Raw genomic sequence first — 61,358 nt, 5'->3', positions numbered from 1 at the left:
GCGCCATCACGATCCCTAATGGATTTTGGGTCGTGACAGCTATTCTAACCAAGAATAAACAAAGATAACAATTGCTGCATTTTGAGCTCAAAATTTTTGACCAAATCTAGACCAAAGTTGTCCCAAATAACCTCCCAATCTAGTTCAATCCCAAGACCTACAAGGTTCAACAATGACATTGTGTTTTCTTAATTTTTGTGAACCAAGAGCTCGAAATATTAGCAATGAGATTCTTCTTCTTCTTCAATCAATGCTTCAATAGTGTACTAACAGTTGAAGCTTGATAAACAATACTAATTACAATAGGAAGCACCAAATTCGAGCAAACATCAACGAAATTAAGATATCCAGTTCGTCTTCTTCTAGTTCAAACTTCGAACTCACTTCTAAAGTTTAAAGGTTGTTCCTCAATAGTGGATCTCAAAAAATTTCGCACAAATTCAAACTACCAGCATCACAAAGTACTTGAAAGCTATTCAAGTGTTCGAATACCAAATCGTCCAAACAATGAGCTACAATTTGAGTTTAAATTTTCAGCTCCTGATTTAAAACACAAAAACTCTTAAAACTCAAACTTGAAATTTCTACTACAGATTTCAAACCCAAATAGCGAAATTAAAGAATTTTCTAATTTTGTTTTTGAATCCAGCAGCCTCATATGGGCTGAAACAGTTCCTCCATGTAAACGAAGGAAAAGAACCATATCTATGGGTCAAATCATTTTCTTGGGGTGGGTTTGGATATCGAGTCGGGGCTGAACGATTAAGGTAAAAGGACAGATGGTTAGATTGTTTAAGATCGTGCCACGTGTCTAAAAAAAGAGTCTGTTAGATGTGGAGGTAAAAATATTAAAATGGATAATGGTAGCGGTAGATAGTAAAGGATAGTATAACAGAAGGTACTAATAACTAATTTTGAATAGTATAGGGACACATCTAGCCCTTTTCCTATGGGCCGGCCCGTTTTCGAATCGGCCCAGATCGGTTAAAACCGGAACCGGCCCGAACCGGTAGAAGGGGGCCGGATAGGGCTGGGTTAAAGGGGTGGGGGGTTTGGTACGTTCACCTTGGGGCTACCGGTTAACCGGACCGGTCAAACCAGGTCAACAATTTTTACTGTACAATTGGTTAACCGGTCCGGCCGGGCCCAGACCGGTATAACGGCTACTTAAATTATTATTTTTAATAATGGGGCCTTTGAATTTACTCTTTTTTCGTTAATTTACTTGTTGTTAAATGTAAACCTTTCAATTTGTAAGTTTGAATTTTGAAATAAATATAGCACGTACAATTTATAAGTGCAATTTTTTCTCATTTTTATTGTATTCTGTATATTTTTACTTTTTACTAGTTTTAGTATACGCGCTTTGCGCGTGTACTTGTATCAAGGGGTACACAATTTTAAAATATCACACAATGTGTTTGAGTTATAAAATAAAATTTTAAAAAGAGTAAGTTTTTGAAAATAATGAATGTTAATCTCATTTAGCTATTACAATGAAAAAAAGTTTGCTCCACAAAATCCTTAGATGCCTTATTGTGATTTCAAAATTATTTTCTTTTACCTAATACCGAAAATAAATAAGTCACAAAAATACTTTTCAAATAAATTATATTAAAAAGTTAAATCTTTTGGTATTCTAGAGATATGGAAATAAAGAGGTTGCCCTATAGCTCGTAGAAAAAATCGATAGGTAATAATGCAAAGTCTAAAATGACTAATGTTGAGTTAATATTTTATCAAAATTATTTAATATAGAAGGAGCTATCATGTGTTGAAATAAATGTGACAAGTAACAAAAATATTAATACCAATTGATTCATTTCAGAATGCATTTTATCTACTACTGTTTTATCATTATTGATTTAAGTTCACATTTTTACCATTTTGACTCTTAATACTATAGAATGACTATTTTGCTTTATTTTTATATCGATTACCAATGCTCTTTTATTAAAGCAAATTGATGTAGCCTTTTTTCAACTTGAAAAATAATTTTTGCTTATATAATTAATTTGGAAAGAAATTAAATTGGAACTTTTAATTGATAATTAGTTAATTAAGTTAGACATTAATTATTTGTTCTCAACCGTAAAGGGAATAATTTTTTTTGTTGATTTAAATTCATATTAGCTCATCTAAGCTTTAAATATTTAAATTTAACAATAGTTTTATCCAAACATTTATAACATGGAAAATTCCTTTACCCTTTGAGGTTTTAATTAATATTAGTTTATCTAAATTTAAATTTAGTTAGATATTTTTTGTGATATACTTTAAGTACCTAATATTAATGTAAATATACGTTTCTCCAAAAAAAAAAAAAAAGTAGCAGATACTAGTAGATATTTGCAAAACAGAGACAACAAATGAGGTAACTAACCTATCAATTTACATTTCGAAGAAGGATGGGATAGTAAAAATTAGCGGTCCAAATAGTTGACCTTTTAACTATTTATTTAAGATAAAATTTTATTTTTAAGTATATAATTCAAATTAAAAAAGATTTGATAACCAAATTTCAACGTATTTTCAAGTGATAAATACTAGAACAGTAATTAAATTACTAATTTTTCTAGTGTAAAATATATTTTAAAAGGAGAATTACAGAGGATCCGTATTAAAATATATTTTAACATTAAGGGCGGAGAAAGAGAAAGAAAAAGCAACAAAAGCTATTTAACAAAATGCTTAGATAACTTGCTGACATAACCACAAAGTATTTTTAAATATAACTAGCTTTAGGGTACGTGCGTTGCACGTGTTTATCGCATCAATCAATTAAAATTTATGTAAAAGAACAAGTTATGTAAAATTGTAATGGACATTAAAGTAGATGCAAATATTTGTTTATTAAGTTAATGCGATAGTTAGAGTTACAATAATTGGACCTACAACGATAAATAATTTGATTAAGTTTGTTATGATGCATTTACTAAAATGCCAAATATTTTAGCAAAGAATATTAAAAGTAAATATGCATGTATATTATTGTGGGAAAAAATACATGTAAATTACTAAAAAAATATTAATCATAGGAGTAAAATATTGTACGTACATTTAATGTTAGATAAAAAAAATGTAGTAACAATATTTTGGAGTGTAAAGTTTTATGTCAAATATGTGAAAGAAAATTTATTGACAATGTAGTTCTAAATATTAGGAGTTTCTATATAGTTAAAATAAGAAGAAAAAAAATTTAATAATTAAAATTTTATTTGATTTCAAAATTTTAGATAATAGAATTAATTAAATTATAGCTTTGACTAATATGAAAGCTATTTTAAAGGATAAAAAATGCAAATAAAATTTTGCTAAGGAGCTTTTTGCTTTTAATATAGTATCAATAGATGGAAAGTACGCGTTGCATCTTATTGTACGTTCGTTGGGTGTTACCTCGTATTAATGAGAATAACTTTTTAAAAATAACATAAATATTATTCAAAAGATGTGTTTACGTTATAATATAAGAATTAACAAAAAATTATAAGTTTTAAATGATAATTGTGTTAATCATGTTTAGGAATTTGATCTATTTTAGTAGTTTTTCCTTTAGTTTGTTCTAATACTTGCTTTATTATATAAAAATATCAGAGGAATAACATTTGATTGAAAGGTGAAACTATATTTTGTGTCTACCCGCTTTGAAAGTTTTAAAACTATATTAATTAAGACCCTTGAACCTAAAATTGATGTTCGAAGCTAAAGGTGTGATTTCAAGGCATATGGCCTACGTGCCTTGAAACTTGGAAGTCCTAATTTGAATTTGTAATATATGAATTTTAAGCTTCTAAATTTAAAAACGTGATTTTCTTTTACAAATAAGGTATAGTACATAATCAGAATAGAAAAAAAATTTAATACATAAATTTAATTATTTTTTATGTCCTAAATATTTAAGAAACAATTAAAGTCCTAAATATTCAAAAATAATTAAATAACTATTTTGTTTAGTGCAAATATTTTGACACTTTCTAACGTAAAATTGTATAAGTTTCGATGATAAAAACAATAGAATAGTAAAGCTTCTTTTATAGAAGCATTACATAGATAATTGAAACAGGAAAAGATTTATGTAAGGTAAAATTATATATAGTTAAAATAAATAAAGATTTTTTTAAAAAAATAGAGACTCCAAAAACAAAAAGCAGTTCAAAGTGCTTATTTTTTACCTAATAACTTATAAAAAATTAATCCAAAATGAGTGAGTACAAAGTGATCGAAACTTTCCTAGTATAAAATAAAAGTGCTTAAAATTTAATTGAGTCAAAATTTTATTTAAAAAGCTTCCTAAAACTAAAAGGAGTTACAAAGCGGTCACTTTCCTAAGATAAATCGTGTTTAAAATTTAATACTGCTAAATTTAAGTGGAGGTAGAAAGTGAAAAACCATCATAAGTCTAAAATTGAATGGAATTTGAAAGTGACGACAATTTTATTAAAAGATCATCTTAAACATATAAGTGGTACAAAGTTTCAGAAATTTTCCTAGTGGTAATTGAAAGTTCATAAAATTTAATACTACTAAATCTACATGGATTTGAAAAGGCACGACTTGTAGATCTAAAAGGAATAGAAAAATTAAAGTCCTAAATAGCAGGAGAATATTTAAATGAGTATCCCTAAATATTAGGAAATCTATTACACAAAATATTTTTAATTATTAGAGAAATAATTAAATGACTGTTTTATCTAGTGTGAACTTTATATTTAGAGGGTAAAAAAGACAAATAACATTTCGTTTAGGGCCTTCGTGCTTTTTAGTTCCAATAAATAAATTATTTTTAAAAATTTCATAAGGTAAAATCTTAATTGATTTTAGAGTATTAAATATTAGGACTTCCTACGTAGTTCAAATAAAATAATTATAACTAAAATTTTAGTTAATTGCAACATCTTAAAATTTTAAGAAAAATAATTTAATACAGTATTGTCCAATATAAGAACTATTAAAAGCAACTAAAAACGGAGAAAAAAGGTCCAATAAGAGCACGAAAAAATAGTAAAAGAAATAACTTAAATAAAGGTTAAAGCATACAGTCTAATACAAAAAGGATTCTATTCAACCAAGCTTTACAATCCAGATCAGCAAAATAAGATGTATTGGTTAAATACGTGCATGCAAAATTCAACTACTAATACAAATACATGAATGCAAAATTCAACTGCTAGTAAAAAAATTGCTCAAAGAAAGAAAACCTAAAACCTTTAATTTTGTAATTGTTGCTCCAACAAGGCAAAATTACGATGATAAAAAGGTGAAATTATAACTTCTTTTTATAGAATTACAGGCGTATATAAAATTGGGTGAAAATTTTATTAAAAAAAAGACTCTTATAAGTTTTCAAAGAGCTCGTTTTCATCTAATATAGTTATAAAAAATTCAGTGTCAAAAATTTATATCAAAACTTTCCTAGTGTGTGCATGAATTAGTCAAAATTTAAGAACTTTTCAAGTGTGAAATTTTAATACTCCTAAATTTAAATATAGTTGAAAGTATCAAAAGTTTCCTAGTATGTGAATTAGTTAAAATTTTATTAACTAAAGAAAAACTGAAACCTTCCTATTGTGTGTAAATTGGACAAATTTTTATTAACTAAAAAAGATCCTCCTAAATTAGAAAGAAAAATTTAATAATACTCCTAAATAAAGAGTTGGACGAAAACTTCCTATTATGTAGAGAACGAAAATGTTTCCTAGTATGTGTGTCAATTATAAGTATTATAGGAATAGTAATTAAATAACTATTCCTAAATAATAGGGAATTGATTAAATGACTATTTTTAAATATTAGGGAAGTAATCAAATGACTATTTTGTCTAATGTGAACTCTATTTTAAAAAGGGTAAAAAGGGCGGACGACATTTCGCTAAGGGCCTTCGTGCTTTTAATATAATACTAGTATTCGAGTATGCGCTTTGCGCGTGTACTTATATCAATGAATATATAAATTTTAAAAATTACATACATATTATTAGATAATTTATTTTATAAAATAAAACTTAAGAATTTTTTTTTTAAATAATAAATATTATTCCCATTAGTTAGCTTAACAAATGAAGAAATTTTATTTAGAGCGTTATTGTGATTTATCCGAATTTATGTCGAAATAAAAATTGTTGTTTTTATGTGACTTAATACTGAAAATAAAATATAAAAATATTTTTTATCACAATTCTTTAAAGATTTGACAAATAATACAAATTAAAAATAAATTTAAAAAAGTTGGTGTTATATCTTCTAAAAGTTTGATAGTGACAATTTTAACGTTTAAAGAATGACTAATATTGAACTAATATTTTACAAGAAAAAACTTAGTATAAATATTTAGCGAGACGTTTTCATTTGTTGGACTGAATGCAAGAAAGAAACAAATAACAACTCATTTATAACTGGTTGTCTTCTACAATTTTATCTTATTGCTAATTTATACTTTTACCTATTTGAATCTTAATTTTATACTATAATTGATTTTGCTATATTTATCATTTCTTTCACCATCGATACTCTTCTTAAAAAATAAATTAAGCGTTTTGTCAATTTAACAAATAAATTTTCTTATACGATAAATTTGTAAAATAAATTGAATTGGATTTGCTAATTAGTTAATTCAATAATTAATTATTTGTTCTAAACATTAAAAGAAATAACTTAGTTTCTATAATTTAAATTCTAAATATTAGATTATTCTAATTTTTAAATATTTGACAATAATTATATTTTTTTCCAATAAGAATTCGATTTTCAAATAGTAAGAAAAATCATATGTTTTGAATCTTTATTTGAGAATTTGTAATTGCTAACTCACGTTTTGTATAGTAAAGAATCTCATAGGAATAGTTCAATACAACTTTAATATTAATGGTCTTTAAATAAGAAATCTATATAAGGTAAAAGTGTTATTCGATTTTAAAGTCCATTCCTACCTAGTTTAATTACCGAAAAATATAATAATAAAATTTTAGGTGATCTTAAAATTCTTTAATTAGGAAATAATTAAATAACTATTTTGTCTAATATAAAAAAAAATTTAAGGGTAAAATAAGGGAATAACATTTCGCTAAGTGCCTTTATGCTTTTAATATAGTATAGATAGATAAATATAGATTTTATTGCTCTAATGATGAGATGTACAGTTGCCCCAATATTTTGGGACGGTTCTAGTTAAATCTATCAAAAAGTTAACGTACCATTTCAATAAACGAAGAAAGAAACCAAAATTCAAAATAACAATTTGTTAAAAAAAATTATTTTGCCTGTTTTTCGCTTTTGGTTACCAAATTAGCCGATAACTCTAATGGAAATAGACTAAAAAGATGTAAAAATTATGTATAATTTGGATTTGACCAAAGATTTAATTTTATTATATTTAACTATTCAAGCTCAAGCAAAATTTAAATTATTTATAACAAAACAAAAAGATTAAAGATTTGAAAAATAAATATGCGTGATGGGAATTTGGAAATATATAGAATTTTATTATAATTAACTATCTAAGTTTGAGACCAAGAATAATTAAATTATTTCTATCAAAATAGAAAGGGCAAAGCCTTGGAAAAAAAATTGCCTACGGTTCCTAGCATCGTTAAAAAACAAACTTGGAAACCTAGACGGATTTGAGAAGAGTCCTCATATTTAGGATTTTGTATATATTTAAAATAAGGAAATATTTGATAAACAAATTTTTAATTGACTTCAAAGTCCAAAATATTAGGGAAATAATTAAATGACTATTTTGTCTAGTATGAACTTTATCTTTAGAGGGTAAAAAAGACGATCGACATTTCACTAAGGGCCTTCGTGCTTTTAATATAGTATAGATAGATACATAGATATAGATATTCTTGTTTGCTCAAAAAAAAAAAATGTTTTGTTAGTTTTCGTTGGCCTGTTGGCCTCTTTTCTTTTATATGAACCACCTAAAAATCATATTTTTTGAGAATTCGTGAATATTATGAGAATCAAAATTTTTATTTACCCATAACTTATACGTGAAAGAAACTTAAAAGTAAGATGTTATTACTTGGCCTAATTTATAGAAAATTGCGAGGTAAAATCTTACTCAATCTCTAATTCCTAATAATTAGGAGTTCTGCGTAGATCAACTAAGAAAAAATTTAATAAGAAAAAAATTATTTGATTACCCAAATATTAAAAAAATAGTTAAATTTATACTATATTAAAAGTACGAAGCCCTTAGCGAAATATCGTTTGCCTTTTCTGCCATTTAAAAATAGGGTTCACATTGGACAAGATAGTAATTTAACTATTTTTAAAGGACAGAAAAGACAAATGACATTTCGTTAAGAGTCTTCGTGCTTTTCATATAGTATAGATATAGATTAATATAACTTACAATAGTTATACAAAAACAAAATTAAAAAAAATTAAAAATTACGCGAACCCGGCCCGACCCCTTGTACCCGTAACCCTTACGGTTCATTTTTTGCCCGAATAAATCCGAATCCGTTAAATTCGATAAGCCCCAACCCTTAACTGGCCAGAACCCAACCCGTATGGTTCCAAATTTTGCCTACCAAGCCCGGCGCAGCCCGGCAGTTAGACACCCTTACCTTTTCCGTATTAAGTATTTAATATTGTTTAGTCATGAAGCTTTTCTTTTTTGAAAGGCCGATCAGGTCCACAACCCTAAAGGTGCGAAGCACTACACTGTATTCCCTCGAGTGCGCACCCACTTCACCTGCCGGTTCTCGGTCAGCTCTCAAGCTTCAAATAGGATTCGAGCAAGACATCCTTAAATTACACATAAAAATTTAGTAATTTTTAACGAAACCATATCCGAGGTTTGTGAAATTCAAGATTATTAAGGCTTTAATGGAGGGACTGATGAGTTTTCAAGCGCAATCTGTTCGTGCTGTCTCTAGAGAGCAAAGCTCGGTACCACTTCCTACATTTTCTTCAAAAATTACTAGAGTTTCTGTTCAGCCAATTGGAATGGTGAGAAATTCCAAGTTGTTTAATTCATTTGTTGCTTCAGTTCAGCCCGTTGAAGCCTCTGCTGTTACCCCTTTTGACAATACATTACCATCTAAAGGTAAAGATGGATCTGATATCATTCTTGGTGGGGCTAATATGTATTGTGTTGTGTGTCTGTAAGTGAAAAGTCTGAATCTTGTTTAGTTATGGATTGCTTGTTTCTAAATTTCTCTATTCATGCATGTAAAATGATCCCCAGAACCCACATGTGGGATTTTACTGGGGTGTTGTTGTATGCATGTAAAATGAATTTGGCCTGTATCTGTGCATGTGTGTGTGTGTGTAAGTGAAAAGGCTGAATCCTGTCTTCAAAACTATAAAGTTTGTCGTCTTTGTTATGGAGCCATTTCCTATAATTTTGCTAATCACGCTTGTAAATGAAACTGGCCTGAATAGAAATATAGAGAATTCAGGTTATCAAAAAGAAATATAGAGAATTCATGTAGCTGACTTCAACTAGTTCGGAATCGAGACGAAGTTGATTGATTGATGATCAGTAAAATGATATACGGATTGAGTTTTATTATGTAGGTAATTGATTATGACTATGTAGCAAACTGATGGTTTTCTGAATTATGTTAGAAGTTCTTGATGTTTGGCAAAATGCGAGTGCTGTATGCTTTGATGTGGATAGCACTGTGTGCATAGACGAGGGCATAGATGAATTTGCAGAGTTTTGTGGAGCTGGAAAGGCTGTAGCAGAATGGACTGCTAGGTTAGCTGCCTTTTTAAAATGTAGCAGATAATGGTTATAATCGAATATTAAATGCTATAGGATTTCATGTCGCATTTGTCTTGACTTTGACAGGGCAATGAATGGCTCTGTTCCTTTCGAAGATGCATTGGCAGCTCGTCTGTCTCTTATCAACCCTTCATTGTCCCAACTCCAGGATTTTCTTAAGAGACCTCCAAGGTAATGATGTGCCTTTTATCACCTATGGTACATAAGGTTTCAATTTCTACGAACTATTATTACGAGTTTACTAAAAGGAAAGACAATGACATATTGAGTCTTCAAATTTTCACCTTTTATAGAAAAATTGAACAGTTACATGTAAGGAGTGGATTTGCTTTATAGGTACAGAGTATTACTATCTGCTATTCCTTTTAATTAGGGGCCTCGGTCATAACTGCCCATTTAGTTATTTGGATTTTTTTTTGACTGAGCATGCTATATGGTCGTGGTTGTCAATTTTGTTCCAGTGAGTTCTTAAAACCTTTCTTGTGTTGATGTTCAGACTTCAGATGCTATAGCTGTCTGGATTCATTATTCCTGCAACTTGACTAATTACAGAAATATTGTAATTAACACAAAAACTATCAGTTAATAGATTCTCCAAAGCAATCAATACATTAGGAAGTAGTTAGGCATAATTTAAAATGCTATTTTTTTTTCATGAAGTACTCAAATTGCATTAGTTAATGCATCAAGAAGATGCAGAATTACAGAAGGAGAAGGAATAGCTCCAGTACAAACCAGGAGCTAGCTGTTCTTTCCTAACCTCCGGGCGCTGTAGCCCTCTTTATTAATTATCCTAAGAGTTAAGTCTTACAGTTCAGACAACAGTGATAGTAGTATTAACTACTCAACCACCCTTCAGGATCTTTCAAGGATTAGCAAATTTTAAGAGAGGTCGTGGCCCCTGGCAGCTCTTTCTTCAGTATGGCATTACAAAGGAAAAGAGATGGCTTGACTAGAAGAGCCACTTAAGTTTTCATCAATTATAAAATTGTTGAAAAGTGTTATAACCAGCTTTTACTGTAAGCCTGTGATAGAGATAGACCATAACATAAGCTTGGGTCTGGGCTCAGCCTTTGTTATATAAAAGTTTTGCCATGGTTACAGTTAATTGGTTCCTCCAAATTTCATACCTGTATTCCTTCAGCCATCTGTTAGTTTGTGAATAACAATGATATACAGCTTTGTGTAATTGACTTTCAGTATATCTAAGTCCCCAGTGAAAACGCAATTCAAATAAAGAAAACAAAAAAATTAGAGGGGGGTCAACCTTCCCGACAAGGAATATTGCTACCTTGCTCTGGAGGATTGACAGGCACAGTGTTCCAAATGTTCCTGGAAATTCTTGCTCCCATTGGACCATTTGTATCTGTGCACTCAGCAAACTGTGTCTCCCTACTTGGCATAGCTATAAATTCATCAATAGCAATTCTAAAGGAAATCCCGTACAATTTATTAATTTTGCAAGTGAAAAACAATTTCTTTGTGTATTAAGCAAAATGGTATAAGATAATCTGGCTAGTTCAACCCCAAAAAATTGCCAAACAATTCAGTTTTAATGGTGTCTCTTTGAAGCTAGTTGGTTGTTTTTTTAATCAGCTGGGGTTGTTGAAATCTTTTCAAAGATAATCTTGCCTAATATATCGATGCCTTAAAAATTCTAAATAAATCAACTATTGTCTGGTGTCCCTTTGAAGCTAGTTGATTGATTACTTTATAAAGCTTAGGCCACTGAATCTTTTCTGGTTGTGATTGGTGCAGACTTTCTCCTGGCATTGATCTATTGGTCAAGAAACTGAAGGATAAAAAGAAAGATGTTTATCTGGTCTCAGGCGGGTTTCGTCAAATGATCAATGTACTTCCCTTGTTGAAATGTTTAGTTTATGGTTAGTTTTATTTGTTCATCTTGCACCTGATATAAACATATTAAAAGATATGCTGTTGTGTTTTTGCACTTCTTATAATATTAGGAAGTTCCAAACTTTCCTCGTGAGTTTGGAACATCATTCTGGATATTATTCTATTCTTCGCTGCTGTTACTGATTTCCAAGTTTTATTTTGCGAAGTGCTTTACTGGGAACATTTAAAATTGGCTGGTCATCTTCTTGTATAAATGTTATCATACGTATGAACTATGAATAGGTTACGCTAATAAACTTTTCCAGTAGTTGGAACAAGGGGTGTCAGGGCAAACCTGAAAACAAGAATTTTCTGGTTTGCTACCTTTAATATGATGAAAGATTTGGGTCATCACTTGGTTCTGTTTACCATAGTGTCCAATTAGACTTTCAAAAAATTCTGCTAGTTACCCAATTATTTGGTGCAGTTATTTGAGTGAAAAATGTGTTCTGATGACTGTAGTTTGATCAGTTGTCATTCTATCTCCATATCAGATGTGTCTCTATTTTTTCTAACCGTAGCTATTTCCTGAAGCCTGTCGCATCAATCCTTGGTATACCACTTGAAAATATTTTTGCCAATCAAATGCTCTTTGGGAGTAATGGAGAATCTGCCGGGTTTGATAAAAATGAGCCAACTTCAAGGAGTGGTGGAAAACCTACTGCCGTTCAACAAATAAAAAAGGTTGGTGCTGGAACAACTGGTGATGTAGTTGCTTATTTTAAGACAACTTTTTTTAAAGATTGCTCATGAAGCTAAGTAATCTTTCAGGCTCATGGATACAAATCAGTAGTGATGATTGGTGATGGTGCCACTGATCTTGAGGTAAGTAATCAATACGCGCATCTCCTGTTTGACCACCAACTCCAATCACCCAAAGGGTAAAAAATGGGGTGATGGATTGAGTGATATATCTAGCTTTTGTTTGAAAATTTACGAAAACAAACTCTGCAAACTCAATTTTTGAGTTTTTCCTGCAAACTTCATTTGTTTGAGTTCTTTTCGCCAAAAAAAAGAAAAAAAAAGAGTTAGTGGTTTTTTTTAAAAGATTTCCAAACTCAGTATTTCAATACTTTCAAGAACTCAGAAACTCTGGAAAGTAGTTTTTGAATTGTTAAAAGATTTTAAAAACTGAGATTTAGATCTTCTGGAAAAATTGTTGTTATTTATCTATTGCAGAACAACTTAAACAAACAGAGTTTGCAAAAACTCAAATTATTTGGGCAAACTTTGTTTTTGAAAATGTTGAAAGCAACACCATCAAACTTGTCTGCTATTTTGTGAATTATTTGAGGATTCTGAATGATATATCTGTTGACAGCTTTGCATTTCTGCAATTTTTGTTGCAGGCTCGTATGCCAGGTGGTGCGGACTTGTTTATTTGCTATGGAGGAGTTCAACTAAGAGAATCAGTTGCAGCTAAAGCTGATTGGCTGGTGTTTAATTTTAAGGACTTGATTAACTCATTGGAGTAATGTGCTATCAAATCTTCACTCTTCCATCAATATTTCGCGTCTTCACTCTTCCATTAAATATTTCTTCCTTGGGGCTTTATGCAGCTTTGTAGTTCTGTTCTTGATGTCATTTATTTTGCTCTTAAATTTTGCTATGAGGTATTGTGAAAAAAAATTGAAATCTTGGAAACTGACTTCATTATGATTGGGAGCTAAACCGTCGTCTTGTTACTGCATTTCTAGAGAACTTATTGCATTGTCACCAGCCAGATGAATGGTGTTCACTAGAGAAGAAGCTATCTTTAATATAACAACTGTCGTAGAGGAGAGTTTAGTATTTTCTCGAAAATTCTATCCGTTCCGATATTTCTGCTCCAAGTAGATATTCTGGAACGTATATAAGCAGATGTAGAGAACTTTCTGGGCCAAACCCGTTAGGCCCGTACAAAAACACACAACTGCGCTATGGAATTGGGTCTGCTTCTCGCGAAAAAATCGTGAAAAATAGCACGGGCTAGTCAGTTTTCGGATGGTTAATTGAAAAATAGTCTATTTTGCTGAAATACGGAAAGTTTCAGCATAATTTTGCTGAAATACGTCCAAATTTTTTAAGTCTATTCTTTAAATGCAGAAACTGGGAGCTTACAGCACCATTTAGGGGATGCAAAATTCAAGTTCCTACTAAGTTTGTGGTGGGTGATCTGGACGCGACGTATAATGTTCCAGGAACCAAGGAGTATATACACAATGGTGGTTTCAAGAAAGAAGTGCCTAATTGGCAGGAGGGTGTTGTAATGGAGGAAGTAGCTCACTTCATCAACCAAGAAAAGCCTGATGAAATAAATGCCCACATTTATGATTTTATTCAGAGGTTTTAATCAACAGATGCCCTCTTAGTCGTCCAGGTTACTACAACTTCATCACTTGAAATAAGCAATGATACGGTATACACTGTAATGCTACCACTTGAATGTATATCTATGATTGATACCGCATTTTCCTTTTCTATAAATCACTGGAGCTTTTGGCAGAATTTGAGGTGTAATTTGTTAGTTTGATAGTTAAATAGTAGTAAATAATCCTAATCCCATATGTTGTAGGAGTAGGACATGTATTATATATATATATATATAGGGCTATTGTATCATTGTCATTAATTAATTAATAATATTTTCTCCCGTGCATTCTCACATGGTGTCAGAGCGGCAGTGAGAAAGCATCCGGGAAAGAAAACCCACCCAAAACAGTCGCCGTGCTTCAATTCCGGCGACCTTTTAGGGTTGTTTTCTCGAAAAAAAACCATTTTCCATCGGTGTTGTGCAAAAACCAACACCACCACGAGGTAGATCAGCTTCCGGTGACCAACCCATAAAAACTTCTCCGGCAGACCACCGCCCACGCGCCCTCACGCGCCGCCGGAAAATATTTTCCGGCGAGTCTCCGTCGTCATGCGCCGGCGCGTGAGGCTTCTTCTGGCCATTTTTTGGCCGAGCTTCTTCAGGACAGCCTGGTCGCAAAGCAATTCCGAGCCTAATACCTTTTTCTTTTTATTCCGAGCACTTTGAGGTTTTTCCGGCGTGAACAATAAGTTTTCCGGCGAGAACAGTAATTCTTTGAAAAATTCTGCTTTTTTTCGGCACAATATATAATGACATTCGTATCAGAAGCCTTTAACTCACAATCCGTTGGATCCAATGCATTGAATCCAATCCAGATGGTTTCTTTACCGGATTATATTGAGTTCCTTCAGTACAAAGCACGTAAACAGACATCTTCAGGATTAGCCTCCGTTGTTCCAACAAATAGTAGCATGACTTGTGTCTCCAATTTTTAACTTCTGAGTCTTGGGTCATTGATTCAGGTGCATCTGATCATATTTCTGGTAACAAATCTCTTTTCACTAGTATTTCATATTCCCAATCTCTTCCAACAATCACAATGGCCAATGGGTCTCAAGCCATGGCAGCTGCAATAGGTCAAGCAAGTTCACTTCCTTCCTTACCTTTATACTCAATTCTTTATGTTCCTGGTAGTCCTTTTAATTTCATAGCCGTTAGTCGCTTAGCCAAATAACTTAAATCTGCTGTTTTATTTCTTGATGACCTTGTTTTTATACAGGAACGCAGTACATGGTGGATCATTGGTACCGGACGTGAATCAGATAGACTTTATTACCTTATCCTTGCAAAATTACATGGACTCGCATCTTGTCTTCCTCTAATAACTTGTCCCGTTACTGATCCACCAGATTTATTACATAAACGGTTAGGACATTCTAGTTTGTCAAAACTTCAGAAAATGGTACCTGGCTTATCTCACTTGTCCACTCTAGAGTGTGAGTCATGTCAGCTCGGTAAGCATACCCGCTCCCATTTCCCGTGGCGTCTTGATAATCGAGCAGAGTCACCTTTTACTTTAGTCCATTCAGATGTTTGGGGTCCTAGTCGGGTCAGTTCTACCTTGGTATTCCGCTACTTTGTCAGTTTCATTGATGATTATTCCAGGTGCACTTGGATATTTTTGATGAAAAATCGATTTGAGTTGTTTTCTATTTTCCAGATCTTCCACGCTGAAATTCAAAATCAATTTGGGGTTCTTATCCGCACATTTCGTAGTGATAATGCCCTAGAGTGTTTGTCTTCTCTATTTCAGCAGTTTATGAACTCCCATGGGATTATTCATCAAACATCTTGTCTGTACACATCCCAACAAAATGGGGTAGCTGAAAGAAAGAATAGACATCTTATTGAAACTGCTCGTACCCTACTCATACAATCTCATGTTCCGCTGCGTTTTTGGGGGGATGCAATTGTTACATCTTGTTATCTTATTAATCGTATGCCATCTTCAGCTATCCAAAATCAAGTTCCATTCTCTGTCTTGTTTCCCCACTTACCTTTGTTCTCTCTTCCACCCTGTGTCTTTGGGAGTACGTGCTTTGTTCATGACCTTACTCCAGGAAAAGATAAGTTAGCTCCTCGTGCTCTTAAGTGCATATTTCTGGGTTACTCGAGAACGCAAAAGGGATATCGATGTTATTCTCCTGACCTTCAGCGATTTCTTATATCTGCTGATGTTACCTTCTTTGAAACCCAATCATACTTCACAGGTCCAGTTAATCACTTAGATGTTTCTGAGGTGCTACTAGTTCCTTCTTTTGGAGATTCAGTCCCTATCTCCCATTCATCTTCCTCCATAGTGCCACCATCGAGTCCAGTGCCACCACCTAGTCCAGTTCCACCAACTATAGCTACAGTGCCACCACCTAGTCCAGTTCAACCTTCTACTGCTCCACCATTCCTGACTTATCATCGTCGTCCGCACCCAGCATCAGGCCCAGCTGATTCACGTCCTGCACCTGACCTTGCTAATACTGCAGACTTGTCTCCTCTTAATCAACCGATTGCACTACGAAAAGGAATACGGTCCACACTTAATCCTAATCCTCATTATGTCGGCTTAAGTTACCATCGTCTGTCATCATCCCATTGTGCATTTGTGTCATTTTTGTCCTCTGTTTCCATCCCTAAGTCTACAGGTGAAGCACTGTCTCATCCCGAATGGCGACAAGCTATGATTGACGAGATGTATGCTTTACATACGAGTGGTACTTGGGAGCTTGTTCCTCTTCCTTCGGGTAAATCGACCGTTGGTTGTCGTTAGGTGTATGCAGTCAAAGTTGGTCCAGATGGCCAGGTTGATCGACTTAAGGCTCGTCTTATTGCCAAAGGGTATACTCAGATATTTGGACTCGATTACAGTGATACTTTCTCTCCCGTGGCTAAAATTGCATCAGTCTGCCTTTTTCTATCCATGTCTGTTGTTCGCCATTGGCTTCTCTATCAGTTGGACATTAAGAATATTTTTCTTCACGGTGACCTTGAGGATGAGGTTTATATGGAGCAACCACCTGGTTTTGTTGCTTGGGGGAGTCTAGTGGCCTTGTATGTCGGTTGCGCCGGTCCCTCTATGGTCTAAAGCAGTCTCCTCGAGCCTGGTTTGGTAAGTTCAGCATAGTTATTGAGGAGTTTGGCATGACTCGTAGTGAAGCTGATCACTCTGTATTTTATCGACATTCTACTTCAAATCTCTGTATTTATCTGGTCGTTTATGTTGATGATATTGTTATTACCGGCAATGATCAGGACAGTATTAGTAAGTTGAAGCAACATCTCTTTCAGCACTTTCAGACTAAGGATCTGGGCAGATAAAAGTATTTTCTGGGTATTGAAGGTCGCTCAGTCTAGCTCAGGTATTGTGATCTCACAACGGAAGTATGCCTTAGATATTCTTGAGGAGACAAGAATGACAGGTTGTAGACCTGTTGACACTCCGATGGATCCGAATTCTAAACTTCTGCCAGGACAGGGGGAGCCTCTTAGCGATCCTGCAAGATATAGGCGGTTGATTGGTAAATTAAATTACCTCACAGTGACTAGACCTGACATTTCCTTTCCTTTGAGTGTTGTGAGTCAGTTTATGGATTCTCCCTGGGATAGTCATTGGGATGCAATTGTCTACATTCTTCGGTATATAAAATCAGCTCCAGGCAAAGGCTTATTATTTGAGGATCGAGGCCATGAGCAGATCGTTGGATACTCAGATGCTGATTAGGTAGGATCACCTTCTGATAAACGTTCTACGTCTGGATATTGTGTCTTAGTAGGAGGAAATTTGGTGTCTTGGAATAGCAAGAAACAGAATGTGGTTGCTTGGTCTAGTAGAAGCAGAATATCGAGCAATGACTATGGCCACATGTGAGCTAATTTGGATCAAACAGTTGCTCAAAGAGTTGAAATTTGGTGAGATTAGTCAGATGAGACTTGTGTGTGATAATCAAGTTGCTATTCATATTGCGTCAAATCCAGTGTTCCATGAGAGAACTAAACACATCGAGATTGACTGTCACTTTGTTAGAGAAAAGATAATCTCGGGAGATATTGTTACAAAATTTGTGAAGTCGAATGATCGGCTTGCTGATATTTTCACCAACTCCCTCACCGCTCCTCGTATTAGTTATATATGTAACAAGCTCGGTACATATGATTTATATGCACCAGCTTGAGGGGAGTGTTAGTTTGATAGTTAAATAGTAGTAAATAACCCTAATCTCATATGTATTAGGAGTATGATATATATTATATATATAGGGCTCATTGTATCATTGTCATTAATTAATCAATAATATTTTCTCCCGTGCATTTTCACATACTTGTTGAAGTTTGTGACATAATAAGATACCCAATCAGATTTGTGTGCCCGAAATTGGAAACTCGATGGATAGAAAGGTCTGTTCGCCACTTTGTTTATAAGTCCTGCTTTGACATGCATTTTTTTTCACTATATAAAGTATATAATGGAAAGAAGAGGGGTTTCTCTTCTCACAATTCTTTCTTTGTTTGGGATGATTGCTGTCCTTTCTCAATCACCCACATACCAGCAGAAGAAATACACACTAAAAGAAGAAGAAAAATGATTGCCTGAACTTTGTCACATGATACCTAACAGATTAGTACAAGTGGCAAGCAAAACCATGATAAATCCAAAGAAAATCTTTATTTCCTTGGTTTCTTTTCCAATTTGGGGAGAAAGAATCCCTGCATATATAAACTAGCTAAGAATCCCTGAATATATAAACTAGCTCCAACAGATTACGGCGAAGAAGTGATAATGGCATTGGTACATGGCAGCATTGGTCTTCACTGGTTAAAACATACATTTTTATCCATTACTCACATCCATTCCCTCCAATACCATTAAATCCTTTGGTTTCTTTTGAAAATGTCATCACATGGACGAAAACTCATTTGGTATAGGACTTGGAGCAGTGGAATTTTTCTTAGGCTCCCCCTTGACATCTACTCAGTGTAAGCTGTCTCTGTTCTCATGCTTTTTCCTCTTGAGTTATCATTGCCTTCTTCAATATTATGTTAGACTGCTGGTGTCTCTCTAATATGTATGCCATCTTGGCCGAGGTGGCCATGATTTCTACCTGCAGTCCTGGCAGAGTATGATATTGATAACTGTTTCCTCTCAATGGTAATGCACACAGTCTACAAACACTGCCAGCCTTTATCTAAGGCTTGAAACGTTTAGACCTTACCTAGAATGTGCTGTATACTTGTCTGAGTAGGAAAGTAATGACTGAGGAGAATACTCAAATTTTACCTAGATGTAAGCATGTAAACATTGATTTTGATATGAGATCCAGGACCAGCTTGGAACCAGAATGGAGAACCCAGGAAGTTGTTGCCTACTGTTTTGAGTTTTGATATACATAAATAGATCAGAAGGAATGATAAAGATATCATGTAAGAATTCAAGTATATTGATGAGTATTTTATTTAACAATGAGATGTTTCTGGCAAGGAGAGAGATATTTGAATTTAGCAAAACGTTAAAATGGCAAGGGTGAGAAATTGAATAGAGGTGCACAGATTGCAGTTCAGGACTAATATGTTGATGGAAGTGAAAACAGAGAATCTTTTATGACTATCCTCTTGCTTGGAGGTCACTGTTCTCTTTAGTGTTACACAAATGAAATTAAGGATAGCAGGAAACCTGTTGCTCAGTAAAATACATTTCCAGGAATGTCCTGCTTTCATGTGTGGGAAGACCACTTTTTATACTAAAGTTTTTAGTTTCTGACGAGGAATGGAGCTACATATGTGTGAAGGTAGATTAACTCCTCTTTTGTATGTTTGGCTTATTACTTGCCATATTATTACTTTCTTTTCCTCTGTCTACAATGATGTTGGTAGCCCCAAAATACTAATTCATTGATAAGAAAGTAGTAGAAATTGTTGAAGGCTCTGTGGCTCTATTTCGACATTGGTTCCCTTAGTTTCTGGCACTGCTTAGTGTTATATTATTCCAATAAAGGGTTCTGAGCCATTACCCAGGACCTCCGAAAACCATGGACTCACTGGGCAGTCATCGGTTACACAATCTTCCACATAACAAGGACCTGGCAGCCGTATAATATAGACATGCCGGGCCTGGAGTGGTAGTTCCTGGAAGAGCATATCTATCTCTGGACATTATGTCAGAGATATTATTTGGCAACAGGTATTATGTGTGCAAATCAGGTATATTCCCTTCCCTCTACTGCCCTAATAATTTTCAACCCATGATAGAATACCTGCTCCTCATTTTCAAAATCCTCATAAGAGGTGGGTTCATTTTCTTTGAGCTGCTTTTTGTTCCTTTTACTTTTTTCTTTCGTGAAAATGCAGTAAAATCTTGACGGCTTGCAAATATGGTAATTGTATTTCTCTTGCTGCTTGTATCACAATCCACCTATTAATGAAAAATCACGGCTAGCTCTATTTCCAGTTCCCTGCCCAATGCTGGGATTGACCGAATTTATTCACTTTCTCTTCTTTTTTTTTCTTTCAAAATTTGTTGTTTTGCTCTTCTGTTTTTATTCTTTGCCTTGAAATAGTTCGAAAATTTGATAAGAAGGCAGAAATTTTATCAAATGAGAGATCAACTTATTTAGCCCTCGGAAAAAAATAAACTCACCCGTTTATGGATATTTGACCAGAAACTCTATCAGTTATTTCAAATATGAAAAATGAACCTAATTCCTGTCGTTAGAAACTATTGGGATTTTTTCAGTTCTTTAAGGCATTGTACCTTGCTTCTCCCTTTGCTGCCCCTTGAAAATTATATATATATAAAAGAAGTCTATGTTGAAGATACAAGAAAATAAATAAAAGTGTGCTTTAAAACTTAAACTTTTAGATGGTACACAGAGTTCAACATGGTATATCAAGGCAACTCTTGGCACAACCTTTCTCATGCTCGTAGGAAAGTCGGGTTTCTCTCTCAGCTTAGTTTATTGAGCTGCTTTTGGTCTATCTCCCAATTTAGTGTGTTGAGTCATTAACATGGCTCTAGGCACCCTCATTAGTATTTTTTAGACGAGATGTTCGCACAATTTAACACAGTATGAGAGCAAGCACAAGTTCTGAGTTCAAAATCTCAACGTCATTCACATGCTTGACCTATGAAAAAGATTCAATTTGCCCGTGAGGGGTGCATTGAAGGTATAACTAGGTAAATAAAAATGTACATTTTCTAAAAGTTTAAGCTTTTAGATAAAGTGGTCACAAATTCAATAGTGTAACTGATTCACATTTATCAGACATGTGTGTACATAAACAAATCCATGTTTTTCCCTCGCAGCCTGTAAATCCTTTGAATTGTAAGGATCTTCCCCTGCTTCTCTGGTAGCTACAGCCACACTACATGGCACTTAATATATAATGTGAAAATTATATAACGTGGAATGTCGACCTAGTAATATGTCTTGCTTTGTGAAGGTAAAACATTTTTTGTGTTGTACCTGTGTATGTGGCAGAAACTCTTTTCCACTATGATATCTGGGAACTGGGAAGTAGAGATGGGATTACATGGCATGTAGAGAGCCAGAATTTTAAAAGGATTTTCTTATAAAATGGTGATCCATTTCCCCGTGAGGTTTCAGTCTTTGGTTCAGATACTAGTGATGCTGAGGAATTCTAGCAGAGGTTCGCTGGAGAACTGAAGCACTATCGTGATTTGCAATCTATACCACTATATATTTATGCTTGTTAACTTCCATATATTGTGGGCATCAGTTAGAATATTCAGGAATTGCTAATAAGTTGCACTTGTGCTTGTTTTTATTGAACTTTTTTGGTTTTAGCCATTGATTGATGAGAACATTGGATGATAAGATAAAATGGTAGTCAAACCTTGTCATCAAATCCTAAAGATGTAGAAAGTGGGAGCTTACGGCGCATGGAGTATATGCCTTGGTGGTTTCAAGAAGAGGGACATAAACTTTAGGAGGTTGTTTAATGGGAGGAGTTGATCTATCATCAACTCAGAAAAGCCTCCAAGGGTGTGACCTAGTAATCAATAAAAGTCAGTATAAGCCTTAGAGATCAGGGCTCAAATCCCAGCAGAGACGAACCCCTAGGTGATTTCTTCCACTACCCAATCCCTTGTAAGAAGAGTTATCTTGGACCTGTTTTGGTTGGAGGTACTAGGTTTTCTTTAACATGCAAATGCCAATAGAAAAAGTAGAAAATCTTTTGTTCTGGTGAAACTATTATCATTATTGTTTTAATAATATTTGAATTGACATGGGCTTAATGAAGCATACATAGACGGTGAGAATTTATATAGCTGATCCCTACTTGTTAGTTTGGCGTACTTTGCTATTTCTCTTCCATCACTTGGAAAGTACCCAGAATCTATGATAATTTAGCAATTACTATTGTATTGCAACCACTTGAATGTGTGTCCACTCACAACATGAATAATTTCTTAAACAAAACCTAGGGAAGTCATGGTCAAAACTTGATGTCTTGTTGCCACTTCAGTCCCACTTTCTCCAAAAAAGTGAAGTGTATGATTCTTGTCCTGATGCTGCAGAACATATTTGCACAAGAGGGTGATTAGCACAATCATAAATCATAATTATCCAGAGTCTAGATATGTTTTGCGTCGTTCTCTTTTTTCTTTTTTTGGTAAAATACATAATTTACCCATCGACCTTGTATTCAAATCCCTCTTACACACCTGTTAAACACGGGAATAGTATTACACACCAAAACTTTTAAAAGTGTATCAATTACACACCTTTTTTTGCCATGTATCACACGCGTGTATTACACATAAAAGCGGCGTGTGAAAACTACAAAATTCATCTGAAATTAAGTTTTTTATTTTATTTTTCCCTTTTTAAACTATTTTCTTTACAAATTAAAGAAAAAAAATATAACTCATGTCTTCTTTCACAACCCACACCCCAACGATTCCTCCCCCCGTTTTGTTTTCTTCCCCAACCTCCATCCTAATTTTGTATACCCCCTTATATTTCGTCTCTTCAACCCCCATGACTAAGAAGAAAAAGAAAAGGAAGAAGAAAAGATGAGTTATTGGGTCTTGTAAAAATCACCATTATTGACCTTGTTGAAAAAGCTTAAAAATTTAATCGGGTCTTGTTGATTTTGGTGTTCCATGACCTAGAAAATTAGTTTGAATTCGTGATTATTGTTGAATAAAAATTTACTTAGGTGATTAATTTTGATAAAATTCAAAAAACACCATTAACAAGTTTGAAGCTTTGGGTTTGAGCTTGATTTTGAAATTTCTATAAGGCTTTGTGATGGATGTTGTTAAAGCTTGTTAAAAATCGGGCAAAGAGTTGAATCTATAGTTGGGGAAGAAGGTGCTTGTAGTCGAAGGGTTGGTGGTAGTATGGTGGTGGTGGAGAAGATGATGGAGTTGGGGAGATGAGGACGGGGTGAAGTTTTTTTTCCTGTATTTTTTTCTTTGGGAAGATGAGGAGTGGGGGTGGGGGGCAGAGGTTTTTTTTCAATTTTTTTAAACGATTTATGACACATGTCAGATGTTGATTGGTGCGTGTAATAGCAATCTTTAAGCAGATGTAGTCAAACACCGAAGTGGTGTATATTGACACACCTTTAAAAGTTTTGATGTGTAATATTATTCTCATCTTTAACAGGCGTGTAAGAGAGATTTGGGGACAAGGTAGATGGGTAAAATGGGTATTTTTTTTTTTTGGTCTCTTTTGAGTTCCCAGCTTACTATTTTTTTAATGTTTTACGAAGTATCTCGGAAATGACCAAGTCTGGCATCTTTCTTGCATGTGGGAGTGACAAAGACTTTCCATTTCTTTTTCGTTAGTTGTGAACCTTGATCTAATAATACTAGTAGGGGTAGCCCGGGCTTTGCCCCGGGCCCAACGTAAGTAGTGTTTTGCTTTTTTGTTATACATTATGTTGACATTTAGTAAATAGCGTTTTGCTTTTTGGAGCAGAGCTATGACCAGACGTTTTTGAATTTCAATGAAAATATGGATGTATGCACAAAAGGGTCTATATGTATTTACAAGAATATACAAAGAGAGTTTTCGTAGTAATTTACACAAAATGTGAAAGATTACAACTGCTGTAGGCTATGAAAAAGCATTCAGGCCATCTTTGTTGCACTTAAAATCTAATAAAGTATCTGTATGAACAACAAATTGGGAGTAAGTATAATAGAGCAGTTGAAAATATGCAATTTGCACTAAGAGCGGTAAAGAGGTGGAACATACATTTTGTTTTCAATTGTTCCAAATGAAGAGGTACTATTAGTGCTTCTTTCCTTACTGTGAAAATATTTAAATTGCTTAGAGAAGTTTAATCGTTTTCAACATCTTAGACATTGTTTTTTATTTTTCACCCAACAAAACTTTTATCATATGTAAGCTTACTGTTTGCGTTTGAGGTTGTAAATGAATTTTGAACAGTTTGTCCAACAGGTATTGTCTGCTCAATAGGTAACAGTTGTTTCTGCGGCAAAAAGTTTAGACCACACTGAATAAATAAAATGAAGATTTTAAATTTAACTTTTTGTGAGCTAAAATAATTCCAAAGAATTGATGAAAAGATTAATTCCCCATGTTTTAACAAATAAAAGTAGTCCAACTGCTAGCAAAGAACAGAAAGGATGAAAACGAGAGTTTAGGGATGGCAAACGGTGCGGGGCGGTGCGGTTGCGGGGCACACCAGCGCACGCCCGCGAAGACTCCAACCCGCCCCGCCCCGCAAAACAAAAATTTCTGTTTTTAACTGCCCCGCCCGGCCCCGCGCAAAACCGCCCCGCCCCGCATATATTTTTTTTAATTTTTTTAATCTGATCTAGTAAACCAGGTAATTTTCTTTTAACTCTGCAATAAACCAGGTAAAATTTCAGTTTCTATTGCTCCCAACGTATGTCATGAATAATTGAATAGCTCCCCTTCCCTGCACTCAGCTTCTGTAATTCTTTTTTTTTGTTGTCATTTTTAATGTATGTTTTATAAATATTTAGTTGAGAAAAACTTAAATAAAGTAACATGGACAGTGATGACTAGTTATGTGGATTTCTGAACCATGGAAATATGTCTTTGTTGAACGCCATACATATTTCAGTTGTGCTGTTCTTTGAATATTTTGTCTATCTTTATAATGCAGCAACCAGGAGGAACAGACAAAGAAAAAAGAATTTCTGGCACAACCAACAGCTTGAAGAGATGCTGTAGAAGTTTTCAGTCCATGTACACATAATACATCTTTATCAAGAAGGTCAATGGAGTTCATCAGTTCAAGTCTTTTCAGAAGGATTAGTATTGATAAAAATAAGCCACATATCTTCTTAGTGAATTCTAAGATAAAATCACACTATTTTTTAAGTTTAATGAAAAAGTAGATAACTAGATCAACAAACTATTTTTGTGACCAAGTTAAAAGAAACACAAATGCAGACACCAACTTAGCAAATGGAAAACGAACATCTTAATAAAGTAGATACACAAACCAGTCGCAGCAGAAATAATACTAAATGAGAACTCTGATTAGTCTGTTACAACAAAGCAAAAATTAAAACATTGGGATCTTCTTCTTTATCAGAAATAATGCATCTCCGACTTCCTTCAGTTATCAAGCAACCGAAACATCTGGATCTTCTTCTTCATCAAGCATCGTCGGACATGAAACTCTATCAATGCTTGAACACGAACCTAAAAAAAAGTATAATAGTATAAGAAAGTGAATACTATTATTAACATAGTAAATCGTAAAAAAGTTACTTACCATTTATCTCGTTCCATAACCAAGTGCGAGCACACATCAACGCCTCCAAAGTAGTAGGATGAAGTCTACTACGATGCGGGCTAATCAATCTCCCACTAGTGCTAAAGGCCGATTCTGAAGCAACGGTAGAGATAGGAATGGCTAAGAGGTCACGAGCTATCTTTTGCAAAGTAGGAAATTTTAATCTGTTTGTCTTCCACCAGCTTAAACTGTCAAATGATGGCGTACGAGGTAGCACACCTTCTTCTAAATATGACTCCAACTCCGATCTTGGGTCCACATTCGCGCTACTCGAAACGACAAATCTATCGAAACTAGACAGTCGATCACCCTCAACAACACCAGCAACTTCATTAGAACTAGATGCTTGAAATGACTCATGTGAAGCAACCACTCTGCTCGTATACTCTTGAAAGAGATCAAAACAATGGTTTCGAACTTCTTGAATTTTATGTAAAGTTTCTTCACCATAAATTTGTGCAAGATAGAACTCAACCAACTTCATCTTAAATCTCGGATCAAAGATAGTAGCTACCCCCATCAAAATATGCATATCATCCCAATATTTTTTAAATTTCAACCACATTGATGATGCCATAGAGCTAATCAAAGGATTTAAACTTTTCACCCAAGCTTCCAATTCTAGATTAATATCACAAACTTTTGAAAAGTATTGAGTTGAAGTTGGATATTGACTCCCCGAGAATTGTTCAGTGATACGGTGAAACAGCTGCAACTTTTCACAAACTTCATGTGATGCACTCCATTGCCCTTCGGTTGGAAAACAATGATAATTGGTGTCAGTTAAACTCATATTATCAACTGTAATTGTTGATATTCTTCTTTCAAGATTCCACTCTAACAGGCAATTAAGCAATACACTACACAAAGAATCCTTATCATGTGGAGCAGGAACATAAATAAATCTAAGAATATGGCTTTGAAGCCCCATGAATCATCAATAAAATGTGTCGTAATAGCCATGAACCCTTTTTTTGTATTGTTTGAAGTCCACATATCAGTTGTTATTGCAATTTTACTTGTGAGTTTTTCCTACAACTTAGAAGTTTTTGATTTTAAATTGTCAAAAATCTTCAAAATATCATTCTTGATTGTGTTCCTAGACACTATTTTAAACAATGGCTGAAGACTAGCAACAAACTTCCTAAATCCAACATGATCGACAATCGACAAAGGGTATTCATGCAAAATGATGGCATGAGCAAGTTCCCTACGTGAAATATCTTGATCAAAATAATGTTGTTGGCTACCATCATCACTCCCCAAACCACCCCCGTCTTCTAAGTTACTTGGATTTTTACGACATCTACGAATATGATCCCATAAAGATGATGTCCCACATTTTCTTGTTGAATTGATACGAGTGTTACAATACTTACAAACACCAAAGCGAGCACCATCAAGCTTCACCACTTTGTAATATTTCCATGCATCAGAACTAAGTTTTCTTTTACCTGTTTCATCAACAACTTCCATATTAACTTCATCAGATTGCATAAGCCCTCGACTCTCAATCTCAATAGGAATTGTACTTGAAGATGAACACATTGGATTTTGTTCGCCTTGAGACTCCATACTTTTCTACAAAAATAAAGATAAAAGCAAGAGATGAAGTTGGTATTGGCTAACAAAGTATTTGCGTTGAGACTCAACTTGACCTGGCACACCTTGCCAATTCTAGTTCAGTATTGTGATATTGTCTTTAAACTAAAAGCAAACTAGAGAAACAGTGATAAAAAATCTTTAACATTATCTTATGATTCTTATAAAGAACTTTATCTTATTCTGTACACCAAAGAGTTCAGGAACCAAAGACTGCAGCTATAACTAACAGTTAAAAGTCCTAAAAAACCCTGATCATATATCGTACAACACCAAATTAAGGAACCAAAGAATTTAACTACCTTAACACTAAAAGAACTTGATAGGGTCAACAAAATCAGTGAATAAATTATTCACCTTTCTTATGAATCCACAACCTAAGTACTTCTAGTAACAGAAACTCTTGGGCTTGGAAGTCCCATGTAACAGAAATTCAAAGTTTGTAAAAGGAATTCAAAGTTTAACAGAAATAAGGCTCGGATTTGTCCAAAAACCATCAAAAAATGGGCAAGTCTGCCATGGCTACAAAAGGCAGATGGCTTACTGTAACTTACAGTCTGTAAGAGAGTCGGTGAGGGCTGACGGAAGGCTGATGGGAGGCACTCCGGCGACGGCCGACGGGCTGAGTGCGCTGTGGCCTGGGCGTGACAACGTGAGTCGTGACTGTATTTAGGTTTTAGTTCGAGATTTAGGATCTGGTAGGCTGGTACCGTTTTAGACTTTAGTTCAAGATTTTGGTTTTAAAAAATCCGCGACCCGCGACCCGCACTGCCCCGCGTTAATTTTTTTTTAAAAAATTAGGCCCTGCCCCGCCCCGCAAACATTGTAACCTGCCCCGCTCCGCGAATGCTGAAAACCGCCCCGCCCCGCCCCGCCCCATTTGCCATCCCACGGAGAGTTCATAGTCAATACACAAACAAGAGACAATTTTCAATTATGTAAAATTAAAGAAACAAAGGGAAAGAGATAATTTTCAAAAAGTGGCTTTCTCAGCATCAGAAGCTCTCTGCTTCATAAAGTTCCTGCATAAAACACAACATAAAAAATAACAGATTCTGACTACATCAATGGAAGTTATATCAAAATCACACACAGAAAGTGTAGCATCAGTTGCAACAAACAGAAATTGAAATTTATCTTCGTGCAAGAATACCTTTTTGATCCAAAAATCTAAGTACACTGAATGAAAACACACGAAAGTGTAAAGCCAGATAAGGAAGAAAATGTTTCTTGGTATGGTATGTCATTCAAATAAAAAGAGAGACAATGGACTAAGACGATCATATTGAAGGAGCTTTATTTTTTGGTAACACATTTCTATAATTCTTGGATTTTGTTCAACCACTTGAACACTAATCACAAGAAAAAATATCAGCTCTCAACTTGGTGAAAGAAGAGAAGGAAGTTTCGGTATATATTATACATGTCTATTGTCTCTCTTCATGTTAAAAGGACTGGGATATTTGGTCCATCTCTTCCTTTGATCTCATTGTTCTAGTGTCATTTTACTATAAAAACTAACATAGTACGATTAAAGCAGGTATTCTCACTGTTCATATGCACATACGCCTGATATAATACTATTTTGCCATTATTCATAAAATATGGAGCATCTCCATACTTTAAGAATAAAGCTTATGGACACAAAGGTAAATAACAAATTCACTAAGAAGATGTAGGAAGGCCGATGAAGTTCAAATTATACAGTCAGTTCGCAGATGTAATAAATTGTATAAGATTTTTTAAATTGCTATTCTATATCCAAATTTCAGATCTTTCTAATTTCAGTAACTGTAGACACTATTTGTGTTCCTTTATGTCCCCTTTTAACCAACTTCATCATTATTTGAGCAAAGTTATGAATGACTCTGCTTTAAGTTGCAGTCTTTTCAATAATCTGTAAATATATATGTGTTTGTGAAGTTAACATTAATTCACATCTTCCTCTGCTTCAGAATTGATATGCACATTCAATTTTCGCCCCATTCTATAAGTTGCTTATATTATGCCATTTCAACATCGTTTATCTATTTCTTATCAGATTGAACACTAAATAGAACTGATTGAAGGATATGATCTCAATCTGTGGGCATCTCATCCATCCTCACATCTAAGGCACAGAAATATGAAATTAGACATGAATTTTCTAAACAAATTCATGCTTTTTATAACCCATGAGAGGAAGAAGAAAAACAAATAAGGTCACTGAAATTAAAAGGTACATCTGTTGGATTACACAGCTACCCCAAATTGTGAAACATCATAGTTGAACCTTATTTTGCTCCGTCAAAATCAAATTAACGCAGTCCACAAACGTCAAATCGATTCTTACTGCACTTTAAAAGAGTTGAAAGAGTTGAAAGAGATGAAAAGTAGGATTAAATCCAGAAAAGCGCGAAATGAAGTGCACAAAAACAGAGGCGCAACAATATATCATCAATTAGGTTAGAATTTTAGGCGAAAGCAAGCTTAATCTTCCATGAAAGATTTAAAACATCATAAGAATACTATCTTAATTCTTAACTCTAAATAAAATTTATAGTCAGAAAAGGTTGGATAAACAGAGGGGAAAAAAGAAGACAGACCTCACCTAATAACTGTAGAGGCAACATCACCGAGAGAGAAGAGTAAAACTGAAGAAAGTATCAAAATCTGGACAAAGAACACTTTAGACGAAGGCGTTCGTGGATATGAATATTTAAAAGAACCCAGCAATTAAACAAAATTTACCATCAAATTTACCAAAATACCCATGAACGACCCCAAGCTCCTCTCCTTAGCGGCTTCTATAATAGTAGTAATAACAAGGAAATCCAAAAGATTAAGGCGAATATGAGCAACATGAGTGCACTTGTCCATTCCTACTGCATTTGCCGGATAATTTAGATAATACTGATCCATATCAACTGTGAATAGTTTCAGTCTCAACGTATCTGTTTTGTCAGGCCTATAAGTGATCTTTTAAAAATGGCAAAATACCTTAAATCACCCTTAAATTTGGCTTAGATTATAAATATCCTCCCCGAATTATGCCTGATCTTAATTACCCCCCTCAACTTGGCCTCTTGAGAAGCATTACCCCCCTAGACGCTGATGTGGTAAAAAGTGTGGGTACACTCGTCTGCCACGTGGATTTTTCTGTCTATGTGGCATTATTTTGAAAAATAAAATATTTTTTTACCTTTTTAAGAATATTACTTTTTAGATAATTTTTTCGGATACAATTTATAATAAAACTTGGATAGAACTACATTATTTAGGCTAGATATTTTTATTTGACCAAAAATAATAAAGTTTTAGTTAATCTCTTTTTAAATGTGACCTGAAAATAAAAATTTATACAATTGAAATAAATAGTCAAGGCATCTAAAAAGTTATAAAAAATACATAGTTTGAAATTAACTATTTTGACTATAATTTTTATATAGCTCTAAGTTACGGTGCTCTAATTTTTTTATTTTATTTTTTATTTTTACAGATTTTACCTAAAAAAGTAAAAATACACAATTGAAATAAATAGTCATTGCATCAAAAGAAGAAATAAAAAGAGTGTACAATTGCAAGAAATTACAAGTGCAATTGTACACTCTTTTTATTTCTTCTTTTGATGCAATGACTATTTATTTCAACTATGTATTTTTTATAACTTTTTAGATGCCTTGACTATTTATTTCAATTGTATAAATCTTTATTTTCAGGTCAAATTCGAAAAAGATTGAAAGAATTACAAGAAAATACACCTGACATCACACCATAATAAAAAATAGCCCATATTTTAAAGTTTTACCCTACCTAGCCCATATTGTACATATTTTGAAAGCACTAGCAAATTCAAAATTTATGGAGTTAAATTTGTGTTCTTACAACTATTGCATTCACTCTCTTTTCTTCTCACATCTTCTACATATGCTTCAAGGGTCCATCCGCTATTACTGCTTCTCCCCCCGTGTTATCTAGTTGCAACGTAAGAAAATTGAAGAATAGAAGTTCACCATTGAAGGCTATTCAAAGCTTTGCTCTCGAAAATAGGATTTCTTGAGTTTGTTAGTTGTTTTGATTGGGTGTTGTTCCAATTGATTGAAAATATCAAAAGGAGTTCAAAATTTCAATTTGAAGTGATTTTGAGTAGATTTGAACAGGATTTGAGTTAAATTTCAGAGAAGACGCAAGGAAGAAAGCGCAGTCAGTTTTTGTATAATTATGTATAATCTTGTATAATAGTGTATATGGGTGTATAAACATGTCTTATACACTATTATACACTTTTATACATTTTTATACAAGCGTCTATAGATGAACTTCTTCCATAATTTTCAGTTGCAATTCTTGTTCAAAACCAGTCCAAATCTCCATTAAATGACTTTAAATTTTATATACAACCTCCTTATACTATTTCTAACAATTCTAAATAATACCCACTCTAAATTTCTCACAAAATCAAATTCGAAATCTAAACCCACATATTTAAGCTTGTTAAAAATTTAATTTTCACTATTCAAATGGATTTGGTTTGTTGAACTAATATTTGAGTTATAGTTGCTGATTCGAAAATTAACTTAAAATCTTGTGCAATCTTTTTTAGAAATTAAATAGTAATTTCGAGAATATATTGGAGTTGGATGTTGAATCTTAGCCTATTATTTTTGGGCTAGTTGGTTGTAAATTGAAATATGGACTATAAAACTGAAAAGTAGGGATCCAAGTTGTTCATATGTGAAATTTTAACTAAAACTTTATTAGTTTTGGCCAAATAAAAATATTTAGCCTAAATAATATAGTTATATCCAAATTTTATTATAAATTTTATTCGAAAAGAATTATCTAAAAAAATAATATTCTTAAAAAGGTAAAAAAATATTTTATTTTTCAAAAAAATGCCACATAGACAAAAAAATCCACTTGACAGGCGAGTGTACCCACACTTTTTGCCACATCAGCGTCTAGAGGAGTAATGACTCTCAAAAGGCCAAGTTGAGGAGGGTAATTAAGACCAAACATAGTTCGGGGAGGATACTAATAATCTGAGCCAAATTTAGGGGTGGTTTAAGGTATTTTGCCTTTAAAAATTATTCTTTCTGCCCTTTACGCTATTTGATTGGGCAAGTATCAACTATTAAATTTAGTTGTACTATATAGGAAATAACGGAACAAAATACTAGAATAATTGTAAAAAAGTTATTGCGGTAGCAAAAATGTTCCATCAAAATTTCGTGCAATTAAATGTATTTGAATGAAATGTGTGAACATTGTACAAAGTAATATTATCAATGGAGTAGTGTTAAATATTTTGCATAGGTTCCTAAATACTAGCTCCCTAGGGGTATACGCCGAGGCTCAATCTTCAACTAGAACAATACAAAGTTCTTATTCTCAAAAAGTACAACAAACAAAATACTCCTATTATGGATTGCTGATTTAGATGTTAGAATTAGAATGGATATATATTGGCTCAACTTAAATTGTAAATAAAATATAAGGTCTGATCCTACTTTGATCCTGTGTGAAATAACTAAGACACATTAATTATTGACCTGTAATAGATTAAATACTTTCTATAAATAGAATTTAGTCATAATCATAATTCATAACAATAATTTTATCATATTCTATTTCATTGAGTACTTTGGAAAGGAATTACTCCATTAACAACCCATTTCCGTCAATTCAACCAACGCTGAGAGAACCAGTGTGGAAGCTGATTTCAAATTTCAAATCTTACCACATTTTATTACTACTACTATATATTATTACTAAATACTCCCTTTGTCGCATTTACTATTAGAAAAGTCAAAAGTTCCTTCTCTGACCATGTTTTTCTTAAATACAACAACAATAATAATAAACCCAATATCTTACGAGCGGGTATGCGAAGGGTAGAGTGTACACATACCTTGTTGGTCCTATGTCGAAGGTAGAGATGTTTTTGATAGAACCCGGCTCAAAGAAACATATTTTTCTATAAATATATTGATTTATAGTACTTTTATGTAATTTTTATATATATAAATTTTATTTTCAAAAAACTAAAAGAATGTATATCATTCATTTCGAAAATTATGTTTTTTGACCCTCGTGCTTCAAATCAATTCATAACAATGTGGAACCGAGGGAGTAATAGAACTAATTAAACATAAGTTTTTTCTCAAAAAACCCGTTACAGACATTTTTAAAGGAGATCGAGGCCGCTGAAACTCGTTCCACTATACAATATCTCAAGTAACAGTGAGGAACCTTCCTCCTCCATTGTCTTTCTGTAAAAATCTTCTGCACCTCGTTGTTCTTCCACTATACTAATGCATTAGGAGCTCTACAAACTTGTTGCGAAACCCCACAATATGCTTTCACCGGTAAACTCGTGCTTATCTCTGTTCTCGTTTTCTTCATCGTTTGTCTTCTTATAGCCTTCTTCCACCTTTACACCACCCGCTTTTTCCTCCGCCGTCGTAATTACGCTCTCCGTAATGCCACTTCAACCATCACCGTTTCCTCTCAACGGCTCGACCCATTACTGCTAAAATCACTCTCTGTTTTTATGTATGCAGCGGAACTATACAACCCTCCGCTCGAATGCCCCGTGTGCTTGTCCGAATTCGAAAATGGCGAAGCGGGTCGGGTTTTACCCAAGTGTAATCATTCTTTTCACTGAGTGTATTGACATGTGGTTTCAGTCTCACTCTAACTGCCCAAATTGCCGAGCCCCAGTTCAAGCGATTGAAGTAACGGAAAATTCAAGTGAAGTAGAACGAGAGCAAGAAGTTGTTGTAATAGTGGTTGAATCCGCATGTGAAAAAGTTCTGGCCTGTGATTTCTCTTCTTCTGAATCGTCGCAGTCCGATGATGGGAATAAACCAGTGGGGAATGGTTTGGAGCCAAAAGAGAAATAGTTGGCACCAACAATTTGTCTATGATAATATAACTTGTAAATTCTACTTGGGTAAGTCTATTTTAAAAGGCAGAATTGGGACTCGCGCGGGAGTCGTCCTGGAGCGGGGCACTCGTAAAACGCCCCTGGGCTTATATGTGAGGTTTAGTTCCGTGAGACTTACGTCTCGGTCGTTGGGGCTTACGTCTCGGTCGTTGGGGCTTTACGTACTGGGCTCACCTAATAGAACTTTATGCAATTGTGTGTAACTAACCTTGTAAATCCTCAAATTTTCTTAATAAATCGTTAACTATTCAAAATTACTTTTTCCTAAATTAAGAATATTTTACGTCATAATTAAAATAAAATTTATTGCACATTATCCACTAAGATTGCTATGATAGTAAATTTTAAATAAAGCTTTTAAAAGTATTTATTTATTAACTTTTGTTATGTCTTTATTATATTAGTCCATAATTTTTTAATAATTATTTTTCTAAATATTATTTTTCATGTTTACGAAATACAATACTTATTAATTTAATAGCTCAGTATTAGCTAGTATTTACAAATAATTAGTTATCATGATATAGTATGGTGAATTATGTGTCACTTTATTAACTTGTTGAAACTTAAAAATAAATGATGCGATTATATTTAAATTTTAAATAATATTTTGATATAAATTCTCTTTTCAATAGAAAGCATATTAAATAAAAGGAGTATTTTAAAAAAATATCGAATTATAATATCGAAATTCTTTCAAGATTCATTACTCCTTAAGAGATAAATATAAGATTTCGCATCGAATACGTACTTTTGATGTTTGAGTTGTAACGATGTTGCGGCTAGTTTGAATATTATGATATATGTCAAACCTTTTGTATTATTCATAGTTGAATTATTATTTATGAATATTTTAAATAGATTATTTGTTATAATTTTGTGATTTTAATGTCATTTTTGTAATTATTTTTATTTTATATTATCTTAAAATTCTTAAAATTAATAAAATTTAAAGATCCGTGGGACTGCACCATATCTCAAGGCTTACGCCTCGGTAAAATGTCTTGCCTCACGCCCCTACCTTTTAAAACATTGCTTGGGTCTAACTGGTAGATTTGATCATCTATTTCAAATCAAATAACCTTTGCTCTGTTTTCTTTTGTTTTTCTTGATAAGGCCAAATAACTCCTTTTTCTGTTGAATTTAGTACAATATTTGGCAATTGCATATTGCCTTTGCTTTATGAGTTGAGGTAAGTAGGTAAATTTGTTTTACTCTATCAATTTAATTTTAACTGCTACCTTTATTTAGGTGGAAATGACTACCACTAGAGGAATGCATACTGAATTTTACCGGGGAATACTTATTGTTTGACCAAAAGATATTGAAACCTTTTTAATTAAATCAATTAGAAAAGAAGTTAAAGAGGTAAATCTTAGTCAAACATAGCAAATTCCAAATCTAAACAAACGAGAAAATGATACACAAAATGGAGTAGAAACGGTAAATTATCGAAGTCTTTCATTTCTTCTCTCACCAATCGGTGAAGATTAATGTTGTGAAAAAAATATTGGAAGATTGTTTTCCTTCCTTTTTATTAAGGAGATTACAGAGGAGAAGGAGAAGAAAAAGTCCCCCTTTCTAGGAAGGACTCACTCCTATATATAGTCATGGAGTTATTGACATGTATTTGGGCCATAACCCCTTACTTCGCGCCCGCTTTCGTCGTTCGGTGAATACATGGTTTGGTGTAAATAATGTCGTTTTTCTATATCCCATTGTTTGGACGTGGTTTCAATTGGGTCAACCACAACGGTCAGATTTTGACCAATACAGTTAGTCCCTCCGTCTGCTAGGGTCGTCCCTTGTCGGGTCCAGTAGACGGATGATGATTTTCGTTTGTCTAGGAGAAATCTGACTGTCTGCCCCTTGGGTATGATTTTCGGAATCAAGCAGCATATTGGCACCCTTTCGATATCTTTGAACTGTTGCGGTTGTTTCGGAACCGTCGTTTAGATTGAAACGTTGTTCGTGGTTACCACCATTATGACACACGTTCCTGGGAAATTGAAATGTTTTGTGCCCTATTAGATTTGATTGGCAACTCTTGGGTTTCGTGCCTGGGGGGATTTATGTCTCCTATAAATAGAAGGAACGCATCATTCGATTGACACACTTCCTTGTCCTTTACTTGAAAGAACTTCGCGAATATACTTTTTTCCTGATACTTTGAATTTTTATTTGTCCCCAGTTAACCGAAAACTTTTCATCCTCCATTTTCTTTGTCTTTTTGCTTCACCAAATTGGCACAATGGCTGGTAATTCTTCTCGCGCTGACCTCCCTGTCACAATTTCGGCACCGGAAAGTGATGTTCTGGCCACCGGAGGAGCAGAAGTGGTGGAAGATGAGGAGGTCTCGTCGGTAGCCGAGATCTTGCCTCACCCCGGGAAAGCATGCACCGACTTCTACAGTCCCGTTGGGGAGGAGCCGGAACCTGTTCACTCTGTTATAACAGAGGAGGAGATCATAGAATTGAAGGCTAGGTGGGGAATTCCTCGCTACATTGAAATACTGCCGGCAGTAGGGGACGACATAGTCCATTTTGACCGCCCAGGGTACTACGTGTTTTACGCTACCCCTTTCTTGTTGGATACACGCTCCCTCTCCTGGTGGTGGATTTCTGCCCTTTTTACGAGGTATGCCTCCCTCAACTTTCACCGTACTTGAGCAACACCTTATGTTGCTCAAGTTTGCGGAGCTCGCCGGTCGTGAGATCACTTTGCGGCATATGCTCAATATCTTTGCCCCTCAGCTCATTCGTGGCACGATGATTCATATGCTCCATCGAGGGTCGAAGAGTCTGGTAGTGAAGATGGATGATAGGGACAACCGTCGATTCTACGAGAATTATTTCTATGTACGGACTGAGCACCTTGTGGAGGATCCTACGGGGTTCCCTGAGAAGTGAAACTTTGCGCGTAAGTTTCTGTACTTTTAGTCGGAGAGATGTCCGACCGCTTTCTGTTGTACTAAAACCATGTTATGTTTCTGCAGCAAGGAAACTACCCCTCCATCTGTTGAAGTCATCCGCGAGTGGGTAAGTGTCATCCTTCCTCATACGGCAGGGGTCCGCACCTGGTCGACCTTCTATGAAAAATATAGACGTAAGCCCTTTACAGGTGAGATGTCGTTTTCGTTCGCTATTTCTCCCTTTTCTCTTTTTTACTTGGTTTCTTATGTGTTATTCGTCGATGTCAGGGAGAGTGAGGAGGGCGAGGGCTTCTCCATTGGCTTTTCGTCAACCTGCAACGTCTGCTCGCCCTGCTGCAATATCTACTACTCGACCTTCACCGAGGGATGCTTCGGTCGAGTCTAAGGCTGTGGTCATACCTGTGGAGGCCATCCCTCAGATTGAGGCTCCGACCCATCCCGCTCTTCCGTTGGGTGAATCTTCCTGTGCTGAGGAAGGAGAGGGGACGTTCAAGAGGTGGCGAGTGGAGTCTGGGACAATATCTCCGGCTGTGATACATCTGGACGAAGACTCTCCCTTGACGGGATCTGGGGTGGGGGTTGATACTGTTTTGCCTGTGGAGACGGAGCCAGCCGTTATATCTGCCCCGTCAATGGAGATTCCTGCCACTACCGTTGATCAACAACCGGCCGCGATGGGGGGTCAGATTTCTGAGGCCACTGTTGTTGTTTCCGACGGGCCTTCGTCCTCACTACCTGGTCGTGCTTCTTCTTCGGCTGCTGAAAGGGGAAATAGCATAGTGGTCGATGACTACAAGTTCGAGTCGAACCTCGATCCCGATGATGTTAGGATATTTGAAGAGGGTCTTACCCACTCGGTGGTTCATGCGGGAGGCCCGTCCCGTATTCTTAAGATCCCATCGGATATTAATCTCCTAGGGGACATGGAGGATTTGGTGCCGCAGTTCGACCTTTTGTGTTCCGCTGCCGAGAACGAGGCTCTTTGAAACATTCCTAATATCGACTTGATGCATGAAGTGGCCGCTATGGGCCTGAGGGTATGTTTCGCCTTTCTTTCATGTTTCTTTTATTTTTCTGGATGATACGGTCTTGACCCTTCTTTTCGTTTTTCAGACATACATGTTGGAGGTTGAGCGCTCGTAGGGCTGACACTCGGACTAAGATTTTCCTGAAGGCATTGGAGAAATATCGGCGCTATCGCGATAGGTGCCGTGAGATGCATGAGCGGCTGAGGGAGAATCCCGATGCTCAATCCCTTGGCGAGGAATTGGAGAAAAGGGACCAGCAATTAATAGAGTCCATTCATAGAAGTAGTGTACTCGAGGAGCAACTTCGTGTGAAGGATGAAGAGCTTGAGTTAGGCAAGGGGTTGGCCGCAGAGTGTGACTATCTTCAAGTGAAACTGAGGTCAATACAGTCTGAGATGGGCCAAAACCTTATCCGGGTCGAGGCGATAAGCGCAAAGTGGATGGGAAAATTGGCTGAGTTGGAGAGACAGGTCGTCGGGTTGGAGAGCATCGAGAGTGCCTGGTCTTTGGCTTCGGCAAGGGCGGAGGCCCTGGAGAACACTATCCGCATACTCCAATCCGAGCAGGAGTCGGAGAGGGCGATGGCCACACTAATGGAGGCGAGTCTTGAGGAATGCATTGGTGAGATCGACCGGGAAACATCGACCTTAGGAGATCGGGTCGCCGCTCTGGAAGCCGAAAAGGAGAAACTGTTGGCTCAAATTGAGTCTTCCTCCGCCGTTGTTCCCCGCCGCTTACACGAGCATTGGGTTCATGCTGAAGCCCAGCGGGATATATACAAGAGTTTGTGGGAGGCAGACAATGTTATCGAGGTCACATATGAAGGATCACTGGCAAAGGCACGAGAGGCTCGTGTTAACTGTGGATATGACTCTGTGACGCCGGAGACCGATAAGGGCGCGGATGATGAGGGAGGACTTCCTGGAGATGGTGGTGATGATGGTGGCGGTAATGATGCCGAGTGAAAGAATGCTGTGTTTTCTGTTGTTTTTTTATTCATTGTAGGTTGTCGTTGTTTCTTCCCCCCTCCCTTTTTTAGACTGTTGGTTCGAGCCGTATGTAATCTGCGACTGTTTGTGCAGTGACGTTGTATAAAGAGGAATTTTTTATTGTTATGTGCCCTCTGTATTTTTTGTTTTTCTCTTCATACTTTGGTGCGAAGTAGATTCCCGCATGACGAGTTCCCTACTCTTTGGGAATTTAGTGTCACGCGGGTAGAATGGGACCTTGATGGCGGCTTTGGCTAGCGAGACGGTGTTTTCGAACTTGTGTCGAGATGTTGTCTTATCATACTCCGAACGGTATCGAACTATTTTTCTAATAGCGACCTTAGCCGTAAGGATATTACTTTCGGGCTTATATCAAAGTATTATACCGTCATGAGTCCCAGTCTTTTTTTTTGATAAAGTATTGCCCTGTCGTCATTCGATCGAGGTCGAACTTTTCTTTTTTGGCGAAGGCCCTTGGCCTAGGGTGTTATTTCGAACTTTCGTCGAAATATTAACCCGTCGTTATTCGATCGAGATCGAACTCTTTTCTTTGGCGAAGGCCTTTGGACTTAAGGGTGTTATATCGAACTTTCGTCGAAATATTAATCTGTCGCTGTTCGATCGAGGTCGAACTGTTTTCTTTGGCGAAGGCCCTTGGCCTTAAGGGTGTTATTTCGAACTTTCGTCAAAATATTAACTCGTCGTTGTTCGATCGAGGTCGAACTCTTTTCTTTGGCGAAGGCCCTTGGCCTTAAGGGTGTTATTTCGAACTTTCGTCGAAATATTAACCCCTCATTGTTCGATCGAGGTCGAAATCTTTGGCCTTAAGGGTGTTATTTCGAACTTTCGTCGAAATATTAACCCGTCGTTGTTCGATCGAGGTCGAACTCTTTGGCCTTAAGGGTGTTATTTCGAACTTTCATCAAAATATTAACCTGTCGTTGTTCGATCGAGGTCGAACTCTTTTCTTTGGCGGTGGCCCTTGGCCTTAAGGGTATTATCTCGAACTTTCGCCGAAATATTAACCCGTCGTTGTTCGATCGAGGTCGAACTCTTTTCTTTGGCGGAGGCCCTTGGCCTTAAGGGTGTTATTTCAAACTTTCGTCAAAATATTAACCTATCGTTGTTCGATCGAGGTTGAACTCTTTTCTTTGGTGAAGGCCCTTGGCCTTAAGGGTGTTATTTCAAACTTTCGTCGAAATATTAACCCGTCATTATTCGATCGAGGTCGAACTCTTTTCTTTGGCGAAGGCCGTTATTTCGAACTTTCGTCGAAATATTAACCCGTCGTTGTTCGATAGAGGTCGAACTCTTTTCTTTGGCGAAGGCCCTTGGCCTTAAGGGTGTTATTTCAAACTTTTGTCGAAATATTTACCTGTCGTTGTTCGATCGAGGTCGAACTCTTTTCTTTGGCGAAGGCCCTTGGCCTTAAGGGTGTTATTTCGAACTTTCGTCGAAATATTAACCCGTCGTTATTCGATCGAGGTCGAACTCTTTTCTTTGGTGAAGGCCCTTGGCCTTAAGGGTGTTATTTCGAACTTTTGTCAAAATATTAACCCGTCGTGAGTCCCGGTTTTTTGGAGAGTTGGGTATCTTTTGGGGGAGTCCCAGTTTGCTTGATTTTATTTGCATCGGGCGTGCGATGTCGGGGAGCAGGGAGCGTTGTTGTGCTTGCACTCGTTTCGCGCGGATATTAGAATTTCCCTGGCTGACCTTTTATTTTCCGGTTTGGAAATGTCGTTGTTGGGCGGGGCGATGAATTACACTTCGACTTAGGGGATCTCCCCCTCGTCGTCCAAGCTTTTAGGTCCCCGGGAGGGATCTTTTGGGACGCCTTCTTGGCGAGGGTGAGGGAGTAGCACTCAAGGGGTATCATTTCCTAGGAGTTGAGTTTGTTTGGTGGGTGATGTTTCGGTTGTTTTATAGTAATTTCCCTTTCTTTAGTTAAGTTGTTTCCTTGCTCGCTCGCCCGCGTGGCGCCCGCATTAGTGTTCATGCAATCGATAGAAGGTGGGCAAGGACGCCTTCTCCTTATTTCGATTCAATGAGTTGGAGAATGAAGGTAGATCTATAACGTTGCTCGTTTTTGCTTGACGTTTTAATGGTTGATGGGGGTGATGTTTTCTGAATTTGGTAACCAAATTCAGCTCTCTTTCCCCTCATTTGGTCATGGGGTGCTTAATTCTCCTTTTTCCGTCTCCTCTATATTTTTTTTAAAACAGTTGCAAACGTATCCTTACCGTTCTCTTTGGTGGGTGGCCATGTTTCCGATTTTTGATCTGGAGAAGATTAGGAAGTTTTCACTAAGAAATCTCCACAGACGGCGCCAAATTGTTTGACCAAAGAATATTGAAATATTTTTTATTAAATCAATTAGAAAAGAAGTTGAAGAGGTAAATCTTAGTCAAATATAGCAAATTCCAGATCTATAAACAAACCAGAAAACAATACACAAAATGGAGTAGAAGCGGTAAACTATCAAAGCCTTTCATTTCTTCTCTCACCAATCGGTGAAGATAACTGTTGTGAAAAAAAATTTGGAAGATTGTTTTCCTTCCTTTTTATTAAGGAGAAGGAGAAGAAAAAGCCCCCATTTCTAGGAAGGACTCACTCCTATATATAGTCATGGAGTCATTGACATGTATTTGGGCCATAGCCCCCTTTACTTCGCGTCCGCTTTCGTCGTTCAGTGAATACATGGTTTAGTGTAAATAGTGTCGTCTTTCTTTATCCCATTATTTGGAGTTTGGACGTGGTCCCAACTGGGTCGACCACAACTGTCAGATTTTGACCAATACACTTATAAGTTAACTAATCCACATTGTTTCGGATATAAATAGATTGTCAAGTTGATCCCCGTTGGGATGGATATGGTTCAGTTGTATCCCTATTCTACTTGTTACATATTTGGTCTCCAATCGTTGACATTTGTTTTTCGTAGGTGTTATTTTCCTGGCCTAATTGGTGGTCATTTGTACACTTTTAAGTGTAAAGACGGAAAGGAAGTAGAGAAGACCAAAAAATGTTGAGGGAAAAAAAAATACTTGCCCACCTAAAGCTCCGTTTACCTTGTCAGTTGTCAGTGACAACTAAATACCATGATAAAGAGGGAAATTACAAGAAAACAAATCAACAATATGACTAGTGGTTAAAATCGTAGTCGTTAGCTTTAGCACATTAGTTGTACTCTTGCGATGTAAGTTGTTTTTTATAGTCTAGACTATTTAGGCTTCAATCAAACGTATAAAGCTACAAAATACAAAGATCATTTATAGTTCAAACCATATGCTCCTATATGAGAACAATTAAATACTCCGTCCGTTCCGTAACTAGTTTGCATTTCTCACTTATCTTAAGAAAATATTAATTAAGTATTTCTTTTACTAAATTATTCTTATTAATGGTACTTTGAAATTCTAAAATTAACCACTAGGACTTCAATTACTTTGAAAAATGAATACTTAATGGTAAAGGCAAAATTGAAATTGCTAAGGTGAACAAGTAAAAAAGAAAACCTATCTTTAGTATATTGGACAAGTAAACAAAAAGAGTAACATATAGCCTTTGCAAGTTTAGAAACTCTCAATTCTGGTCTTCTGGATCTATTTCGCTTGGCATAACGTATAGATGTTGAGGGAAACGACCTTGGATAGAGAAGAGATGAAAGCGGAAATTGCTAATTTCCAAGCGAATGTCGAGACTTTGCATTAAGGACAGGCTTGTTGAAAACAGCAGTAGTTTAAGTCCTTCGTGTCGTCTATTATTTATAACAACAACATACTCAATGTAATCCCACAAGTGATAGCTCTGAATATTACAAAGCTTTATTTCCTGTTCTAAAAAGTTTTAGGAAAAATCCTTTTGGCCACACCGTTTTTGACTATATTGACCCAAATGGGGTCATTTAGGTAATTTTACGTCCTAATTAGGGTTTCAGGCGTATTTTTATACCCAAAATTCCCTTTCAATAACCTTTTGAATATTTCTCTCCCACCATTAAATATTTGTCTTCCCAATACATGGACGATCTCAACTTCTCAAGGGTTCAAACCCTATTTCCATAAAGTTTTTTTTTTTTTTTTTTTTTTTACATATTTCCATCCTTTTTTTGTAGTATACACCCATATAATTCGAAATAATTCATCTATATACATGTATTTAATTGTGCATTTCGTATATGTTTAGTATTTGAGTGTGTATTTCGTATATTTTTTAGTAGGTCTTCAAAGCCCTACTAAATAAACACATGATACCCTACTTAACACTACAACAAATTTGATTATCTGTGACGAATTATTTTGTCACTTAAAGCTTATATTTCGTCACAAAAAAAAATTTGTGATAAAAATTAATTCGTCAATTGCTCATCCTTAAAAGAGGGTCACTAAAAGTATACAAAGACAACTTCGTGTTTTGTCACTAAATATAGTTATATTAACAACGAAGTTTTTATTTCATCCTCTTGTTCGTCAAAAAAATATAAAAAATTTGTAGCTGGTTGTTTGTTTTCGTCACTAAAAAGGTTATTAATGCCGACAAACGACCTTTGTCACTAATTATTTAGTTTAATTAGTAACGATATCAATTATCTCTAAAGTTACGTATATTTCGTAGTTGAATAAACGTAATTTTGTCACTAAAGATCGCCTTTTAGATACAAATAATATTTCATCCCTAAATATATAAATTAGTGACAATTTTACTTTTATAAAAATGGTTTACAATTTTGTAGTTAAAACTATCATCTGATCGCTAAATATATTGCTTTTACCGACAAAAATAAATTGTCATAAAATGTCATAATTACAATAGTCACAAAGTACAAAGTTAATCCATCGTTAATAAGATAATTCTTGGAAAACTTTATTTTTGTCACTAGTTACCTGATTTTCCTTTAATTCGAGAAATTATTATTATATAAATTGGAAGTAACAGAATATAACATGCAAGGTTGCAACAAAAATCTCCATCCATGAACATAAAATTAAAAAGAACTAAAATTATATTGAGATAATATTTCGTTACAAACTTCATAAGTTAAAACACAAATAAAGTAAAATATATCCAACATGAAAGTCTAATAGAAATACAAGAATATTGATAAATTAAAAAATAAATAAAAATTTGTTGCTTCCTCAAATTGCTAATGTAACTACTTGTCTAATAATTCAATCCTGAAGAAATTTCCACCTTCATATACCTGTGAAAAGAAAACCAAGTAATAATAAATTAAACTTTCAAACATTAATAGTGAAGCAAATGAGATATAAGTAAAGATACTTACTCGAGTTTAAGCAATGGAGTATTTATTATCAATTCTTCTTTGGCTACAAATAACCACAAGAATTAAGAGTAAAGATATAAAATTTTAAGTATTTAACCACTCCAAAAGTAAGAAAACCAAACAAAATTTCTTCATACCTTAACAATAAAATTACAATAAATAAGAACCCTAATACATAAATGCAACATACCTTTAGGAGAAAACCAAATTTGCAAATTCCCAACAAATGCAAGGAAAGGAAATTCCGCATGAGAAATAATATGACATGCCCTGGATCTGTAATGAAACAACAGAAGCATGAGAAGTAAATGCACAGCGTTGCAGATTTAGTCTTCTAAAATTGTTAAATAAAAAACTTTTTTTTTTGAAGAAAATCAAACATTGTAAATAGTGTGTATGTGCTTGTGAGAAAGAGAGAAATTGAAATGATATATTATGGTGATAATGTGGCAGATCTTACTGGAGCAAGGGCTAGATGGGGGTTGAAGATCACATAGAGAGATAGGAGAAGAAATGACCTAGAAGAAGGGGATAGGAGTTAGGATTACAGATGCGACAGAAGTAAATTAAAAGAGGGATTTGGGGAATTGAAAATAATAAGGAGGGAACTTTGCCGCTTACACTTTTCGCACAACTTTGAAAAAAGAATATAACCTAAGCAAAGTTATTGAGAAAATCTAGTATTTTATCAATAATAAAAAAACCATGAAAATATATTCAATCTGTTTACACTTAAAATTTATTATATTACCACCAAATATCACAAGATTAAAATATTTGCTAATAAGCAACAAGTCATGATGAAAAGTTAATTATATACATAAATAATTAAATTAAATTTTTGTTATTTATTACAAATGACAAACAATACTAGGTTGTTGTTTTGTTTTTTCAATTTTTTTAAATGAGCTTATGCTAGGTTGTTGGTTAAAAAAACTGCCGTCAACTCTAGAGTTATTTGTAGTGGTAAATATGAATTATTTAAACTGATTTAATTTAACGACGTTTCAAACATTTTAACAAAAAAATATTTATCAGTATTTTTTAACAAAGCACACCAATTATTCATCATCAGTTACGTCATTTTATCCAAACACATAAATTTAATAATAAAATTATATTTAGTGCTTAAAATAGTTTTAAATATTTGTGATGACCCAAAAGGTCATCACTTGCTTTAAATTAAATTCTGTATTCTGAGACCTTGAAAACCTCATTTAGAGTCATCTCGATTTGCGTGCGCAGCCCGGGCATGTAGCCGGAAAGCGTAAATATGAAATTCTGTGAAAAATGATAAAACTTGGTTATAAAATGAGTTAATTTGACTTCGGTCAACGTTTTGGGTAAACGAACCCGGACCCGTGATTTGACGGTCCCGGAGGGTCCGTAGGAAAATATAGGACTTGGGCGTATGCCCGAAATCGAATTTCGAGGTCCCAAGCCCGAGAAATGAATTTTTAAAAGAAATTATTTTCTGAGACTATTTAAGGAAAATTGAAATGAAAGTTGCTTGGAACATGATGGTATCGGGCCCGTATTTTGGTTCCGGCATCCGGTACATGTCTTATATATGATTTAAGACGTTTCCGTGAAATTTGGTGAAAAAACGGAGTTTATTTGACGTGAATTGGACTTTCAGTTGAGGAGTTATGGACTTTGAGAGTTCTTGATGAAAATGTTAAGTTTTGAGGTTTAATTCATGATTTTACATGTTATTTCGATGATGTGATCGCACGAATAGGTCCATATGATATTTTTGAGTAGTATGAACACTTGGTTTGGAGTTCCGAGGGCTCGGGTGAGTTTTGGGTAGGCTTCAGGATGTTTTAGGCTTAAAACCAGAAGTTGCAAATCTCTGAACCAACCAGTGCGGTCCGCGGTCGACCTTGTGCGCGGTGAAGGCTATACGGCTGCGGTCGACTTTGTGCGGTCCGCATAGGGCGCTGCTGTGCGGCCGCAGTCGACTTTGTGCGGTCCGCACTGGGTACTAGACCGCAGTAACCTCAGGAAGGCCTGTGTGGCAGCAGTCCATTTTGTGCGGTCCGCGCAGGGGGTCTGAGAGGTGTATAAATAGACGGGATTTTCAATCATTTTTCATTTTTCAAAACCCCAAAATCATAAGAGGCGATTTTTCAAACAACCTTTCTTCTCCAAATCAATTGTTAGTTGTTTTTAACTAGTTTTCTTCAATCATTAACATCTTTTAACATGATTTCAACTTCAAATCAATGATTTTAATGGGGAAAATTGGGTGTTTTGGGTAGAACCTAGGTTTTTCAAAAAATGGGGATTTGGACCTCGATTTGGGGTCCGGTTTCAAAACAAATCATATATTTGGGTTCGTAGGGGAATGGGTAATCGGTTTTGGTTCGAACCTCGGGTTTTGACCATGTGGGCCCTGGGACAATTTTTGACTTTTTAGGTAAAACTTTAGAAAACTCATTTTCATGCATTCAAATTGATTCATTTAGCGTTCATTGATGTAATTAAGTAATTTGTGACTAGATACGAACGAATTGGCGGTGGAATCAAGAGGTAAAGCTATAATTGAAACTTGAGTTGTGTTCGAGGCATCGAGGTAAGTGTTCGGTCTAATCCTAGCTTTAGGGATTAGGAGTTTAGTCCAATTTGCTATTTGCTTCTTATTGAGTACGACGTACAGGCATGGTGACGAGTATCTATACGTTGGTGTCAAGCATGACTGTGAGTCTTAAATTGATACTTGATGTATTCTTGCATGTTACTATGGTTGAAATAGTGAGTAAATCCTTGATATTGAGCAAATACTTAGTTTGTTTATCGTGGAATCTACTTATGATTGAGAAATGGTGGTAATTGAGACGAGTAGGAGTTGAGTTAAGAATGGTTATAGCTGATTCTCCCTTTCCGGGACGTATATACGTGTACTGCTGAGTTCCCTTGCCGAGATAGTGTAGTATATTGTTTATCCCTTGCCGGGACGGTTAATTATGGTTATTGTTGACTGTATAGTTGGAACGGGTTGCACGCCGCAACAGATATTATATTGGATCGGGTTGCACGCCGCAACAGATATTATATTGAATCGGGCTGCACGCCGCAACAGATATTATATTGGATTTGGTTGCACGCCGCTCAGATATTATATTGGATTGAGTTGCATGCCGCAACAGCTATATATATATGGATCGGGTTGCACGCCGCATCAATGTTAAATGATAAGGGATCGGGTTGCGCGCCGCAACAATATTTTGATTGTAGTGTTGTAGATATTGAGTTGTCCTTTCATATTTTATTAAGTTTCTGTTGGTCCTGATATGCTTCCCCGAGGCATGTACCCCCTCCCATTTTAAACTGCTTCTTCCTGTTTATTTTCCGCCATACATTATATAACTGCACAGGTTTATCTGGAGTCTGGTCCTAGCCTCGTCACTACCTCGCCAGGGTTAGACCAGGTACTTACCAGCACATGAGGTTGGTTGTACTGATACTACACTCTGCACTCTGTGCAGATATCGGAACAGCATTGAGTCAGTAGCTTGGGAGCCAACCTTCAGTCCATAAAGATTCCGAGGTAGTCCTGCAGGCGTCCGCAGGCCTGACGTCTCTTCTATCTTTTATTATGTTCTGTTATCTCATGTATCTAAGACAAACAGTGTTATTTTTCCTTCAAACTGTTGTATGTAGTACTCTTAGTAGTCCGTGGATATTGTGACACCAGTTTCTGGGTAGAGGCATGTGTTGACTTTCGAATCATTTTGGTTTTATATTCATTTAAGACTTCCACTTAAATCTCATATTCCGTTGTCATTTAGATGTTTATCACTTGTTAATATAAGTTGTAAAAAGAATTAAAATAGAAGGACTAAAGATTTCTAAGTTCGTGGCTTGCCTAGCTTCTACGAATAGGCGCCATCATGACTCCCGAGGGTGGGAATTCCGGGTCGTGACAAGTTAGTATCAGAGCTCTAGGTTACATAGGTCTCACAATTCACGAGCAAGCTCAATAGAGTCTGAGAGATCAGTACGGAGACGTCTGTATTTATCCCCCAGAAGCTACAGAGTTAGGAAAAACTTCACATTTGTTCTTTCATGTTGTGCGGTTCTGTTTCTCAATGCTAATTGAATTTCTACTATGTTCTTTCGCGGATGGCAAGAACACATGCTTCCTCATCTACCGCTCAGCAGTCCGAGCCCCCAGCAACAACTCCCACGAGGGGCAGAGGGCGAGGCCGAGGCCGTGCCAAAGGCCGAGGTAGGGGTAGAGCTCAGCCCCGAGCAGCAGCCCCAGTAGCGGAGTCTCAAGTTGACTTTGATGATGAGGTTCCGGCCCCAGCAGCTCCGGTGGGCTCAGATGAGGTCCCATAGGGGTTTATTGCAACCCAAGTCCTTCAGGATGCTCTTGTCCGATTAGTGGGCCTCATAGAGAGTGTCACCCGAGTGGATTGCTTCCTGTAGCACCAGCCGTCTCTTAGGCTAGAGGAGGGGCCCAGACTCCTGCTACTTGCACTCCGGAGCAGGTAGCTCCTCAGATTCAGACTGTAGCGGTTCAGCCAGTTGGAGCAGTTTAGCCAGGTGTGGTAGCTCAGACCGGTGATGGAGCAGCTATGTCTGCCGATGCTTTGTGGAGGCTGGATAGGTTCACCATGCTCTTCACTTTTACTTTCAACGGTGCATCTACTGAGGATCCCCAGGATTATCTAGACAGCTGCTACGAGGTTCTCAGGAACATGGGTATTGTTGAGACCAATGGGGTCGATTTTGCTACATTTCGCTTGTCTGGATCCGCCAAGACTTGGTGGAGAGATTATTGCTTGGCTAGGCCAGCCGGATCGCCATCTTTGACTTGGGAGCAGTTTACAGTGTTGTTTCTGGAGAAGTTTCTCCCTATTACTCAAAGAGAGTCCTACCAGAGACAGTTTGAGCGTCTCCAGCAGGGCCCCATGACAGTTACCCAGTATGAGACCAGGTTCATCGACTTAGCTCGCCATGCTCTTGTCATACTTCCTACCAAGAGAGAGAGAGGGTGAGGAGGTTTATTGATGGTCTTATTCAGCCGATTTGCCTTCAGATGGCAAGGGAGGCTGGGAGTGAGATCACTTTTCAAGAGGCGGCCAATGTGGCCCGTAGAGTGGGGATGGTCTTGTCGCAGGGAGGTGGTCATGGGTCGGATAAAAGGCCCAATCATTCAGGTAGATTCAGTGGTGTCTCATCTGGAGGCAGAGATTCATATGATAAAGGCCATCCTCCCAGGCCGTTTCAGTCAGCTCTTCAGGTCTCTCACGACGCTTCAGGTAGCCGTGGTCCATAGATGCAGTATTCGATTAGCAGTCCTACAGTGCACCACCAGCTCCTATCAGTGCACCGCCGCTCCAGAGTTTTCGGGGTGGTCATTCGGGTAGCCAGGGTCAATAACAGTTTCCTCAGCTATAGCACTCAGGTGGATGTTTTAAGTGTGGTGAGTATGGTCATATTAGGAGGACTTGTCTGAGGTTGGTGGATACTCAGTCGCAGCAGCAGGGTCCCCGTGCTATGGTCCAGGAACCAGGTATTACACAGACTACCCAGCTAGCTAGAGGTGGGGGTAGAGGTGCTAGAGGTGGGGGTAGAGGATTTAGAGGTGGAGCTCAGGCCGCTAGAAGTAGAGGCCAGCCAGCTGCAGGCCGTCCCAGAGATGGAGCCCAGGGTGGTGGGGCCCAGCCCTGATGTTATGCTCTTCCAGCCAGGCCCGAGGCTGAGGCTTCAGATGCGGTTATCACAGGTACTATTCTGGTTTGTGATAGATATGCTTCAGTGTTATTTGATCCAGGGTCCACCTACTCGTATGTGTCATTTTATTTTGCACCGTATCTGGTTTTGCCTAGTTATTCATTGAGTGTTCCCATTTATGTGACTACACTGGTGGGTGACTCTATTGTAGTTGATTAAGTCCATCGTTCTTGTATTGTGGTGATTGGGGGTCTTGAGACTCGTGTAGATTTGTTGCTTTTAGACATGGTCGATTTCGATGTTATATTGGGGATGGACTGGTTATCACCTTACCACGCTATCTTGGATTGTCATGCCAAGATTGTGACCTTAGCTTTATCGGGCATCCCTCGTTTAGAGTGGAGAGGGACTCTTAGTCATTCTACTCGTAGTGTTATCTCTTATGTGAAGGCTCGGCGCATGGTCAAAAAGGGGTGTTTGGCCTATTTGGCATATGTTCGTGATTCTAGTGCTGAGGTTCCCTCTATTGATTCTGTGCCCGTTGTTCGTTAGTTTCCTGAGGTATTCCCTTCAGACTTGCCGGGTATGCCACTCGACAGGGATATTGATTTTTGCATTGATTTGGCTTCGGGCACTCAGCCCATTTCTATCTCGCCGTATCGTATGGCCCCGCCTGAGTTGAAAGAGTTGAAGGAACAACTGCAAGACTTGCTTAAGAAGGGTTTAATTAGACCCAGCGTTTCGCCGTGGGGTGCGCCGGTGTTGTTTGTCATGAAAAAGGACGGATCGATGAAGATATGTATTGATTACCGACAGTTGAACAAGGTTACGATCAAGAATAAGTATCCATTGCCAAAGATTGATGATTTCTTTGATCAGCTTTAGGGTGCCAAGGTATTTTCAAAGATTGACTTGAGATCTGGCTACCATCAGTTGAGGATTAGGGCATTCGATGTTCCTAAGACAACTTTCCGCACTCGGTACGGGCATTATGAGTTCTTGGTTATGTCGTTCGCGTTGACAAATGCCCCAGCAGATTATATGGATTTGATGAACTGGGTGTTCAGACCTTATTTGAATTTGTTCGTGATAGTCTTCATTGATGATATTTTGATATATTCCTACAACCGGGAGGAGCACGAGCAACATCTCAGAGTGGTTCTTCAGACTTTGAGGGATAGTCAGCTATATGCTAAGTTCTCGAAGTGTGAGTTCTGGCTGAGTTCAGTTGCATTCCTGGGTCATGTTGTATCAGCAGAGGGTATTCAAGTGTATCCGAAGAAGATTGAGGCAGTCAAGAACTAGCCTAGACCAGCATCAGCTACAGAGATTCGGAGTTTCTTGGGATTGGCAGGCTACTATCGCCGGTTCGTGGAGATGTTTTCATCTATCGCAGCCTCGATGACCAAGTTGACCCAGAAGGGTGCCTAGTTCAGATGTTCGAACGAGTGTGAGGCGAGCTTTCAGAAGCACAAGACAGCTCTGACTACGGCACCGGTGTTGGTTTTGCCCACAGGTTGAGGGCCTTATACAGTTTATTGTGATGTTTCTCGTATTGGGCTTGGTAAAGTGTTGATGTAAGATGGCAAGGTCATTGCCTATGCTTCGCGGCAGTTGAAGATTCATGAGAAGAACTATTCGGTTCATGATTTAGAGTTGGCAACCATTGTTCACGCATTGAAGATTTGGAGGCATTATCTGTATGGCGTGGCATGTGAGGTGTTCACGGATCACAAGAGTTTTCAGTATTTGTAAGCAAAAGGAGTTGAATTTGAGGCAGAGGAGGTGGTTGAAGTTGTTGAAGGATTATGATATCACTATATTATATCACCCGGGAAAGGCCAATGTGGTGGCTGATGCCTTGAGTAGGAAATCAACCAGTATGGGAAGTCTTTCTTATATTCCGGTCGGTGAAAGACCGCTTGCATTGGATGTTCAGTCTTTGGCCAATCAGTTCGTGAGGTTGGATGTTTCTAAGCCTAGTCGGGTTTAGCTTGCACGGTTGCTCGTTCTTCTTTATTGGAGCGTATCCGTGATTGGCAGTATGATGATCCCCATTTGTGTGTCCTTAGAGACACGGTGCAACATGGAGGTGCCAAGCAGGTTACCTTAGGTGATGATGGAGTTTTGAGATTGCAGGGTCGAGTTTGTGTGCCTCATGTAGATGGGCTCCGAGAGTTGATTTTAGAGGAGGCCCATAGCTCCCGGTACTCTATTTATCCAGGCGCCGCGAAGATATATCAGGATTTGCGGCAGCATTATTGGTGGAGTAGAATGAAGAAAGACATCGTTGCATATGTGGCTCGGTGTTTGAATTGTCAACAGGTTAAGTATGAGCATCAGAAGCCTGGTGGTTTATTTCAGAGGATTGAGCTTCCCGAGTGGAAATGGGAGCGGGTTACTATGGATTTTGTTGTTGGACTCCCGCAGACTCTGAAGAAGTTCGACGCAATATGGGTCATTGTTGATAGGCTTACCAAGTCAGCGCATTTCATTCCTGTGGTAGTCTCCTATTCACCCGAGAGGTTAGCTGAGATCTACATCCGGGAGATTGTTCGTCTTCATGATGTGCCTGTGTCTATCATTTCAGATTGAGGTACGCAGTTTACCTCACATTTATGGAGAGCAGTTCAACGAGATTTGGGCACTCAGGTTGAGTTGAGTACAACATTTCATCCTCAAACGGACGGACAGTCCGAGCGGACTATTCAAATTTTGGAGGATATGCTTCGAGCCTGTGTCATCGATTTTGGAGGTTCGTGGGATCAGTTCTTACCTTTAGCAGAGTTTGCCTACAACAACAGCTACCAGTCGAGTATCCAAATGGCTCCTTATGAGGCTTTATATGGTAGGCAGTGTCGATCTCCGGTTGGATGGTTTGAGCCGGGGGAGGCTCGATTGTTGGGTACGAATCTGGTTCAGGAGGCCTTGGATAAGGTCAGGATTATTCAGGATAAGCTTCGTACAGCTCAGTCCAGGAAAAAGAGTTATGCAGACCGCAATGTTTGAGATGTGGCTTTTATGGTCGGTGAGCGGGTATTGCTCCAAGTGTCGCCTATGAAGGGCGTGATGAGATTTGGGAAGAAGGGCAAGCTTAGCCCTAGGTTCATTGGTCTGTTTGAGATTCTTGATCGAGTGGGAGAGGTGGCTTATAGACTTGCATTGCCGCTGAGCTTATCAGCCATGCATCCAGTGTTTCATGTGTCCATGCTTTGGAAGTATCACGATGATCCATCCCACGTGTTATATTTCAGCACCGTCCAGTTGGACAAGGACTTGTCTTATGAGGAAGAGCCGGTAACCATTCTAGACCGGCAGGTTCGTCAGTTGAGGTCGAAGAATTTTCCTACTGTTCGTGTTCAATAGAGAGGTCAGCCTCCTGAGGCATCGACTTGGGAGTACGAGTCTGATATGCGAAGTCGTTATCCCGATCTTTTCCCCGACTCAAGTACTTCCTTCTTTTATCCGTTCGAGAACGAACGATTATTTTAAAGGTGGAGAATGTGATGACCCTTAAATTAAATTCTGTGTTCTGAGGCCTTGAAAACCTCATTTAGAGTCACCTCGATTTGCATGCGCAGTCCGGGCGCGTAGCCGGAAAGCTTAAATATGAAATTCTGTGAAAAATGATAAAACTTGGTTATAAAATGAGTTAATTTGACTTCGGTCAATGTTTTGGGTAAACGAACCCGGACCCGTGATTTGACGGTCCCGGAGGGTCCGTAGGAAAATATAGGACTTGGGCGTATGCCCGGAATCGAATTCCGAGGTCCCAAGCCCGAGAAATGAATTTTTAAAAGAAATTATTTTCTGAAACTATTTAAGGAAAATTAAAATGAAATTTGCTTAGAACATGATGGTATCGGGCCCGTATTTTGGTTCCGATGCTTGGTACAGGTCTTATATATGATTTAAGACGTTTTCGTGAAATTTGGTGAAAAACGGAGTTTATTTGACGTGAATTGGACTTCCGGTTGAGGAGTTATGGACTTTGAGAGTTCTTGATGAAAATGTTTAGTTTTGAGGTTTAATTAATGATTTTACATGTTATTTTGATGATGTGATCACACGAATAGGTCCATATGATGTTTTTGAGCAGTATGCACACTTGGTTTGGAGTTCCGAGGGCACGAGTGAGTTTCGGGTAGGTTTCGGGATGTTTTAGGCTTAAAACCAGAAGTTGCTGGTCTCTGAACCCACCAGTGCGGTTCGCGGTCAACCTTGTGCGGTGTGCGGTGAAGGCTGTGCGGCCGCAGTCGACTTTGTGCGGTCCGCACAGGGCACTGGACCGCAGTAACCTCAGGAAGCCTGTGCAGCCGCAGTCCATTTTGTGCGGTCCGCACAAGGGTCTGAGAGGGGTATAAATAGATGGGATTTTCAGTCATTTTTTATTTTTCAAAACTCCAAAAACATAAGAGGCGATTTTTCAAACAACCTTTCTTCTTCAAATCAATTGTTAGTCGTTTTTAACTAGTTTTCTTCAATCAGTAACATCTTTTAACATGATTTTAACTTCATATCAATGATTTTAATGGGGGAAATTAGGTGTTTTGGGTAGAACCTAGGTTTTTCAAAAAATGGGGATTTGGACCTCGATTTGGGGTCCGATTTCAAAACAAATCATATATTTGGGTTTATGGGGGAATGGGTAATCGGGTTTTAGTTCAAACCTCGGGTTTTGACCATGTGGGCCCGGGGCGATTTTTGACTTTTTGGGTAAAACTTTAGAAAGCTCATTTTCATGCATCCAAATTGATTCATTTAGCGTTTATTGATGTAATTAAGTAATTTGTGACTAGATACGAGCGAATTGGCGATGTAATCAAGGGGTACAGCTGTAATTGAAACTTGAGTTGTGTTCGAGGCATCGAGGTAAGTGTTCGGTCTAACCCTAGCTTGTAGGATTAGGAGTTTAGTCCTATTTGCTATTTGCTTCTTGTTGAGTACGATGTATAGGCATGGTGAGGAGTATCTATACATTGGTGTCAAACATGACCGTGAATCTTAAATTGATACTTGTTGTATTCTTGAATGTTACTATGGTTGAAATAGTGAGTAAATCCTTGATATTGAGCAAAGACTTATTTTGTTTATCGTGGAATCTACTTATGATTGAGAAATGGTGGTAATTGAGACGATTAGGAGTTGAGGTAAGATTGGTTATAGCTGATTCTCCCTTTCCGGGACATATATACTTGTACTGCTGAGTTCCCTTGCCGGGATAGTGTAGTCTATTGTTGATCCCTTGCCGGGATGATTAATTATGGTTATTGTTGACTGTATAGTTGGAACGGGTTGCACGCCGCAACAGATATTATATTGGATCGGGTTGCATGCCGCAACAAATATTATATTGGATCATGTTACACGCCGCAACAGATATTAAATTGGATCGGGTTGCACGCTGCAACAGCTATATATATGTGGATCGGGTTGCACGCCGCAACAATGTTAAATGATAAGGGATCGGGTTGCGCACTACAACAATATTGTTATTGTATTGTTGTAGATATTGAGTTGTCCTTTCATATTTTATTAAGTTTCTGTTGGTCTTGATATGCTTCCCCGAGGCATGTACCCCCTCCTATTTTAAACTGCTTAGTCCTATTTATTTTCCGCCATACATTATATAACTGAACAGGTTTATCTGGAGTTTGGTCCTAGCCTCGTCACTACCTCGCCGGGGTTAGGCCAGACACTTTCCAGCACATGGGGTCGGTTGTGTTGATACTACACTCTGCACTCTGTGCAGATATCGGAGCAGCATTGGGTCAGTAGCTTGGGAGCCAGCCTTCAGTTCATAGAGATTTTGAGGTAGTCTTGTAGGCGTCCGCAGGCCCGTCGTCTCCTCTATCTTTTATTATGTTATGTTATCTCATGTATCCGAGACAAACAGTATTATTTTTATTTCAAACTGTTGTATGTAGTACTAGTAGTCCATGGATATTATGACACCAGTTTCTGGGTAGAGGCATGTGTTGACTTTCGAAACATTTTGGTTTTATATTCATTTAAGACTTCCGCTTAAATTTCATATTCCGCTATCATTTAGATGTTTATCACTTGTTAATATAAGTTGTAAAAAGGATTAAAACAGAAGGATTAAAGATTTCTAAGTTCGTGGCTTGCCTAGCTTCTACGAGTAGGCGCCATCACGACTCCCGATGGTGGGAATTCCGAGTCGTGACAATATTTGACTCTTATAAGTTAACAATAAGCAATGTCGGAACTAACTTTGTTGAAGGGGTCAATTGAATATCCTTCATTAGAGAATTAAATTATACAAGTAGTACAGTCAGACCTCTCTATAACAACATCCTTATAAATAAGCCGAATGAACAAGTCCATAAAAAATACAGAAGAAGAACTTAAGGTGCAACCTTCAAATGACTGTACATGAATTTCTGAAACCAAGCATTCTTGAAGAATTAATTTTAAAAAAAAAATTAAAAAAAATAGTCTTTGAAATTGATTTCATACGTAAGAAATGAAAATTATTATAGCAAATCAAAAGCACAAGTAGCTTAACTAAATCAACAATAGAAGGTTAAAGATAATAAAGAGATAGAAAAACACAAAACACATCCTAAAATGAAATATAAATAATAAGTAGATATTGATGCTAGTTAATTATATTATTGGGCTTTATATAAGTTACATTGAACGTTTATATATATAATAAGTAGATATTGATAGCGACCACATTTACTATGGTTCCACTAGTCAATTGACACCAATCGTTATATTTTGGGATATAATTAGAAATTTAATTATGATAAATAGATATTGATAGCGATCATAAATTACGTTTACTATGGTTCCACTAGTCAATTGATACCAATCGTTATAGTTTGGGATATAATTAGCAATTTAATTATGAAATATAAATAATAAGTAGATATTGATACTAGTTAATTACATTGTTGCACTTTATATATACTTACATTGAACGTCTATATATATAATAAGTAGATATTGATAGCAACCATAAATTACGTTTACAGTGGTTCCACTAGTCAATTGACACCAATGGATATATTTTGGGATATAATTAGCAATTTAATTATGAAATATAAATAATAAGTAGATATTGATGCTAGTTAATTACATTGTTGCGCTTTATATATAGTTACATTGAATGTTTATATATATATGTGTATAGTAGCCAACGTATAATTTTATTCATTAAGGTCAGGCATATATTGATAGCGACCATGTAATTACGTTTACTATGGTTCCACTAGTCAATTGACACCAATAGTTATATTTTGGGATATAATTAGCAATTTAATTATGAAATATAAATAATAAGTAGATATTGTTGCTAGTTAATTACATTGTTGTGCTTTTTATATAGTTACATTTAACATCTATATATATAATAAGTAGATATTGATAGCGACCATAAATTACGTTTACTATGGTTCCACTAGTCAATTGACACCAATCGTTATATTTTAGGATTTAATTAGCAATTTAATTATGAAATATAAATAATAAGTAGATATTGACACTAGTTAATTACATTGTTGCGCTTTATATATAGTTACATTGAATGTTTATATATATATGTGTATAGTAGCCAACGTATAATTTTATTCATTAAGGTCAGGCATATATTGATAGCGACCATGTAATTACGTTTACTATGGTTCCACTAGTCAATTGACACCAATAGTTATATTTTGGGATATAATTAGCAATTTAATTATGAAATATAAATAATAAGTAGATATTGTTGCTAGTTAATTACATTGTTGTGCTTTTTATATAGTTACATTTAACGTCTATATATATAATAAGTAGATATTGATAGCGACCATAAATTACGCTTACTATGGTTCCACTAGCCAATTGACACCAATCGTTATATTTTAGGATTTAATTAGCAATTTAATTATGAAATATAAATAATAAGTAGATATTGACACTAGTTAATTACATTGTTGCGCTTTATATATAGTTACATTGAACGTTTATATATATATATATGTGTGTGTGTGTGTGTGTGTGTGTATAGTAGCCAACATATAATTTCATTCATTAAGGTCTTGCGTATATTGATAACGACCATATAATTACGTTTACTATGGTTCCACTAGTCAATTGACACCAATCGTTATATTTTGGGATATAATTAGCAATTTAATTATGAAATATAAATAATAAGTAGATATGGATTCATATTTTCTTGCACCACCGAATTTTCTTGGTTTGAATCCATTTTTTAGATATGGTAAAGTGTCCACTTGACTTGGTTTGATATGAAGGAAGTATAATAAATCGTATACCGTATTTGCTTTTAAGAAAGGAAGAAAATACAATAATTTGTATACACGCTAAATCGTATAATTTGTATAAACATAAAATACACATAAATACAATGGAAATACAAATGTAATACACAAGGCTCTTCATCTCCCAACATTTAATTTTCGCATACTTCAAGACTTGAAATTTAATTTTGTGTTTTGGAGGAAAAAATGTAGGCTAATAGTTAAAGGGTCATTTATGTCTTTCACTGGTGTGACCAAAGTTGGGTCACACCAGTGTGGTCATTTAGCATCTCCCAAAGTTTTAAAATTGCATGTTTTCAAATAGCATACTCCTTCCGTTCTGAATCTATTTCTTTTTTGGTCCATTCCAAAAATAATGACTTATTTTTAAATTTGAAACTAATTTAGCTTAAACTTTCAATTTTACCCTTAATGAGATGCTTTTATAACCACACAAATACTCTGGACTTCTTTTTGACTTGTTTTGAACCAAAAATTCTAATTTTTTTTAATTTTTCTTAAACTCGTGTCCAAACAAAGAGATTCACGGAAAAGAGAGAGTACTAGTTTTAGAATTCAAACTTTTCTATAGTAAAAGTGGTGATGTCCTTACCACTGCGTGTACGCTACTCCCTTATATAGTTGATTAACGACGCAAATCCAGCGAGGCAATTAGATGCTACTGTAAGTAAAGGTAAACAAAAGCGCGATGCTCGCCTATGCTCAGTTATGTTTCCCAACGCATGGAGTTGCATCCTTTCATAGATACAGTAATATACTGGAGTAATATCAATGAAGGGGTTGATTTTTTTTAATTCGGAAAAGGGTTCAAAATGCCTCAAAACTATTGGAAAAGGTTTAAAAATACTCCTCCATTCACTTTTTTGGTTTACTTATGCCCTTTGACCGTTAGGTCAATGCTGAATTAAAAATAATTATTATTCTTTTTGTAAAAATTAAAAAAATATTTTGCAAAATATTTTCATTTTTTTAAACTAATGCACCAATAGTCCATTAATTTAGTAAAGTCTTCTTCTTCTTTTATTCACTTTTTACAAAAAAAATCCAGTTTTTACAAAAAAATATTTTTTTTCATTTTTTTCAATTTTTTTTGTAAAAACAGATAAAAAATGTTTTTAATAAAATATTTTCGTTTTTTAAAAACTGAAAAAAAATATTTTCAACAAAATATTTTCGTTTTTGAGAAATAGTTTTTCATTTTTTTCATATTTTTAATGCATTTCGTTTTATTTTCAGTTTTCAATTTTTTTTAAAGAAAAAATATTTTCGTTTTTTTAAAAAAACTGAAAAAATGAAAACAAAAATTTGTTGAAAATATTTTTTTCAGTTTTTAAAAAACGAAAATATTTCATTAAAATTTTTTTTTTACCATTTTTACAAATTCTTTTTCCAGCTTTTACAAAAGAATGCTTTTAAAAAAACTGATTTTTTTTTGTTGTAAAAACTGAAAAAAAAGAAGAAGAAGACTTTACTAAATTAGTGGACTACTGGTGCATTAATTTAAAAAAATAAAAATATTTTACAAAATATTATTTTTAAGTTTTACAAGAAGAATAATAATTATTTTTAATTCAGCATTGACCTTGTTTGACTCAAAAGATATTGAAACCTTTTTGAACAAATCAATCAAAGATGAAGGGGTAAATCTTAGCTGAAACATAATAAATTCCAGATCAAAGAACTAACAGTATGGATCATATGTAGGATGAAGAGAATGTAAATGATCTTATTGAGATTTAAAGTTGTGTCTCCCATCAATTGATGAGGAGATTGCTTTACATATTTTTCTAGAGATTCATTCTTCTCTCTCAAGAATAATAGAAGAGAGCTATTTTGGTTTTTCTTTGAGAGATAGCCAGAGCAACCCCCTTTTTGAAAGCTTTCCCTTGCTATATATAGTCATGGCACATTTGCCCTTTGTTTGGCTCGATGTCCTCTTGCCTCCAATGAGTCTTAGTCATGATTTTAGGCGCCGTTCTTGCTGACTCATCGAATGCCGGGAAAGGGGCATGGAGCGGGTTATTTTATCTTTCACTGCTCGATCACTTAGGCGGGACGTTGGTCAGCTCGGTCGTAATGGTCAGATTTTGACCAATACAGTTAGTCCCTCCGTCTGTCGGGGTCGTCCTTTGTCAGGCTTGGCAGACGGATCATGATTGTTGCGAATTCGAGAAAAATCTAACTTTCGACTCTTTGTTCCTTAGTTACATTTCTTGGGTTTCTGGCGGAGTAGCGGCGTTCTTTCGATTCCCATAGATCGTTGCGGCAGTTTCGGAACTGAAACGTCGCTTCATATCAAAGAGTTGTTTCGTGATTGCCACCATTCTTACACACATTCCTAGGGGACTGAAACATTTCGTGCCCTATCAGACTCGATTGGCGACTCTTGGGTTTCGTGCTCGGGGGATTTATGTCTCTTATCATTCGATTAACACACTTCTGTACCTTTTATTTGAGAGAACCCTGCAGATATAGTTTCTTTTCGATACTCCAACTTCCTGCTTGCCCCCTTGTTCACTGAAAATTCTTATCCATTCTTTTTGTTATTTCTTTGGCATGTTTTCTGATAAATATGGCTGGTGATTCTTCTCGTGGCAATCTCCCTATCGCTAGTCCGGTGCCGGAAAGTGCTACTTAGGTCACCGGAGGGGCAGATGCGGTGGAGGATGAGGAGGTCCCATCAGTGATTGAGAACCTGCCTCGCCCTGGGAGAGAGCCGACTGACTTCAATACTCCCGTCGGGGTCAAACCGGAACCTATTCACTCCGTTATGAGGGATAGGGATATTGCAGAGTTGAAAGAAAGGTGGGGAATCCTCGGTTACATTGATATGTGGCCGGCAGTGGGGAAAGACATAGTTCATTTC

General features: G+C 36.2%; 2 protein-coding genes and 1 long non-coding RNA gene across 14 annotated transcripts; 1 reads left to right on the top strand and 2 right to left on the bottom strand.

Annotated features, from left to right (window-relative positions):
* The first annotated feature begins 8,617 nt into the window (after positions 1-8,617).
* On the top strand, positions 8,618-14,121 carry LOC104225285 (phosphoserine phosphatase, chloroplastic). 4 transcript variants are annotated; one of them, XM_009777055.2, is made up of 9 exons: positions 8,625-8,897; positions 9,003-9,054; positions 9,582-9,711; positions 9,805-9,909; positions 11,497-11,590; positions 12,169-12,318; positions 12,406-12,459; positions 12,984-13,105; positions 13,720-14,121. In XM_009777055.2, exons 1-9 carry the CDS (start codon positions 8,835-8,837, stop codon positions 13,964-13,966), a joined length of 1,017 nt encoding a protein of 338 aa, XP_009775357.2. In that variant the 5' UTR covers positions 8,625-8,834; the 3' UTR covers positions 13,967-14,121. The 4 variants fall into 4 exon arrangements, with proteins under 4 accessions (XP_009775354.2, XP_009775357.2, XP_009775356.2 ...); XM_009777054.2 differs by having other exon boundaries at positions 9,579-9,711; XM_009777052.2 differs by having other exon boundaries at positions 8,618-9,054; positions 9,579-9,711.
* An 11,282-nt stretch (positions 14,122-25,403) lies between these two features.
* On the bottom strand, positions 25,404-30,234 carry LOC104211959 (zinc finger BED domain-containing protein RICESLEEPER 2-like). Of its 9 annotated transcripts, none has more exons than XM_070156138.1 (5): positions 30,077-30,234; positions 29,932-29,998; positions 27,124-27,325; positions 25,724-26,494; positions 25,404-25,650 (listed from the first exon to the last, which is right to left on the bottom strand). In XM_070156138.1, the coding sequence occupies exons 2-5, from the start codon at positions 29,956-29,958 to the stop codon at positions 25,571-25,573; spliced, it is 1,080 nt and encodes a 359-aa protein (XP_070012239.1). In that variant the 5' UTR covers positions 29,959-29,998; positions 30,077-30,234; the 3' UTR covers positions 25,404-25,570. The 9 variants fall into 9 exon arrangements, with proteins under 9 accessions (XP_070012239.1, XP_070012242.1, XP_070012241.1 ...); XM_070156141.1 differs by having other exon boundaries at positions 29,937-29,998; positions 30,077-30,233; XM_070156140.1 differs by lacking the exon at positions 30,077-30,234 and having other exon boundaries at positions 29,937-30,064.
* Positions 30,235-44,188: 13,954 nt separating this feature from the next.
* Positions 44,189-45,105, bottom strand: LOC104211958 (uncharacterized). The gene is made up of 4 exons (XR_707271.2): positions 44,968-45,105; positions 44,698-44,783; positions 44,508-44,550; positions 44,189-44,423 (listed from the first exon to the last, which is right to left on the bottom strand). It is a non-coding gene; the product is annotated as an uncharacterized lncRNA (long non-coding RNA).
* Between the last annotated feature and the right edge of the window lie 16,253 nt (positions 45,106-61,358).

The sequence above is a fragment of the Nicotiana sylvestris genome, chromosome 9 (genome assembly GCF_000393655.2).
Source record: "Nicotiana sylvestris chromosome 9, ASM39365v2, whole genome shotgun sequence".
Taxonomy (NCBI): Eukaryota; Viridiplantae; Streptophyta; class Magnoliopsida; order Solanales; family Solanaceae; genus Nicotiana; species Nicotiana sylvestris.
The sequence above is the reverse complement of the archived record's forward strand: the minus strand, read 5'-3'. Positions and strand labels throughout refer to the sequence as shown.

Coding starts and splice junctions, on each gene's coding strand:
- LOC104225285 (XM_009777052.2), top strand. CDS start 8,835: ATGGAGGGACTGATGAGTTTTCAAGCGCAATCTGTTCGTGCTGTCTCT. Junction 9,910..11,496: donor TTTCTTAAGAGACCTCCAAG/GTAATGATGTGC, acceptor TGATTGGTGCAG/ACTTTCTCCTGGCATTGATC. Junction 13,106..13,719: donor GACTTGATTAACTCATTGGA/GTAATGTGCTAT, acceptor CTTTAAATGCAG/AAACTGGGAGCTTACAGCAC.
- LOC104211959 (XM_070156138.1), bottom strand. CDS start 29,958: ATGTTGCCTCTACAGTTATTAGGTGAG. Junction 26,495..27,123: donor TGGTGCTCGCTTTGGTGTTT/GTAAGTATTGTA, acceptor TTCCAACCGAAG/GGCAATGGAGTGCATCACAT. Junction 25,651..25,723: donor GTTATGGAACGAGATAAATG/GTAAGTAACTTT, acceptor ACTTTTTTTTAG/GTTCGTGTTCAAGCATTGAT.